This window comes from Mauremys reevesii, linkage group 13 (genome assembly GCF_016161935.1).
Source record: "Mauremys reevesii isolate NIE-2019 linkage group 13, ASM1616193v1, whole genome shotgun sequence".
Lineage (NCBI taxonomy): Eukaryota > Metazoa > Chordata > Testudines > Geoemydidae > Mauremys > Mauremys reevesii.
The window spans coordinates 6,882,780-6,951,747 of NC_052635.1; the positions used below are offsets into that span (position 1 = coordinate 6,882,780).

The window sequence follows — 68,968 nt, forward strand, 5'->3', positions numbered from 1 at the left end:
GGGACGCATCAGTTGGAAGTAACAGAGGAGGAGAAGGACCTCGGAGTATTGGTTGATCACAGGATGACTATGAGCCGCCAATGTGATATGGCCGTGAAAAAAGCTAATGCGGTTTTAGGATGCATCAGGCGAGGTATTTCCAGCAAAGATAAGGAGGTGTTAGTACCATTATACAAGGCACTGGTGAGACCTCATCTGGAATACTGTGTGCAGTTCTGGTCTCCCATGTTTAAGAAGGATGAATTCAAACTGGAACAGGTTCAGAGACGGGCTAATAGGATGATTCGAGGAATGGAAAACCTGTCTTATGAAAGGAGACTGAAAGAGCTTGGCTTGTTTAGCCTAACCAAAAGAAGGTTATGGGGGGATATGATTGCTCTTTATAAATATATCAGAGGGATTAATATTAGGGAGGGAGAGGAATTATTCAAGCTTAGTAACAATGTGGACACAAGAACAAATGGATATAAACTGGACACTAGGAAGTTTAGACTTGAAATTAGATGAAGGTTTCTAACCATTAGAGGAGTGAAGTTCTGGATCAGCCTTCCAAGGGGAGTAGTGGGGGCAAAAGACATATCTGGCTTTAAGACTAAGCTTGATAAATTTATGGAGGGGATGGTATGATGGGATAGCCTAATTTTGGCAATTAATTTGGCAATTGATCTTTGATTATCAGCAGGTAAGTATGCCCAGTGGTCTGTGATGGGATGTTAGATGGGGTGGGATCTGAGTTACTACAGAGAATTCTTTCCTGGGTGCTGGCTGGTGAGTCTTGCCCACATGCTCAGGGTTTAACTGATCGCCATATTTGGGGTTGGGAAGGAATTTTCCTCCTGGGCAGATTGGCAGAGGCCCTGGAGGTTTTTTGCCTTCCTCTGCAGCATGGGGCATGGGTCACTTGCTGGAGGATTCTCTGCAGCTTGAGGTCTTCAAAGTGCAATTTGGGGACTTCAACAACTCAGACATAGGCTAGGGGTTTGTTATAGAAGTGGATGGGTGAGATTCTGTGGCCTGCATTGTGCAGGAGGTCAGACTAGATGATCTTAATGGTCCCTTCTGACCTTAGTCTAACAATACTACACAGGGATCACTCACCCAGCACTGAAATGATGCCACCTCTGGGGTAGGAATGCAGCAGCTGCTGAACAGTTTACAACAGGGTGCAAAGAAGACTCTCACTTCCATTGGAAACTTCTGGGGGAGTTTAACAGCATGTTCTGTTTCTGTAACCTGAGCTGAACAGCAGCCAGGGCACAATAGCTTGGGTCTGCACTGCAGCTAACCACACAACAGCTCTGCCATGAGGGATTTCATCTGATTGATGGAGGAAGGGATGGGGTAGGGAGCCAGTCAAGCCTGGGGAAACAAATTCCTTCTCCAGGAGGCTTTGCTCCAGGATCTTGGAGCCCAGGCTCTACGGCCATTAATTACTGCCCCACCCAGCTGGAAGGGAAGGGCTGGGGCAGGTCTTTGCACTCCACATGTCACACACAGACAAGGCAGAACGAACCATGTCACAGAATGAATCAATTGCAGAGCCTGGACTAGAACCCAGGAATCCTAACTGCCGGCTCTCTGCTCTGACCATTAGACCCCACTCTGCTTGCAGTCAGGATTGAACCCAGGAGTCCTGACTCCTAGACCATCCACCATTCCTCTAATCCAGTGGTTCTCAGTCAGGGTTACATGGGCCCCTGGGGGTACGCAGAGGTCTTCCAGGGGGTACAGCAGCAGGCTACATAAAACGCATTAGCAAAGTCAGTGCAATTGCAAACTAACATTTCCTACAGACAATGACTTGTTTATACTGCTGGGTGTGTTTTGTTATAGGATTATAGTCTGTTAAAATATGTGTCTATTAAATTCAATGTGTAGTTTGTAAAGCTAGAGCAGCAATCCAAGATGGAGTCTGAACTGCCATCTTGTGACCGCCATCTTGTTGTTTACTGTTATCATGGCCCAGTCCTAACTGGATCCAACCGGTTTTTCCTCCTATTGGCCACTCCAAGGACAATGTCACCTCAGGCTGTTTTCCACCCTTGCTAGGACTGTACCATATTTTCCCGCCACTAAAGACAGGAAGGGACTGAGCTCCCAGCCGAGTGGCGCAGTCCATCCCAGTGACTGTGTGCGTGGCTCAGGCCTGCCCAGCACGTTCTGCCCGAAGTGACGAGCGAGGGAAGGAGATTCCATCGAACCCGCTCCAGCTCCTGGTACAGCCAGGGGCCTGGCTGGGGCTGGGTGCAGGTGTGGGGCAAGGGGCCAGGCTGGGGGCTGGGTGCAGGTGGGGTGAGGGGCCTGGCTGGGGGCTGGGTGCAGGTGGGGTGAGGGCCTGGCTGGGGGCTGGGTGCAGGTGGGAGTGAGGGGCCTGGCTGGGGGCTGGGTGCAGGTGGGGGTGAGGGGCCTGGCTGGGGGCTGGGTGCAGGTGGGGCGAGGGGCCTGGCTGTGGGGCTGGGTGCAGGTGGGGCGAGGGGCCTGGCTGGGGGCTGGGTGCAGGTGGGGGCGAGGGGCCAGGCTGGGGCACTGGGTGCAGGTGGGGTGAGGGGCCTGGCTGGGGCTGGGTGGACGGGGGCGAGGGGTCTGGCTGGGGGCTGGGTGCAGGTGGGGGCGAGGGGCCTGGCTGGGGGCTGGGTGCAGGTGGGGGCGAGGGGCCTGGCTGGGGGCTGGGTGCAGGTGGGGGCAAGGGGCCTGGCTGGGGGCTGGGTGCAGGTGGGGCGAGGGGCCTGGCTGGGGGCTGGGTGCAGGTGGGGCGAGGGGCCTGGCTGGGGGCTGGGTGCAGGTGGGGCGAGGGGCCTGGCTGGGGGCTGGGTGCAGGTGGGGGCGAGGGGCCTGGCTGGGGCTGGGTGCAGGTGGGGGCGAGGGGCTGGGTGCAGGTGGGGCGAGGGGCCTGGCTGGGGTGGTCTGGGTGGACGGGGGCGAGGGGCCTGGCTGGGGGCTGGGTGCAGGTGGGGGTGAGGGGCCTGGCTGGGGGCTGGGTGCAGGTGGGGGGGCGAGGGGCCTGGCTGGGGGCGGGCTGGGTGGACGGGGGGGGGCGAGGGGCCTGGCTGGGGGGGGCACTGGTTGGAAGGGGGACTTCCAGCTCAGGGGGGGGCCCTGACCGGAGTGAGCTGAGGCCCTACTACCCAAACCCCGTCCTCGCTCTAAGCCTGGCCGAGGCCCCCACCTCCCTCTGCACCCCACATGACCAGGTGGAGGTTCAGTGGGGACCTGCGTGGCCCTGTCACCAGGTGCCTGCCCATGGGTGCCCAGGCCCGGCCCCCGCAGCACCAGAAGTGGGGGGCTGTGGCGTTCGGCCGTCATCAGCCTTGCAGACATCCACCCACCAGCACCCCAGTTGCTTTCTACTGAAATCAGTCATTGGGGGGGCTGGGCCCATCCATCAGTGACACTGGGGGGGCTGGGCCCATCCATCTGTGTGGGGTCACAGACACTCCCCAGAGCACGGCAGGGAGAGGCCAGGGCGCGCACAAGGGTAGGAGCAGAGCAGGGGCGGAAGCCAGGAGTCCTGACTCCAGCCCTGCCCCACACACAGCTGAATCCCACTTCCCCCCACAGGACTCGAGTGGACGTGACAGGAGGTGAAGATGGCTCCATCCGGGTTGAAGGCAGTGGTGCGTGAGAGTAAGTGCAGAGCTGGGGGCAAGGTCCAGTTGGGTGTAGGTTTGGGGGGGCAGGGCCCAGTTGGGGAGGATTAGGTGTCAGTCAGAGCAGAGAGCTCCCCCATCACCTGCTTGTCACACAGCAGAAGGGGAAGGGGGGTGTCTGTCCCACCCCCAAGGGCTGCCCCCTCCCATAGGAGCTGCACCTTGGGGGGGGTGTCTCTTTCCATTGGGATGACTCCCACCAGGGCCAGTGGAAGGATATTTTGTGCCCTAGGCAAAACTTTCATCTTGCACCCCTACCTCTCCCCACTGACCACCTCTGAAAACTAGTAATCTTAGTGTTATAAACAGCCTGTCAGAACGGGTAATGGCTGCGTGTGAGGAGAAAAATGACATCATAGCCACTTTGTACCATAATGAAACAGTACGCTTCAGCCCAGCCCCATCGCAGAGCTGGCCTAGGCTACAGCTGTAATGTAGGAGAGAACAAGTTAAAGCCTGACACTCGATCAGCATGGCCACTGCTGCCTTGTGCATGCTGGACTCTGAGGTGTTAGTTGCTATGTGTTAGTCCATGTCTTCTTGCAACACCCTGACCTGCTGCGAGGGCTGCGTTACTTCAGAAGCCCAGGCCACTGCTGAATCTCCAGTGGACGGGGCCTGTGGCTAAATCCAGACCACAGACCTGGGGTTTAAAAGGCTGGGGCTGGGCCAGGGCACCGGGAGGCTGAAGAGCAGCAGGTCCGGGGGGCTCTCCAGGTCCTTGGCCACCAGCAGCGCCGCAAAGCCCAGGGAGGAGGCCGCGTTCTCCACGCCACCCCCCAGCCGCACCGCCACCTGAAGTACTCCCACTACACGCTGCCCAGAAGCTCCACCCACATGGGGACAGAGTCGCAGCTGGGCCAGGGCTTGGCTGCTGTGTGCTGTTGGGGGAGCCCAGTGCTGGGGCGGCAGGGAGTGAGGGTGGGGGGCACTTGTGGGCAGGGGGGAGCTTAGGGCTCTGGGGTGGCAGCCAAAATTTTTCCGCTTGGAGCGGCAAAAAACCTAGAGCCGGCCCTCTCTCTTGCTGCACAGGGCCAGATCCTTAGTTCAGCTGCACTCGTATCTGGCCTGGCAGAAAGGAAGGGTGATCAGAGCCATGGCCCATCTAGCCTGCCAGCCCACCACGGTCGCTGACTGGGGGCTCTGCTAGGAGCACATCATTAGCTGGCCTGAAAGCAGCCTCTGAGCCACTTCCCCGAGGCGTCCTTCCACCAGCCAGTGGGTCCTGGCTCAGGGCACAGCCATCTTGTCCGAGCCCCACCACTAATCCCCGTCTCTTTCCCTCGCAGAGATCTTCAGCGTTGTCTTTCGCAGCGTGAAGAAGGAAGGAGAATGGAAGGTAAGCCGGCCGGGCCTGCTGCCCTGGTGTCCCCCTGGGGATATGCTGTATCCATATATTGTGCTCCTCCCCCTCCAGCCTCTTGGGATTCATTAGGAACCTGAGGTTTTCCAGGCTGGATCAGATCCCTGCTCTGTCTAGCCCATCTGTCCCCAGCTAGGCTTGGGTATGTCTGCCCTCCCGCTGCACTGAATCAGACCCAGCTTGTCCAGCTAGCCCCATATCCCCCCCACACATACACCAGATCAGACCACTGGGCCCAGTGAGCCAGCCTGGGTGGGAGGAGGAACAGGAGAGCGCCAAGCATGGGGGCAGTATGCACCATTGGGCAGGCAGGTTATTGAGCCCCCGGCATGGACTGGGCTGGGGTGTGTGGAGCAGTGGGCTAGGCCGGTGCGGCAGAGGGAGCACAGGGGACTAGCTTTCCCAGTGGCCAGATCTGGTACAGCGGGATGCTGGGCTGCACAGAGCAATGGGTTCATTCGGCACGGCAGGAAGGCGGTGGAGATGTTGGGCCGATGGCCTACAGGGCTTTCCTAGGGGAACACGGAGACCCCTTCTTCCATTTCTCCGTGCCCTGATCCTGGTTCTGTCGGAGTGCTGGGGAGCGGGTATCTGGTGGATCAGAGCAGGGAACTGGGAGCTAGGACTCACCCTGTCACCTGGGCGAAGAGGCTGATCTCCTCCAGTCTAGTAGGGTAGAACCATTCCCAATGGCCGGGTGTCCCGGTTTGTCTCCATCTCCTACATCTCATACCAGCCACTCTGCTCGGAGCCGCTGTCCTTGTCGCTCCTCACGCAGTCCTTAGCACGGCCAGCTCAGCCAAGAGCAGGCTTGGTAATGGCCCTGCCGCTCTGCTGTGGAAGGGCTGGGCAGGGAGCCATCGGCTCTGCCTTTAGCAGTCGCTCGGCTCCCTTGGCTGTGCCGTGGATGATGTTGGTGGGCGGCTGGGCTCAGGGCAGTGACTAGCTCCCCTCTCACTACCTCAGGTGCTGATCATGGACCACCCGAGCACGCGCATCCTCTCGTCGTGCTGCAAGATGTCCGACATCGTGGACGAAGGCATCACACGTGAGTGGCCCCTCCCTCCCATCTGCTCCCCCCGCCAGGGCTCCCCTCCCCCTTGGACACACCTCACAGTCGGGGAGTTGACTTGTCTACATTCACGTTTGCATCTAGTTTCCTCCCTTTGCAGCCCCCTAGACGCCCTCCTTGCTATTGGTACCTTCCCAGCCAGCTCTAGTTCCCTTAGCCCGGCGCTTTCAGCCCCTGGAACCTCTTCAGCGCTTTTCTCAGCTCCCGTTAACTCCTCGCTGCTCCTCCCCCACGCTGCAAGCAGGGTCCTGGCTGGGGAGGGGGAATGCTGGCTCGCTGCTCCAGGGTGGAGGGCACAGAGCTGAGCCAGGACTCTAGCGGGGTGCCCCCAGCATAGTACACAGGGATGTTCCCTCCCTGCTCCGTACTGTGGCAGCATCGCAGCCCATGGCCCCACATCAAAGCAGCTGCTGCACTGTAGCCTGCAGAACCCCCCAGCCTGCTGCCAGCAAACATCCCTGTTCCCCTTGGCTTTCCCTCCCCCCATCCCAGTGGAGAGCAGCTGGGGTGGGTGGCTAGGACGCACTGACCCACACCCAGTGTCTGCTCTCTCCTAGCTGTGGAAGATATTGATAAGTGCCGGGAGCCAATCCCCAGCCTGGAGGCCATCTACCTGCTCAGCCCTGTGGAGAAGGTAGGAGCTCGGGCATGGGGCAGGTGGATGGGGAGCAGGGGAGACCCCCCGGGGCAGCTCCTTTTGCTGCCTGGAGGTGGCGCTGTCCGGGGGGATGCGCAGCATGACCTCAGGATGGGAATGGGGCTAGTAGGGGCCCCCAAGAGGCTGCTTCCCCGGAGCTGGGCTTCGTGTTCTTTGCCACAAGAAGCACAGATTGTCCCACAGACCTCTCCGCAGTGCAGTCCCATGGGGAGCATGGTGAAGCCCAGAACCCACAGGTGCTGCCCGCGGACGGAGCGCTGTAGTAGAGGCCTGCGAGCGGGGGCTGGGGCTCAGGACCGGGTGTAACGATGCTGGTTCTGGCGGGACCCAACTGAGAGTGCCAATTCAGGACAAATTGCTTAAAACAGAGCAGTTACAGCCCAAGGCTGGGGGTTTTCCACCTCTAAGACAAACCAAACCAGCCAGCCAGAGGACTTTGGTCTTACCCCAGTGGCTAACCACAAGTCACACAAGCAATTCCCTTAGACACTCCCGTCTCCCAGTATCACCACAAGTGCCACTCGTTATGGGGACAAATGGTTATGAAAACCGATGCCCTAATAAAAGAAAAAGGTGCAGAGGGGGGCTAAGCCAAGGTGAGACATTAGCAAGGCCAAAAGCTCCTGGAGAACAATAACAATGTAAGAAGCAGAAGCACATGTCTAACACCAGATCCCCACCTGGGGTAAATCAGCCCGAGGCCAGTCCAGTTCAATGGGACTCCATTGATATATTCCGGCTAACGAAATGGACCCGGGGTCCCTGGAGAATTTCTCAGCAACAATCCCTGACAAACGGATGCTAAAGACAAGCACAGAGTGGCCCATCACAGTTAAACACCCTGTGACACAGATGGCTCGTGGGTGGTCTGGAAATGGGATACGGGGCCTTCCGCTTCTTGCGGGCACCAGCTCCAATCCAGTCCTAGAGCAGGGGCATGGGCTGGTTCAGGTGGTGGTGGGGGGCAATGGGATATGGGGCTTCTCCACTCTAAAGGCAGCTGGCTCTGACCTGGCCCAAGGCCAAGGGGACTAGCTGGCTCAGGGGGTTAGGAATAGGATATGGAACCTTTCCCCATTAAGGGGTGCCACCCCAGCGCCAATCTGGCCCAAAGCCAGCGAATATGGGAATGGCATATGGGGCATTGGCTCCAGTCCACTAATGGCTGAGAGTCATTAGCGCAAAGGGGCTATTTGATTGGCTCAGTAAAGGTATCTGGCAGTGGCCCACCCTGCTCCCGGGGCACATACCAAGTAGAAACACTGAGACATCGGGCACCAGCTCCCAGCCCTGTTGTATTGCTTGTTGGAGATGCCAGGTGCCAAATGGGGCAGTGACTCTGAACTCGCTTCTCGCCCCCTACTGGGGAACGGCTCTGAGTCCCCGTGTGCTGCAGGGAGCGAGGTGGGAGGTTCAGCAGGGGGCGCTGTCCCCTCACAGTCGGCGCTGACCTCAATGCCCCAGTGTGGTGCTAGGGGGCCATGAAGCATCGGGAATTTCCCTGTCTTGGGTTAAGTTTGAAACCAACCCTCCGCTACTAGTGGCCTTGTCACTTTCCTTACAGCTGGTGTCCAGCCCAAACTCAGACGCAGGGGTGGCTCTAGCCATTTTGCTGCCCCAAGCATGGCGGCACGCCGCAGGGGGCGCTCTGCCGGTTGCCGGTCCTGCGGCTCTGGTGGACCTCCCGCAGGCATGCCTGCGGATGCTCCACCGGAGCTGCGGGACCAGTGGACCCTCCGCAGGCATGCATGCGGGATGTCCACTGGAGCCACCTGCCACCCTCCTGGCGAACGGCAGAGCGCCCCCCGCGGCGTGCCGCCCCAAGCACATGCTTGGCATGTTCAGGACTGGAGCTCAGACACAGCTCGTCTCATTCTGCATTCTTCTGTTCACTTTTTTGGTTTGAACTTGGTAAAGGGCTCTTCTTCCTCTACTATAATGCACCGTTACAGTGCACTGTAAAACAGCCACAGCGTCCCACCCCAGGGGTGGCTACCCTTCAGCAGTCAACGAGGCACCTCACAGGTGGGTTATTTAGTTAACATTTTCCAAGCAGTTTGAAGCATTTATGTAGCAGGGTGGTTGCCCTGCTCCCTCCTTAAAGGGCTTAGAACAGCCCAGGAGAGGGCTGTGATTGGGGAAGCAGCCATGCCCCAAACAGAACACAGCTGGCCCTTATAAAAGGGCCATGAGCCAGGTGCTCTGAGACTCCTGCTCTGCCTTTAGAGGGAGAAGGGCCTGGTTTCTGGGGAGTGAACCTAAGGTGGAGCAGGGCTGGCGGAAGACAACAGGAGCTGGGGAGCTCCGGCCTGGAACCCCCCTCCCCACAGGCTGCCGGCCTAGCGCAAGGCCAAAAGGTACTGGAGTTGCAAAGGGCAGCCCATGGGTAGGCAGAGAAGCAGGCCCGAACCCTCCTTGCCGGTGATGAGTGGCTTATATACTGCAGTCTGCCCCAGAGAACGGGGGCTAGATGGAGACTGGCAGTAGCCAAGACTGAGGCAAGCTGGGGATATGGGCGTGGGGGTTCCCTGGGGAGGGGAGACCCACCGAGACTGCAGGGGAACTGCAAGGGGCAGCAACCCAGTGGACAGGGGCACCGGGGTCCCGGAGGGACTCAGGGGCCCAGCAAGGCAAAACAGGGGCCTGCAGAGGGCGCTCCAAGGCTATGAAAGAGCTAATTCCCAGGACGACAGCTGGACGTGCCGCAGCAGTGAGCCCTCGCCCTGTTACACTTTGGGTGAAAAATCCTCAGGATTGGCAATCAATCCAGCTATGATTAATCACTACAAAGGATCAGGCAACAACTGCAAATACTGTTTAAAACATTGTACCGGCTTTCTATTGAAAAAAAGTATCAGTTTTTATTAACACTCAGCATCCAATAAATATAAAACAGGATTCCACAGGGGAAAAATGGGCTGCAGTCATTATTATAACTGGTTTCCAATACTCTTTATATGAGTGAGACGAAATAAGGTAACTCGATTGATAGATTAGATATTCTTTGCAGTGTTGTAACCATGGTGGTCCCAGGACATGAGAGAGAAAAGGTGGGTCAGAGAACACCTTTCATTGGGGCAACTCCTGTTGGTGGAGGGGACAAGCTTTCGAGCTAGACAGAGCTCTTGCCCAGCTCTGGAGGAGGGAACCCGAGTGTCACAGCTAAATACAAAGAACTTTGGCCCAGATCCTCCCACTGAATTCAATGATCTGGAGTTTTATTCTTGCTATTTTCCAGATGTAAGCAGAGTCAGGATGAGCTCTGCCCTAACATCCGGTGATGAATTATGGCAAGTGTGGAAAAGAACTTCAGGGGTTGATCTCGTTTGCATAGGCACACCCACCCTGCCTAGCATGAGTGCACAGCAGTCCAAAATGGTCACTTTGACAGCTGTGGGATCCCCAATTTCTCTGTTATTGGAGCAGGAGGAATAAAGTGTTGTTACCCTGATTGTGTTAATGAGGGACTATAAACTGGTTTTATGACAGAGGGTCTCGCCATCAACTAAGTAGCACTCGCTAGACAAGGGACATGGGTTCCAAAACCCAGTGAATTGAGAGAGGTTGGGGACTGGTATGTGTACCTGATGGTATGGGTGTCTGTTGAGGGTCTGGAACACCAATTGCATTGCCTCTTCTCTCCACTGTTGAATAGCAGAGCTAATTTTGATTTTATTAGAAATCTAGCTAGAAGCTGCTGAAAGCTGAATTCACTTTGGGCCAATGATGCATCAGCACTGGGGACTCCACTACTACAAGCTGAAATCACTAAAAGAGCTAGACTTACTAAGCTGAGTGCTGTGTTAACTAGTGGGGGAGCCTGGAGATATACCGCTAAGCAGGTGGCAAAGCGGAGCTGTTTGCAGGAGTGTTGGAGCAGCCCACAGAATGCAGAGCGGAGCGGAGCAGATCTGAGCAGTTTGCAGGATGGTTGGACCAGCCCATGGAACAGTGAGCAAGCAGAGCGGTTTGCAGGCACAGCCGGAGGGGCTCACAGGTTGGCTGGTGGAGTGGAGCTGTTCATGGTGAAGGCAGCAGCAGAACCCCATGGAGAGGCAGGGCAGTTGGCCTCGGACCATGTAAGGTGCCCATTAACACCCTGTGTGCCCCCCATCATTTCCACCTGCGCTGGGGGGGGTGAAATTCTGCAGATAAACTTTTGAACTCTGGGGCGGCACTGACCAGGGACAAAGACTTTTGGGTTGTTGGACTTTGGGACATTGCCAAAACTTACTTGGTGGGTCTTTTGCTCATGGTTTATGTTATGAATGCTCTTTGTCGTGTTGCCTCAATATGATGCCACATTGTTTCCCTCCTTTATTAAAAGGATTTTGCTACACTCAGGCTCTGTGCTTGCGAGTGGGGAAGTATTACCTCCAAGAAGCGCCCGGAGGGTGGGGGTGGTATGTAATTGTCCCAGGTGACTGGGTGGGGGCTCGAGCCTGTTTTGCATTGTGTTGTTGAAATGGACCCCTGGATACTGAACCTGGCCCTTGTTGCTGCCAACTCAGAGGGGCAGAAGGGTTACACAGATACAACTGAAATAAGTAAAAGAATCAAACCATGAGGCAGATAACACAGCTGCAGCAATAGTTAAAATGGTCAGACTGTCACTTCTCTTCAGATCGTATGTTGTATAAAATTCTTTATCATAAGGGGTTCACACATGTTGTAGGAGACCACTGGCAATGGAGCGGTCACTTAACACCTCTGCAGGCATAGGACAAAGGAAGTTTAGTAGGCACCACATTATGTTACAAAATTGTTGTAATGAGCAAAAAAAACCAGGGTCTCTGTTCGTTGGGATTCCCTCCAAGGCCTGTTCCACTTGGCTGATCCAGCTCTGAGAGAGCACTTCATCCAGTTCCCTGGGGAAACTCACTTCTGCTCCAGATCTCATCACTCAGGTCCCTTTATTCGCCATACAGCAAAGCTACGCTGAGTTGATCTCACTCACCTCACCCCATTGATGATGTGTCTGAGCAACTTGCAAATCTGCCATGGATTTAGCCCCCCAAAAACCCCAAGGGAGGCAAGAAAATGACATTAATTGTCCAAAAAGTGGATTAACACAGAATTCAGTGCAGCCACTCACCCTGCACCGGGCAGCCTTCATTCTGCATTAACAGAGATTTGGGGTAGTTAATTTCCATGGCTGTGTCAATCCCAGCAGAGTGTTAGACGCTAGACTAGTCCATCTCCACGTACATGCGACGCAGCAGGGTGGACTGGCTGGATGGGTCAGTGAATGGTTTGAACTGTCTTGCTTTCTCCAAGGAGTTATGGCTCCAAAAAATGGCTGGTGGGGAGCCCCAGGGCTGTGATTGCACCAGGCGATTAGATCCTCACTGGTTACACTGATGTTACAGGGAAACTCAGCTGAGTCCCCCACTTGCAGAGTTCAGGAGCCTGAGACACCTCCTCATTGACTGCCCCACCTTGAAGAACTGCCACCATCGAGCTCAGACTGTGAACAATAATCTAAGGCCAGACTTGGAGAGCTTTTGCTAGCCTCAGGGAATGAATGGCACTGAAGAACTCAACCTACCAAAGTGGCCAGATAGAAGAGAAATGTTGGCTGGGCTACCATAAGGGTGTAAGAGGACCCTGCACCCATGGGAGGTGGGCATCTTGTGTCCTTAGGTTTCTTTGCAAGTCTCCCAGGATTTGGGTCTATCTTATGCATGCAGAGAAAGTGTTTGTCCACCAATTACTTTCCTCAAGGCCTTTTCATCTCCTTGTTCCTCAGGGTGTATATAAAGGGGTTCAGCAGAGGGGTGACTGCAGTATAGAATACAGCCACTGCCCCGTCGGATGCTTGACTCAAAGAGGGATGCAGGTATATGAAGACTGGGGGCCCATAGTAGAGCAGCACCAGAGTGAGGTGGGCGCTGCAGGTGGAGAAGGCCCGCTGCTTCCCTTGGGCCGTGCGGATCTTCAGCATGGCGGAGGCTACGTAGGCATAAGAAATGCAGATGAGCAGGAAGCAGCTGGCCCCCACCGCACCAATGTTGGCCAGAATGACGACTTGGTTGGCGGCTGTGTCGGCGCAGGCCAGCTTCAGCATGGCGGGGATGTCGCAGAAAAAGTATTCTACCTGGTTGGGGCCACAGTAGGGCAGGCGAAATGTCAGGAAGGCCTGGATGGCGGCATGGATTGAGCCGGTTAGCCAGGTGCCAGCTGCCAGCCACAGGCAGGTCTTTCTGCTCATCACCACGCTGTAGCATAGTGGCTGGCAGATGGCCAGGAAGCGGTCATAGGCCATTACCGTATAGAGGAAGCACTCCGTGCTGCACAGGAAATGGAAGGCGTAGAGCTGCGCCACGCAGCCACCGAAGGAGATGGCCCTGCCACTGGGCCCCACCAAGCTAGCCAGGATCTTGGGCACAGTGACGGAGGAGAGGCAGGCGTCGAGGAAGGAGAGGTGGCCAAGGAAGCAGTACATGGGCAGGGCATGGAGTCGAGAATCGCAGAGCACAGTCAGCAGGGTGAGGGTGTTGCCCAGCAGAGTGAGCAGGTAGAGGAGGAGGAAGAGGAGGAAGAAGAGAGATGGAAGCTCCCTGGTGTTTGGGAGTCCCTCCAGGATGAATTCTGTCACCGGCGTTTGGTTTCCTGGCTTCATCTGTGTGGAAGTAGAAAAAAAACTGACAGGGATTTGTAGGGGATCTTAACGCATGACTGTCACAAACAGATAGTTAAGGGTTAATGTCTCTTTTACCTGTAAAGGGTTAAGAAGCTCAGTAAACCTGGCTGACACTTGACCAGAGGACCAATGAAAGGACAAGATACTTTCAAATCTTGTTGGAGGGAAGTCTTTGTTTGTGTTCTTTGTTTGGGGGTTGTTCGTTCTCGGGGACTGAGAGGGACCAGACGTCAACCCAGGTTCTCCAAACCTCTCTGAATCAGTCTCATGTTTTAAATTTGTAAGTACCCAGCCAGGAAGGCGTGTTAGTCTTATGTTTGTTTTCTCAACCTGTAAATGTTTCTTTTGCTGGAAGGATTTTTACCTCTGTTTGCTGTAACTTTGAACCTGAGGTTAGAGGGGATTTCTCTGGCTATATAAATTTAAGTGCCCTGTAATACATTTTTCCATCCTGATTTTACAGAGATAAATTTTACTTTTTCTTTCTTTAATTAAAAGCTTTCTTTTTAAGAACTTGATTGATTTTCTTTGTTTTAAGATCCAAGGAGATGGGTCAGGACTCACCAGGAGTTGGTGGGGGGAAAAAGGAGCGGGGATAGTTAATTCCTCTTTGTTTTAAGATCCAAGGAGTTTGGATCTGTGTAAAGCCTCTCAAGGCAACCCAGGGAGGTGAAAGTCTGGGAGAAAAGGAGGGTGGATGGTTAATTTCTCCTTGTGTTAAGATCCAAGGAGTTTGGGTCTTGGGTTCCCCAGGGAAGGTTTGGGGGGAATGGAAAGTATACCAAAACACTATATTTTTGGTTGGTGGCAGCGCTATCAGGTCTAAGCTAGAAATTAAGCTTAGAAGGGTCCATACAGGTCCCCACATTTGTACGCTAAAGTTCAGAGTGGGGAGGAAACCTTGACAATGACAGTCTCTGTTAGCAAGAGTTAGGCTAACTGTAACCCTAATAACACGAGATTTGTAGAAGCGAGGCTTGTGTGAGGCAAGTGGGAAAGAACTGTGTGAGAAGTTGTTGCGACCTTGTGTCGATAATAAGGAATGTAGACTGGCATCTCTTTAGAAGTGAGAAAAATAAGATATCAAGATGGCCTATGTATAAAAAAAATGCAGCTGTTGCTTATTATTGTATGTAAGAAAAAGTATAAATGCTTGCTGTAATTGTTTACCTGTAGAGAGACCTGCCTGGGACTGGGGCAACCCTGTGTCCTAGGGCACTCCCTCCCTCTATACAATTGTAAAGAGAAAATAATCTGATTCTGCTGCACCCAACCAAAAAGTGAGAACTAAATTTTTAGCCAACATCTGTTTCCCCCTGTGCAGAGCAACAGTAGCTAGAGCAGCACAAATCTAAGCAGAAGTTATCCCACTATGTGTGTGTGTGCTTCTCTCTCTCTCTCTCTCACACACACACACACTCACACACACAGAGTTCAATGGAGTAGCATGACACCATAACTCAGAGGTCCTTTCACTCTAATGTCCCACCAGCCCCTCATAGCAAGCCAAAGCACAGCGATCATTCAACCCCTCCAGTATCTATCTAGACCCCATGACTGTTACATTTAAAAGTCTGAGGCTCTCACATGCTTTTTTTCCTCACAATACCTCGGTTTTCCAGCCTGTGAGCCGAGGCACAGAACAGCTCAAAGACACACAGGAAGCCCACATCAGAGCAGGAGATTTAAACTCAGGTTTCTCAGATCCATGGCTAGTGACTTCATTGCTGGACCCTCCTTCCTCTCATCTTGTCTCTTCTCACATCATCTGTGAACAATGTCCTGCTAGTGTAGGTAGATAAATAGCCTGATTAGCAGTCTGTCATCTCCTGACCAGTCACTATCTATCTATCCCTATACACACCAATCTTGTTGTCTCTTGCACATTATATGTCTAGCCTGATTCTCCTCTTGTCACCCATCATCAGCCTTCCGGATGCAGGAAGGGCGTGCTGGAGAGATGCCACTCAATGATGCTGGAAGCTGACCCTGTTGCATGATTCCAGTTCCAATTCCAACACTTGTCCACACAGGAAAGTCAACATCCAGAGTGCCTGCACAGATGACAGCCAGCATGAAATCAGGGGATTTGTATAAAGCAGGAAGGGTGGTGTCTTCTCCTGATCTGGGAATGAGCTGATCCTGAACTGAGAGAGGTTAGGGAGAAAGGACCCACTAGAGGCAGGTGAACTCTTAGCTGCCCTCTGTAGGGTTTCTTGTACCATGTATCCTATGAAACAACTGGTAGCAGAGCCTCAGATCAGAGCCTGGGCTGGATGGACCTTGGGTTAACCTGCTCTGACAGTCCCTCTGTCCCTAAAGAAAACCCATTCCCCGACTCAGACGCACTCACCACTCTCACTGTACCAGGATGAGGAACAGCCGCTTCATTGCCTCCGCTGTGGCAAAGTGCCTGAGTCAGCCAAGTATTTGAATGATATTTTCACCCTTGGGTACACTGCTCACCACGCTCCTTGGAGCTAATTGTCTGACGCAAATCCAGGCGAAGCCTCGCCCCAGGTTCCCAGACCCTGTCAGCAGGGGAGAGTGGGCATCCCATCGGGATTCTTCGTTGAGTGTCTGATGGTTCGCTACCCAGGGCTGCGTTGCTGCTAGCTACATGGAGATCATTTTAACATGCCTCTGGCAGCTTCCAAGATCCTGGGAGCTTTACTGGGACAAGTCTGTATAGAGCATGATCTAGTGGTGAAAAACCAGCAGGGCATCGCTCAAACAAGCCAGGCAGTATGTGTGTGTGGGGGGGGTGCGGTCTGGGTTGGGACTGAGGGGCAGCTAAGAGGCAAGCTAAGACTGAGGAAAGCCCATTGCTAGTGTATCAGTGGGTACCCTTCATAGTGTAAATCCTCCAGAGTCAATTGGAGTCAATGTGGCCAGATCCCCATCCGGTGTAAATCAGCCACAGCTCCACTGGAGTCATCGCAGCACCTCTGAATTAGAGCAGCTGCTCAGCTGGCTGATGCAAATACCCACTGATAAATAGTTCTTGCCAATTCACAGTATGGGGTCTGCGAAGGAATTTCCCACCAGGCAGTGCCCGTGGTGCCTTCCTCTGCGGTGGTGGTGGTGGTGGGAGGGGGGTGCAGTTGCTTGCTGGGGTCACCTGGATATGTCTCACTAAATCAAACCCCCACCAGTGCAGGGAACCCCCAGGCCATGGTGCATCTCGGTCTCTCCTGTTCTCTGCCTGTGGATGTAACGCCTTGGTCTCATTTCATGTGTTGGCTTCAGTGGGAGGATGCTGAGTGAGGTTGGTGGCCTGCGAGATACAGACGGGCAGACTGGCTGTGCTGATGGTCCCGTCTGGCTATGAACTCTATGGCATTGTACAAAAAGTCCAGAAGCCTCCATTTTATGTCCCCTTCTGCCTGGAACAGATGTGACTGCAGGGTTGTATAGAGACGTGTGTGTGTGTTAGAGTGAGAGAGAAAGAGAGAGAGAGAGAGATTCAGTTCCAAGTTGGTTCAGTGTTTCCCCATTATCTCTACTGGACGCCTATGATAAATGAGGAGGAGTAGCACCCTTGTGTAACTCCCCAACCAGTCAGTTAGCAATAAAGTCCTTTTTAGTAGCTGTTGTCTAATTGCCTTACGTGTAAAGGGTTAAGAGATGCTTAAAATGTGCTGGCGCCTGACCAGGGGAACCAGTAGGGAAGCTGTACTCTTTCAAATTGGGAAAAACTGCTGGGTGTGGGGATCTTTTGTCTCTCAGGGAGAAGCAAACAATGTAGGAACATGCTATAAGGTTTGGGGCTGTCAAGGTTTCCTCCCCCACTCTGAACTTTAGGGTACAGATGTGGGGACCTGCATGGACCCTTCTAAGCTTAATTCCTAGCTTAGATCTGGTAATGCTGCCACCAGCCAGAATTCCAGTGTCTGGCACACTCCCTGTCCCCCCAAAACTTTCCCCTCCCTGGGCTGCCTTGAGGCTTTTCCACCAAGTCCCTGGTGATACCGATCCAACCTCTTGGATCTTAACACAAGGAGAAATTAACCATTCCCCTCTCCTTTCCCCCACCAACTCCTGGTGAGTCCAGACCCAATTCCCTGGGATCATAAAACAAGAAAGAAAATATCAATCAGGTTTTTAAAAAGAAAGTGTTTAATTAAAGAAAGAAAGGTAAAAATTATCTCTGTAAAATCAGGATGGAAAATACTTTACAGGGTAATCAGATTCAGATAGCTCAGAGGTACCTCCTCTAGCCTTAGGTTCAGTGTTACAGCAAACAGAGGTAAAATCCTCTCAGCAAAAAGGAACATTTACATGTTGAGAAAACAAAAATAAGACTAACACGCCTTGCCTGTGCTACTTACAAGTTTGAAACATGAGACACTGATTTAGAAAGATTTGGAGAGCCTGGATTGATGTCTGGTGCCTCTCAGTCCCAAGAACGAACAACCCCCAAAACAAAAAGCACAAACAAAAGACTTCCCTCCACCAAGATTGAAAGTATCTTGTCCCCTTATTGGTCCTCTGGTCAGGTGTCAGCCAGGTTTACTGAGCTTCTTAACCCTTTACAGGTAAAAGAGACATTAACCCTTAACTATCTGTTTATGACACGCACCCCCCAAATCTCAGACAGTGTGGAACCACACTGGCGGTGATTTTTTCCTAGAACTGTAGAATAAACAGATTAATAAAACACATGCACCATTATATATACTACTAATTATGTAAAACTACAAGATTTTCCATATTTCAAGAACACATTTTAACCATTTGATTCTGGGAAACTCTCACGAGAGAGTGCATCAGCTACTTTGTTGGAAGCTCCTGAAATGTATTGAATTTCGAAATCAAAATCTAATCAAGAGTTAAATTCCATCGAAGCAGTTTTTTGTTGTTTCCCTTGGCAGTATGAAGCCACTTTAGTGCAGCATGGTCGGTTTGTAGCTGGAAACGCCGTCCCCAAATGTATGGGCGTAGTTTTTCCAGGGCATACACAATGGCGTAGCATTCTTTTTCACTCATGGACCAGTGGCTTTCCCTCTCAGACAGTTTCTTGTTGAGAAACACGACAGGATGGAAGTTATGATCCGGTCCTTCCTGCATTAAAACTGCTCCTACACCACGCTCAGATGCATCTGTGGTTACTAGGAAGGGTTTGTCAAAGTCTGGGGCCCTTAGCACAGGGTCAGACATGAGTGTTGCCTTAAGCTGGGTAAAGGCCTTCTGACACTTATCAGTCCACTTAACCACATTTGGCTGTATTTTTCTGGTCAGGTCTATTAGTGGGGCAGAGATTTGGCTGTAGTGGGGTACAAATCGCCTGTAATATCCGGCCAAGCCTAAGAAGGATTGGACCTGTTTCTTAGACTTTGGGACAGGCCACTTTTGGATAGCATCCACCTTGGCCTGTAGGGGATTTATCGTTCCTTGACCCACCTGGTGTCCAAGGTAAGTCACTCTGTTTTGGCCTATTTGACACTTTTTAGCCTACTTGATGCGCTCGAAGACTTTTTCCAAGTGTTCCAGATGTTCTGCCCATGAATCAGAAAAAATGGCCACATTGTTGAGGTAGGCAACTGCAGACTCTCCCAATCCTGCTAGGAGACCATCTACAAGTTTTTGGAAGGTGGCGGGTGCATTTCGCAGCCCGAAGGGAAGCACATTAAATGCATACACCCCTGCATGGGTGATGAAGGCTGACCTTTCTTTGGCGGGTTCATCTAGTGGTTCTTGCCAGTACCCCTTGGTCCAGTCTAATGTAGAGATAAACTGGGCATGGCCCAATTTCTCCAATAACTCATCGGTGCGTGGCATTGGATAGTTGTCGGGACGAGTTACAGCATTTAGCTTACGGTAGTCCACGCAAAAGCATATTTCCCCATCTGGTTTGGGAACTAGAACCACGGGAAATGCTCATGCCCTGTTAAAGGGGCGGATTATACCCATCTGTAGCATGCTTTGGATCTTCCATTCTATAGCAGCTTGGGCATGAGAAGACACCCGGTAGGGTGGGGTTCTAATTGGGTGAGCATTACCTGTGTCAATGGAGTGGTATGCCTGTCCAGTCCGTCCTGGAGTGGATGAGAACATTGGTGCGAAACTAGTGGACAGCTCCTTGATCTGTTGCCGCTGCAGACGTTCCAGGGTTGTGGAGAGGTTCACCTCTTCCACGCCACCGTCACTTTTTCCATCGTAGTAGACACCTTCAGGCCACTCAGCGTCATCTCTTCCCTGGGCTGTAAACTGACAAACCTTTACTTCTCTGGAATAAAAGGGCTTTAGAGAGTTAACATGGTACACTTTAGGCTTTAGGGTTGAGGTGGGGAATGCTATGAGATAGTTAACAGCTCCCAGGCACTCTTGGGCCGTGAATGGCCCTTCCCATGACACTTCCATCTTATCGGCCTGTTGCGCCTTCAAGACCATAACCTGGTCCCCTATTTTGAAGGAACGCTCTCTGGTATGTTTATCGTACCAGGCCTTTTGCTCCTTCTGAGCATCCTTTAGGTTTTCTTTAGCAAGGGCTAAAGAGTGTCGGAGAGTGCTTTGTAGGTTGCTTACAAAGTCCTAATGTTAGTTCCTGGAGAAGGCGTAAACCCCTCCCATTGCTGTTTCACCAACTGTAATGGCCCCTTAACCTCGTGGCCATACACAAGTTCGAATGGTGAAAACCCTAAACTGGGATGTGGTACAGCCCTGTAGGCAAAAAGTAAGTGCTGCAACACTAGGTCCCAATCATTGGAGTGTTCATTTATGAATTTAGGCCCATCCACCAAGGGTTCACCCCCCACCCCATCATATTCACATGGTCCCCAGGGCTGATTCACCCCCAACCTACCCTGGCATGATTCCCTGCTGTAAGGATGCACAGGGCCTCTGCCCCTGGCTGTTTGTGCCTGAGTGGCTGTTGCACTATTTTTAGGCCATCATGTTGTTCCCTGCTTCAAGCATCCTCTGTCGGAATTTCTGAAGGGAGCGTTTTTGTATCCTGCTTTTTTTTTTTTTTGCTCAGGACTAAGAGAACCATGGAGAGCTGCTTTGGGATGGCTTGCTGGAGGGTGGCTGGAGAACTGAAGGGGCACCCACTTTTTGCACACCTCAGGGGAGGGAGGACCTCACCCTGGGGACATAAACTTTTCCCCCCTTACTTTGGTCCCAGGACACACCACATGACCACCCATCTCTGGCCCAGGAAGGAAGAATCCCCAACCTCTCTTTTGGCTGTTTAACCCAGTTGGAACATTTTAATGTTTTTGAGGATCCCAGTCTTCCACTGGTCCACTTTTATAGTCCTCACTCAAACTTTAGTCGGAAAATAGGAGCCTCTAGTCCTGGGTTGTGTTCCAAACCAAGTAGGGATTAAGACAGAAGAGCTGCTTTTCCGAAAGCTGAGCTCTGCTCTGTGCGTTGCCTAGAGCTGTCAGCTTGCTGCTCCTGGAACTTTCCTTTGAGGCCTCTAGGTCCCTCTGGTGAGGTCCCTGTGTTTAGGGCTGGGTAGGCTGTGGACTTTGGTTGATGTGATGTGGCTTGTTTTAATATTAGGTGAAATCCGTGTGCTGCTGGTGGTGAAGGGCTGTCCGCTTGTCCTGTGGAGTTCCCAGTAGGGTTTGTTGTCTGGTTTCAGGTTTGTCATGTGCTTGGCTTCTGCCATGTCGCTGGCGCTGGTGCCTGCAATGGTTCTGGTGCTGGTTGCTGCTGGGTTTTGTGTTTGGGATTTGGCAGGGCTGTTGTTTTGGGGGCCAGGGCTTTTGGGGGGTACCTCTGTCTTGGCGTTCTGCTGCAGTCATTGGCAGGTCTGGGTCTCTGCACACAGACCAGGGGGAGATGGCAACTGGGCTGGAAGCTGGTGGGGGGTGGTCAATGGCAGGCGTGGGCTGTCACTTGGGCAGCTTTGGATGGTTGGCCAAGTCTTCCCCATTAGCATGGGGATGGCATGCTTGTGTCCAACTAATTCCAGCCCTCTTTCCAAGCAGGCAGCCAGTGGCATAACTGTGGAGCAAGTTTACAGATTTTGACATGAATGCAACTTAGAACTCAGCATGAATGTGTGATGACTGACACTCTGGGTTGTGGTCAGCTGTTGTTGGTGATGATTGGTGTGCCTCTCTGTTTTCACTCCTGACCCTCTTTGGCCCACCTTCCTCCCTTCCCCTTCTGGTATTTGGTTACCACTTCACCTCCTCCCTTTTGGTTATGGTCTGGTCTCGTAATATTTTCTGTGGTGGTGTAATGAGGTATAATATGATGGGGGTCTTGACCAATTGGCCTTTTGGTTGTCCCAGTTCATGACTGTAAAACATTACAGGTGGGTTGCTGGACTGAGGTGAGGGTGGGACTGAGGTCTGGGCTGGTGAGGTGGGGTGTTGTGGGTGGGTTGGGTTAGACAATAGTGTGTGGGGGGGGTCTTTCAGTTTGCCTCCTCTGATATTCGCTCCTTGCTTAGCCTTTTTCTTTTTTCGTTTTTTTTTAGTAGTTTTTTCTTTTTCCCCCACTTTCTTCGCAGTTTTGGGTTTTCCCCCACTTCTCCTTACAGTTTTCTCCTCTCAACTCCTCTCGTTTTTTTTCCTCCTTTGGCTCCATTTGCTTTCTTTGCTCCAGAGCTTTTCAAAGCTCCCTCCTTCCAGAGATTCACATCTTCCAGAGATTCCAGGCTTGCTCCTTCTTGCTCCTGTGGTCCAGGTTTCCCAATTAGGGCTCCACCTTAGGCATGAATGACACTCAGGGGGCATGCCTTATTGGCTCTCCCTTTCTTCTGATTGCTCAGGTTATAATCGTTTCTTTGTTCTGGCCTGTTTTTGAAAAATTTTTTGCTGCCAGCTTTGCTAGCTGTCCACCCAGCTAGCCCAGCTGCTGTCTATTGTTGCACTGCCCTGAGCTGGCCCTGCTATCAAGGGCAAAGTTTTTAAAGTTTTCAACTCATCACCTGTATCATCAACCTGAAAGGTGGGTGGGTATCATCACCTGCCTGGAGGGTGGTTTTAGAAGGGTTTTTGGGCTGGGCTGGTGCATCCTGCCTAGCCCTAGCTTCTCAGTTCATCTCTCTCTCTTTTTTTTTCTTTTTTTCTTCTTTTTCTTTTCTCTCATCTTCATCTCTCTCTCTTTTTGCTCTCATCTCCATCTCTCTCTTCTCATCTCTCTCTTTCCTCTCCCTAGCCAGTTCAGTTGTTAACTGTTTTACTGGTACTCATTTTACTTTTTTTTGTTAACTGTTTTTTCCTGTCACCTGTGCTGCCTGCTCATGATGCACTCCAGCTCAGCTCAGTTAACAAAACTTTCTAGCTAGCTATACATACCTGAAAAAAAAAAAAAGGTAGAAAAAAAATTAATTTTGCTGTCTGTTTGCTTTTGCTTTCTTTTTGCTTCTTAACAAAGACTCTCCAAAAAAAAAAAAAAAAAACCTCTGCCCTCAGCCTGTGCTTTGCTTCTAACTAGACAGCAAAAAAAAAAACTGGCTTACTGGTTTTTAAAACATCCTCACTGCTGCTCACCATGTCACCTCCTCTCCATTCTGAACCCATTCAGACAGGTACAGGGACCTGATGGGGGGACTGCATGGACCCTTCTAAGCTTAATTACAAGCTTAGATCCAGTAACACTGCCACCAGCCAGAATTCCAGTGTCTGGCACACTCTTTGTCCCCGCAAAACTTTCCCCTCCCTGGGCAGCCTTGAGGCTTTTCCACCAAGTCCCTGTGATAGCCATCCAACCCCTTGGATCCTTGGATCTTAACACAACACAAGAATTAACCATTCCCCCCTTTCCCCCCCCCACTCCTGGGTGAGTCCAAACATCCCTGGGGGGATCTTATAAGAAGAAAAAAAAAATCAATCAGGTTCTTAATAAAAAAGCTTTTAATAAAAGAAAGAAAGGTAAAATTATCTCTGTAAAATCAGGGGGGATATATAATACAGGGGTAATCATTCTTATGACCCCAGAACTCTCCCCTCTGGTCTTAGGTTCAAAAGTTACAGCAAACAGAGTAAAATCCTCTCAGCAAAAAAAAAAAAATACAAGTTGAAAAAAAAAAAAAGACTAACACGCCTTGTCTGGCTATTACTTACAAGTTTGAAACATGAAAGACTGATTCAGAAAGATTTGGAGAGCCTGTATTGAAGTCTGGTCCCTATCAGTCCCGAGAACGAACAACCCCCCCAAAAAAGAGCACAAACAAAAGACTTTCCTCCACCAAGATCTGAAAGTATCTTGTCCCCTTACTGGTCCTCTTGTCAGGGGTCAGCCAGATTTACTGAGCTTGTTAACCCTTTACAGGTAAAAGAGACATTAACCCTTAACTATCTGTTTATGACAGCTACTGAGAGAAATTCTCCAGCCTGTGTGATACGGGCGATGAGACCAGATAATCTAAGGGCCCCTTCTGGCCTTAAACTCCCTGTTTCAGCAGGTGTCAGTCCCTGTAAAAACAACAAGGAGTCCGGTGTCACCTTAAAGATTAACAGATTTATTTGGGCATAAGCTTTCATGTGTAAAAAACCCACTTCTTCAGATGCATGGACTCCTTGTTGATTTTGTGGATACAGATTAACACACCTCCCTCTGATAGTCAGTCCCTCTAGTTCATCGTATAAAACTAACTGAGGGGGGAAGGAATTGCATCCTGGTGTTCAGCTTTGTCCAGAGCGGGTGGGGTGCTAATAGCAACCTCATGGTTAAAACACAAGACGAGAGCCTGGGAGATCTAAGACGTGAGTCTCACTGTTATTAGTGGCCTGCTTTCCGGAGGCACAGCCTGGCTCCTATCAGCAGTGTCCTTCTTCTCATTTAGTATCACTCCTCCCATTTGTTTTTACATGGGAAGGGCTGAGACTACAGAGCAAAGTAACAGCATAAAGCCGTAAGGCAGTGGCTCTCCACCTCTCCAAACTACTGTCCCCCTTTCAGGAGTCTGATCAGACATAAAAACACACAAGCATTGCTGAGAAATGGCCGACTTTCTCATTGTAATAGAATTAGTGTCCTGACATTTCAGTTGATGTACCCCCTGGAAGACCTCTGCATACCTCAGGGATACATGTACCCCTGGCTGAGAACCACTGCCCTAAGAAATGTAACCCAGGTAGCTGCAGCAATAGTAAAAATGGACAGTCTGTCACCTCTCATCAGGTTCTTATTTTGTGTAAGACACTTTATCCTTCTACACCGGGCAGTTTTGTCCTTATAAAAAGTGCATAAGAACTTCAGAATGGCCAGACTGGGTCAGACCAAAGGTCCATCTTGCCAGTGTCCTGTCTTCCGACAGTGGCGATGCCAGGTGCCCCAGCGGGAATGAACAGAACAGGTAATTTAGAATTAAGGGCCCAGAATACACAGGAGCAAGATGACTAGTGGCTGGAAATCCACCATAGCACCATTGGAGTCAATAGGCCAGACCTGTAGCTGGGTGAATTGGTGTCATTGCAATAAACTCAGTGGTACCAGATCTCCAGCTGGTATATATCAGAGTAGCCAAAATACAGCTGCTGAGCCTCTGGCCTGCTGATGGTTGTGAAGCAGACAGATCCGCAAAGCTGCACAGCTGTAACTAGAGTTTTAAGGAGCTGTGTGGTGTGTTTTCCTGTTGCTTGGTCAAAATGTTACCATGTAATTTCTGGTTCCCATTGCGGCTCGTTAAAAAACTTGCAGTCCCTCCCTGCCATAACTTTTGAATTGTTGCCTTTGCTCCCTGCTTGCAAAGTGTGTAATCCCCAGGGCTAATTAGGGAGAGCTTTGAATTAATGCCCCTATGGGGCTCGTTAGCCGCAGCACGAGAGGTTGGCAAACAGCGAATGTATGTTTGGAAAGAGAAGGGAATTGTAGCTAAAGGAAACCCGGCTGTGTTCAGAGCGGGGGCTAAGCCAAAGTGAGACATTAGCAAGGCCAAAAGCTCCTGGAGAACAATAACAATGTAAGAAGCAGAAGCACATGTCTAACACCAGATCCCCACCTGGGGTAAATCAGCCGGAGGCCAGTCCAGTTCAATGGGACTCCATTGATATATTCCGGCTAACGAAATGGACCCGGGGTCCCTGGAGAATTTCTCAGCAACAATCCCTGACAAATGGCTGCTAAAGAGAAGCACAGAGTGGCACATCACAGTTAAACACCCTGTGACACAGATGGCTCGTGGGTGGTCTGGAAATGGGATACGGGGCCTTCCCCTTCTTGGGGGCACCAGCTCCAATCTAGTCCTAGAGCAGGGGCATGGGCTGGCTCAGGTGGTGGTGGTGGGGGGGCAATGGGATATGGGGCTTCTCCACTCTAAAGGCAGATGGCTCTGACCTGGCCTAAGGCCAAGGGGACTAGCTGGCTCAGGGGGTTAGGAATAGGATATGGAACCTTTCCCCATTAAGGGGTGCCACCCCAGTGCCAATCTGGCTCCAAGCCAGCGAATATGGGAATGGCATATGGGGCTTTGGCTCCAGTCCACTAATGGCTGAGAGTCATTAGCGCAAAGGGGCTATTTGATTGGCTCAGTAAAAGTATCTGGCAGTGGCCCACCCTGCTCCCGGGGCACATACCAAGTAGAAACACTGAGACATCGGGCACCAGCTCCCAGCCCTGTTGTATTGCTGGTTGGAGATGCCAGGTGCCAAATGGGCCAGTGACTCTGAACTCCCTTCTTGCCCCCTGCTGGGGAACGGCTCTGAGTCCCCGTGTGCTGCAGGGAGCGAGGTGGGAGGTTCAGCAGGGGGCGCTGTTCCCTCGCAGTCGGCGCTGACCTCAATGCCCCAGTGTGGTGCTAGGGGGCCATGAGGCATCGGGAATTTCCGTCTCTTGGGTTAAGCTTGAAACCAATCCTCTGCTACTAGTGGCCTTGTCGCTTTCCTTACAGCTGGTGTCCAGCCCAAACTCAGACGCAGCTCGTCTCATTCTGCCTTCTTCTGTTCACTTTTTTGGTTTGAACTTGGTACAGGGCTCTTCTTCCTCTACTATAATCCACCATTACAGTGCACTGTAAAACAGCCACAGCGTCCCACCCCAGAGGTGGCTACCCTTCAGCAGTCAACGAGGCACCTCGCAGGTGGGTTATTTAGCTAACATTTTCCAAGCAGTTTGAAGCCTTTATGTAGCGGGGTGGTCGCCCCGCTCCCTCCTTAAAGGGCTTAGAACAGCCCAGGAGAGGGCTGTGATTGGGGAAGCAGCCATGCCCCAAACAGAACACAGCTGGCCCTTATAAAAGGGTCGTGAGCCAGGTGCTCTGAGACTCCTGCTCTGCCTTTAGAGGGAGAAGGGCCTGGCTTCTGGGGACTGAACCTAAGGTGGAGCAGGGCTGGGGGAAGGCAACAGGAGCTGGGGAGCTCCGGCCTGGAACCCCCCTCCCCACAGGCTGCCGGCCTAGCGCAAGGCCAAAAGGTACTGGAGTTGCAAAGGGCAGCCCATGGGTAGGCAGAGTCAGCAGGCCCGAACCCTCCTTGCCGGTGATGAGTGGCTTATATACTGCAGTCTGCCCCAGAGAACGGGGGCTAGATGGAGACTGGCAGTAGCCAAGACTGAGGCAAGATGGGGATATGGGGGTGGGGGTTGCCTGGAGAGGGGAGACCCACCGAGACTGCAGGGGAACTGTAAGGGACAGCACCCCAGTGGACAGGGGCACCGGGGTCCCGGAGGGACTCAGGGGCCCAGCAAGGCAAGACAGGGGCCTGCAGAGGGTGCTCCAAGGCTATGAAAGAGCTAATTCCCAGGACGACAGCAGGAGGCGCCGCAGCAGTGAGCCCTCGCCCTGTTACACATTGGGTGAAAAATCCTCAGGCTTGGCAATCAATCCAGCTATGATTAATCACTACAAAGGATCAGACAACAACTGCAAATACTGTTTAAAACATTGCACCGGCTTTCTATTGAAAGAAAGTATCAGTTTTTATTAACACTCAGCATCCAATAAATATAAGACAGAATTCCACAGGGGAAAAATGGGCTGCAGTCATTATTATAACTGGTTTCCAATACTCTTTATATGAGTGAGACGAAATAAGGTAACTCGATCGATAGATTAGATATTGTTTGCAGCGTTGTAGCCATGGTGGACCCAGGACCTGAGAGAGAAAAGGTGGGTCAGAGAGCACCTTTCATTGGGGCAACTCCTATTGGTGGAGGGGACAAGCTTTCGAGCTAGACAGAGCTCTTGCCCAGCTCTGGAGGAGGGAACCCGAGTGTCACAGCTAAATACAAAGAACTTTGGCCAAGATCCTCCCATTGAGTTCAATGATCTGGAGTTTTATTCTTGCTATTTTACAGATGTAAGCAGAGTGAGGATGAGCTCTACCCTGACATCCGGTGATGAATTATGGCAAGTGTGGAAAAGAATTTCAGGGCCTGATCTTGTTTGCATAGGCACACCCACCCTGCCTAGCATGAGTCCACGGCAGCCTAAAAGGGTCACTTTGACAGCTGATTATGTGAATGAGGGACTATGAACTGGTTTTATGACAGAGGGTCTCACCATCACCTAAGTAGCACTTGCTAGACAAGGGACATGGGTTTCAAAACCCAGTGAATTGAGAGAGGCTTGGGACTGGTATGTGTACTTGATGGTATGGGTGTCTTTTGAGGGCCTGGAACACTAATTGCACTGCCTCTTCTCTCTACTATTGAATAGCAGAGTTAATTTTGATTTTATTAGATATCTAGCTAGAAGCTGCTGAAAGCTGAATTCACTTTGGGCCAATGATGCACCAGCACTGGGGCTCCAGTACTATGAGCTGAAATCACTAAAAGAGCTGAACTTACTGAGCTGAGTGCTGTGTTAACTAGTGGGGGAGTCTGAAGATATACCGCTAAGCAGCTGGCAGAGCGGAGCCGTTTGCAGGACGGTTGGAGCAGCCCACAGAACGCAGAGCAGAGCGGAGCAGAGCTGAGCAGTTTGCAGGATGGTTGGACCAGCCCATGGAACAGTGAGCGAGCGAGCGGAGAGGTTTGCAGGGATGGCTGGAACGGCTCACAGGTCAGCTGGTGGAGTGGAGCTGTTCATGGTGAAGGCGGCAGCAGAACTGCAGGGAGAGGCGGGGCACTCGGCCTCGGACCCATTAACACCCTGTGTGCCCCCCTCATTTCCACCCAGGCTGGAGGGGGTTAAAATTCTGCAGATAAACTTTTGAACTCTGGGGCGGCACTGACCAGGGACAAAGACTTTTCGGTTGTTGGACTTTGGGGTGATTGAACATTGCCAAAACTTAGTTGGTGGGTCTTTGGCTCATGGTTTATGTTATGAATCCTGTTTGTGGTGTTTACTCAATATGATGCCACATTGTTTCCCTCCTTTATTAAAAAGATTTTGCTACACTCAGGCTCTGTGCTTGCGAGAGGGGAAGTACTGCCTCCTAGAAGAGCCCGGGGGGTGGTGGTGGTATGTAATTGTCCCAGGTGACTGGGTGGGGGCTCGAGCCTGTTTTGCATTGAGTTATTGAAATGGACCCCCCGGACACTGAGCCCGGCCCTTGTTGCTGCCAACTCAGAGGGGCAGAAGGGTTACACAGATACAACTGAAATAAGTAAAAGAATCAAACCCTGAGGCAGATAACACAGCTGCAGCAACAGTTAAAATGGTCAGACTGCCAGTTCTCTTCAGGTCGTATGTTGTATAAGATACTTTATCATAAGGGGTTCACACATGTTGTAGGAGACCACTGGCAATGGAGCGGTCACTTAACACCTCTGCAGGCATAAGACAAAGGAAGTTTAGTAGGCACCACATTATGTTACAAAATTGTTGAAATGAGCAAAAAAACCAGGGTCTCTGTTCGTTGGGATTCCCTCCAAGGCCTATTCCACTTGGCTGATCCAGCTCTGAGAGAGCACTTCATCCAGTTCCCTGGGGAAACTCACTTCTACTCCAGATCTCATCACTCAGGTCCCTTTATTCGGCATACAGCAAAGCTACGCTGAGTTGATCTGACTCACCTCACCCCATTGATGATGTGTCTGAGCAACTCGCAAATCTGTCATGGATTTAGCCCCCCAACAACCCCAAAGGAGCCAGAAAAAAGACATTAACTGTCCAAAAAGTGGATTAACACAGAATTCAATGCAGCCACTCACGCTGCACTGGGCAGCCTTCATTCTGCAATAACAGATTTGGGGTAGTTAATTTCCATGGCTGTGTCAATCCCAGCAGAGTGCTAGACGCTAGACTAGTCCATTTCCACGTACATGCGACGCAGCAAGGTGGACTGGCTGGATGGGTCAGTGAATGGTTTGAACTGTCTTGCTTTTTCCGAGGAGTTATGGCTCCAAAAAATGGCTGGTGGGGAGCCCCAGGGCTGTGATTGCACCAGATGATTAGATCCTCACTGGTTACACTGATGTTACAGGGAAACTCAGCTGAGTCCCCCACTGGCAGAGTTCAGGAGCCTGAGACACCTCCTCATTGACTCCCCCACCTTGAAGAACTGCCACCATCGAGCTCAGACTGTGAACAATAATCTAAGGCCAGACTGGAGAGCTTTTGCAAGCCTCACGGAATGAATGGCACTGAAGAACTCAACCTACCAAAGTGGCCAGATAGAAGAGAAATGTTGGCTGGGCTACCATAAGGGTGTAAGAGGACCCTGCACCCATGGGAGGTGGGCATCTTGTGTCCTTAGGTTTCTTTGCAAGTCTCCCAGGATTTGGGTCTATCTTATGCATGCAGAGAAAGTGTTTGTCCACCAACTACTTTTCTCAAGGCCTTTTTCATCTCCTTGTTCCTCAGGGTGTATATAAAGGGGTTCAGCAGAGGGGTGACTGCAGTATAGAATACAGCCACTGCCCCGTCGGATGCTTGACTTGAAGAGGGATGCAGGTATATGAAGACTGGGGGCCCACCGTAGAGCAGCACCAGGGTGAGGTGGGCACTGCAGGTGGAGAAGGCCCGCTGCCTCCCTTGGGCCGTGCGGATCTTCAGGATTGCGGAGGCTATGTAGGCATAAGAAACACAGATGAGCAGGAAGCAGCCGACCGCCACCACCCCAATGTTGGCCTGAATGACGACTTGGTTGGCAGCTGTGTCGGCACAGGCCAGCTTCAGCACGGCGGGGATGTCGCAGACAAAGTATTCTACCTGGTTGGGGCCGCAGTAGGGCAGGCGAAAGGTCAGGAAGGTCTGGATCGCAGCATGGATTGAGCCGGTTAGCCAGGTGCCAGCTGCCAGCCACAGGCAGGTCTTTCTGCTCATCACCACGCTGTAGCGAAGGGGCTGGCAGATGGCCAGGAAGCGGTCATAGGCCATTACCGTATAGAGGAAGCACTCCGTGCTGGCCAGGAAATGGAAGGCGTAGAGCTGCGCCACGCAGCCGCCGAAAGAGATGGCCCTGCCACTGGGCCCCACCAAGCCAGCCAGGATCTTGGGCACAGTGACGGAGGAGAGGCAGGCGTCGAGGAAGGCGAGGTGGCCAAGGAAGCAGTACATGGGCAGGGCATGGAGTCGAGAATCGCGGAGCACAGTCAGCAGGGTGAGGGCGTTGCCCAGCAGGGTGAGCAGGTAAATGAGGAGGAAGAGGAGGAAGAAGAGAGAGGGAAGCTCCCTGGTGTTTGGGAGTCCCTCCAGGATGAATTGTGTCACCGGCGTTTGGTTTCCTGGCCTCATCTGCTTCCCCCTGTGCAGAGCAACAGTAGCTAGAGCAGAAGTTATCCCAGCCTGTGTCTCTCTCTCTCTCTCTCTCTCTCTCACACTCACACACACACACACACACACAGTTCAGTGGAGTAGCATGGCACCATAATTCAGAGGTCTTTTCACTCTAGTGTCCCACCAGCCCCTCATCGCAAGCCAAAGCACAGCGATTATTCATGCCCTCCGGTATCTATCTAGACCCCATGACTGTTACATTTAAAAGTTTGAGGCTCTCACATGCATTTTTTTCTCACAATACCTTGGTTTTCCAGCCTGTGAGTCGAGGTACAGAACAGCTCAAAGTCACACAGGAAGCCCACATCAGAGCAGGAGATTTAAACTCAGGTGTCTTATATCCATGGCTAGTGACTTCGCTGCTGGACCCTCCTTCCTCTCATCTTGTCTTCTCTCACATCATTTGTGAACAATGTCCTGCTAGTGTAGGTAGATAAATAGCCAGCGGCGTCTCACACTCCCGGGAGCTGCAGAGCCCAAGCACAGCGAGGGAGGAGCCGGGGGGTACACAGGGCCCACTGCCCGCATGCATCCACTGCAGGAAGCCCCCCCAGGGGAGGCACCAGGCCGCAGCCTGGGCAGGCGCGCCCCCTGGCTCCCCCCTCATCACACTCGGGTTCTGCGGCTCCCAGAAGTGTGAGCTGCCACTGCTCCTCCTGCAGCTCCCCCCTCTTCCGCTGCCTCAGCACTCCACATGGAGTTTTGCCTCGACGTGGAGCCAGAGTCTCACCAGCATGGGCCTGGTAAGGGGCGTCCCGGGGGGCAGTCAGGGAGCAGGGGGAGGGATGGATGGGTTGGGAGTTCTGGGGGGTCCTGTCAGGGGGTGGGGAGTGGCTGGATGGGGCGTGGGAGTCCCCGGGGGTCTGTCTTGGGACAGGGGTGTTCATAAGCGTTGGGGCAGTCAGGGGACAGGTAGGGGGTAGGGTCTTAGTGGGGAGTTGGGGGGGGTCTCAGGAGAGGGCAGTCAGGGAACAAGGAGCAGGGAGGCTTAGGTAGGGGGTGGGGTTCTGGGGGGCAGTTAGGGGCAGGGGTTCCAGGAGGGGGCAGTCAGAGGACAAGGAGCAGGGAGTGGGGGGTTTGGAGTTCTGACCGGGGCAATCGAGGTGGGAAGTAGGAGGGAGTTGATGGGGGCTAGGGCAGGGCTCTCCCTCTTTTTTGATTGTTGAAATATGGTAACCCTAGGTGAGGGGGGAGCCAGGGGGTGCATGGGGGCTGGCGCTCACATACATCCACTGCAGCCTGCAGGAGCCCCCAGGGAGGCACCGAGCCACAGCCTGGGCAGGAAGGGTGGGGGGGCACAGCTGCTTCCCGCTAGCAGGGCTGCTGCCCCCCTGCACTGTGCCGGCTCCTCCATGGCTGGGGCTCGCCACCGCCGCAAGCGGGACGCTCTGGCTCTCCGATGCCCCCAGAAGGTGGCTCCTCCCTGCCGAGCTGCTGCAGCAGCCCAAGCCCGGCAAAGCCAGTGAGTGGACTCGGGGCAGGAGCCACCTGGGTGGGGTTGGGAGGGCTCGCAGGGGGGCTGTGCACTCTCCAGGGGAGTTCAGTGAGGGGGGAACCTGGTCTGGGGAGCAGCCCCTGGGCATGGCTGGCCCCTGGGCATGGCTGGCCCCTGGGGTCTATAAAGGTTTGTTGGGGATTTGTCCCTCAATGAACCAATGGGCAAGGTGGAAGTTTCGCCTAGGTGGCAAAATATCCTGGCACCGGCCCTGCCCCAGGGGGTGCGTGCACCCCAGGTTAAGAACCACTGCACTAAACTGATAAGATCAGCATTTTAATTTAATTTTAAATGAAGCTTCTTAAACATTTTAAAAAACTTGTTTACTTTACATACAACAATAGTTTAGACGTATAGAGAGAGAGACCTTCTAAAAACGTTAAAATGTATTATCGGCACGCAAAACCTTAAATTAGAGTGAATAAATGAAGACTCAGCTTCTTCTGAAAGGTTGCCGACCCCTGGTCTATTGCATGATTCCAGTTCCAATTTCAAAACTTTTCCACACAGGAAAGTCAACATCCAGCGTGCCTGCACAGATGACAGCCAGCATGAAATCAGGGGATTTGTATAAAGCAGGAAGGGTGGTGTCCTCTCCTGATCTGGGAATGAGCTGATCCTGAACTGGGAGAGGTTAGGGAGAAAAGACCCACTAGAGGTAGATGAACTCTTAGCTGTCCTCTGTAGGGTTTCTTGTATCGTGTGTCCTATGAAACAACTGGTCGCAGACCCTCAGATCAGAGACTGCGCTGGATGGACCTTGGGTTAACCTGCTCTGGCAGTCCCTCTGTCCCTAAAGAAAAACCATTCCCCGGCTTAGAAGCACTCACCACTCTCATGGTACCGGGATGAGGAACAGCCGCTTCATTGTCTCCGCTGTGGCAGAGTGCCTGAGTCAGCCAAGTATTTGAATGATATTTTCACCCTTGGGTACACTGCTCCTTGGAGCTAATTGTCTGACGCAAATCCAGGCAAAGCCTCGCCCCAGGTCTCCCGTTCCCAGACCCTGTCAGCAGGGGAGAGTGGGCATCCCATCGGGATTCTTCGCTGAGTTTCTGACGGTTCGCTACCCAGGGCTGCATTGCTGCTAGCTACATGACGATCATTTTAACATGCCTCTGGCAGCTTCCAAGATCCCGGGAGCTTTACTGGGACGAGTCTGCATCGAGCATGATCTAGTGGTGAAAAACCAGCAGGGCATCGCTCAAACAAGCCAGGCAGTGTGTGTCTGTGTGTGTGGGGGGGGGTCTGGGTTGGGACTGAGGGGCAGCTAAGAGGCAAGCTAAGACTGAGGAAAGCCCATTCAGTGGGTAACCCTTCATAGTGTAAATCCCCCAGAGTCAATTGGAGTCAATGTGGCCAGATCCCCATCCGGTGTAAATCATCCATAGCTCCATTGGAGTCATCACAGCACCTCTGAATTAGAGCAGCTGCACAGCTGGCCGATGCGAATACCCACAGATAAATAGTTCTTGCCAATTCACCGTATGGGGGTCTGGGAAGGAATTTCCCCCCAGGCAGTGACCGTGGGGTTTTCTGGCCTTCCTCTCCAGTGGTGGTGGTGGTGGTGGGAGGGGGGTGCAGTTGCTTGCTGGGTTCACCTGGATAAGTCTCACTAAATCAAACCCCCACCAGTGCAGGGAACCCCCAGGTCATGGTGCATCTCGATCTCTCCTGTTCTCTACCTGTGGATGCAACGTCTTGGTCTCATTTCATGTGTTGGCTTCAGTGGGACGATGCTGGGTGGGGTTGGTGGCCTGCGAGATACAGGCGGGCAGACTGGCTGTGCTGATGGTCCCGTCTGGCTATAAACTCTATGGCATTGTACAAATAGTCCAGAAGCCTCCATTTTATGTCCCCTTCTGCCTGGACCAGATGTGACTGCAGGGTTGTATAGAGACACGTGTGTGTGTGTGAGAGAGAGAGAGAGAGAGAGAGAGATTCAGTAGCTCCCTTGTGTAACTCCCCAACCAGTCAGTTAGCAATAAAGTCCTTTTTAGTAGCTGTTCTCTAATTGCCTTACCTGTAAAGGGTAAGAGATGCTTAACATGAGTTGGCGCCTGACCAGAGGAACCAATAGGGAAGCTGTACTCTTTCAAATGGGGAAAAACTGCTGGGTGTGGGGATCTTTTGTCTCTCAGGCAGAAGCAAACAAGGTAGCAACATGCTATAAGGTTTGGGGCAGGTATAAAAATCATGAGAATCATAGCTAGAAACTACTCCTTTGAAACCACAGCTATGTAAGTAGATCATGAATGTCTAGTTAGACGTGATAAGATTTAATTCTTCATTTTGGGCTTGTGGATTCCTCTATGCAAACCCCAGGTGCTTTTGTTTTGTTTGTAACCTTTAAAGTGGACCCCAAGAAAGTCATTTTTGGTGTTCAGTCCCTAACAGCCTGAGTTTTCAGATGTGTTTTCTTTCTTTTTTCATTAAAATTTATCTTTTTTAAGAACTTGATTAGATTTCTGTGTCTTAGGCCTGGTCTACACTATGCGTTTATGTCGAATTTAGCAGCGTTAAATCGAATCAACTCTGCACCCGTCCACACAACGAAGCCATTTTTGTTGATATAAAGGTTCTTAAAATCGATTTCTGGTCTCATCCTCCATGAGGGGAGTAGCGCTGAAATCGACATTGCCATTTTGAATTAGGATTAATGTGGCTTCAATTCGACGCTATTGGCCTCCGGGCGCTATCTCACAGTGCACCATTGTGACCGCTCTGGACAGCAATCTGAACTCAGATGCATTGGCCAGGTAGACAGGAAAAGTCCCATGAACTTTTGAATTTCATTTCCTGTTCTCTCAGCGTGGAGCGCCGATCAGCATAGGTGACCATGCAGTCCCAGAATCAAAAAAGAGCTCCAGCATGGACTGTACTGGAGATACTGAATCTGATCTCTGTATGGGGAGATGAATCTGTTCTATCAGAACTCCGTTCCAAAAGACGAAATGCCAAAGCATTTACAAAAATCTCCAAGGCCATGATGGACAGAGGCCACAACAGGGACTCAACACAGTGCTGCGTGAAACTTAAGGAGCTGAAACAAGTGTACCAGAAAGCCAAAGAATCAAATAGACGCTCACAGAGGGAGGGTCGACTGACGACTGTAGCTATCCCACAGTTCCCGCACTCTCCGAAAACCATTTGAATTCTGGGCTGAGCTCCCAATGCCTGAAGGGTCAAAAACATTGTCATGGGTGGTTCAGGGTATATGTCCTCAGCCCCCCCTCCACCCCATGAAAGAAAAGGGGAAAAAATTGTTTCTCACCTCTTTTTTCAATGTCCCCATATGTCTACTGGATGCTGCTGGCAGACGTGGTGCTGCAGCACTACACAGCAGCATCCCCTTCCCTTCCCTTCCCTTTCGGATGTCAGACGGTACAGTATGACTGGTATCCGTCCTCGTCGTCCCATGGGTGCTCCTGGCCTCGGTGAGGTCGGTCCGGGGCACCTGGGCAAAAATGAGAATGACTCCAGGTCATTCTCTTCTTTAAGTTTTGTCTAATGGAGATTCAGTCCTGCCTGGAATATCATGGAAGCTGGAGGCTTCTGCCTCAGGCTGCTCTCCCAGTCAGCAGCTCTATGCAGTCACCCCTACCCCAGCCTACCCTTGCTACTAGGGCTCACAATCAGATACTTAGACCTCTACATTTTGCTGCAAATAAAAAAATTAAGCTGCCATTTAGAACTGTCCCCCAACATACATATCCTGGGACATTTTGTATTTTACCAGAGTCAACCAAAGGCCCACACACAAATGGAGATTCAGTCCTGCCTGTGCTTCTATCCAAGTGCTTGTCACAGATTCCCATTTTCAGCTATAGGCTGAGTAAGTGCAGAATGGTGGTTCACTCTACTTCGCTGTAAGCCAGCCGCCCTCCCCACCCACCTTTGATCTCTGCTTGCAGAGGCAATAAAGTCAGTGTTGTTTCAAAATCATGCATTCTTTATTACTTCATCACACAAATGGGGGGATAACTGCCGTGGTAGCCCAGGAGGGGTTGGGGAGGAGGGAAGCAACAGGTGGGGTTGTTGCAGGGGCACCCCCTAGAATGGCATGCAGCTCTTCATTTCGATGGGATGTCTGGGGCTCTGATCCAGAGCATCTGTTTGCCTCTCTGGTTCTTTAGTAGGGTTGCCTGATATTCTAAGCAGGACTGACTCTCCATTAGACAAAACTTAAAGAAGAGAATGACCTGGGGAGTCATTCCCATTTTTGTCCAGGCGCCCCCAACCGACCTCACTGAGGCCGGCCAGGAGCACCCATGACAGCAGCAGACAGTACAGTATGACTGGTAACTGTCTTTGTCAACTCGCAAAGCAGCAGACGGTACAGTAGGGCTGGTAACCGTCTTTGCTAACTTGAAAAGGCAAGTGAATGCTGCTGTGTAGCACTGCAGTACTGCATCTGTCAGCACCATCCAGTAGACATACAGTGACAGTGAAAAAAGGCTGAACGAACTCCATGGTTGCCGTGCTATGGCGTCTGTCCAGGCAATCTAGGGAAAAGGGCGCAAAATGATTGTCTGCTGTTGCGTGCACGGAGGGAGAATTGACTGACGACGTTTACCCATAACCACCCGTGACAAATTTTTGGCCCTATCAGGCATTGGGATCTCAACCCAGAATTCCAATGGGCGGGGGAGACTGCAGGAACTATGGGATAGCTACCCACAGTGCAACGCTCCGGAAGTCGACGCTAGCCTCGGTATATGGATTCACACTGCCGAATTAATGTGCTTAGTGTGGCCACATGCACTCGACATTATACAATCTGTTTCCAAAAATTGATTTCTGTAAAATCGGAATAATCCCGTAGTGTAGACATACCCTTAGGAGGTAAAGGTTTGTGCATCTGTTAATCAGCTGATACAAGAGCTGAGCTTCCCCTTTCTTTTGTTTTCTTTCTCGGCTGCCCTGAGGGAGGGGTGGGAAAACTGAGGGGTCTCAGAAAAAAAATCTTCCCAAGTGAGATTTTTTCTGGATTGGTGTAGTAGCTCGACACTCACTGGCACAGCGCCTCCTATTGGTTGCCTCAGGAATTAACTCGATTCCAGTACAGAGCACCTCTGCTGGCCGGTGTCTCTCCTGCCTCAGGACCCCCGAGTCCCTCCCAGACCCCAGTATCCCATACCTCCCATACCAGCTGCCTCTGCCTATCCCCAGGCTGCACCTCTGCAGCCCCAGTACCTGCTTAGGCCTTTAACCAGGCCTCAGCCTGGGGAGTTGCCAGGCTGGAGCTCCCCAGTTCCTCTTGCCTTTCCCCAGCCCTGCTCTGCATCACGTACCCTCTATTCCCAGGCAGCCAGGCCCTTCTCCCTCCAAGCCTGGAGAGTGACTCCCTGTCTTCTGGCCCCGCAGCTCTTTTATAGGGCCCAGCCTGGCCCTGATTGGCTGCCTCCCAGGCTTTTCTTCTTGGCTCTTAGCCCCAGCCCTTTCCAAGGGCTGCCCTTTAACCCTTTCAGGGCCAGAGTGGGGTGACCACCCTGCTACAATTGGCAAAAGGCAGTTTGTCACTTGGGTGGTGGCAGCATTACCAGCTTGGAGTGACCAGTATTAATTTTTGGAGTCCTTGAGGGTCCCCACCTTATGCACTCTAAGTGTCAGAGTGGGGAATTAGCCTTGAAAGCCCCCATTGTCTTTTCCTGGCTGTGGTTGTGTTGTGTACACAACAGGCTTGGAAGGACCCCCCCGCCCCCGCTCCTTGCTGTGAGGAGATGGGATTTGTAGTGCCAGTCATGAGCATAAGACAGAGGCCTGGTCTACACTAGGAGTTTATGTCAAATTTAGCACCGTTAATTCGAATTAACCCTGCACCCGTCCACACAACAAAGCTATTTAGTTCGACATAGAGGTCTCTTTAGTTTGATTTCTGTACTCCTCCCCGACGAGGGGAGTAGCGCTAAATTCGACATGGCCATGTCGAATTAGGCTAGGTGTGGATGGAATTCGACGCTAATAGCTCCGGGAGCTATCCCACAGTGCACCACTCTGTTGACGCTCTGGACAGCAGTCCGAGCTCGGATGCTCTGACCAGCCACACAGGAAAAGCCCCAGGAAAATTTGAATTCCTTTTCCTGTCTGGCCAGTTTGAATCTCATTTCCTGTGTGGACGTCGTGGCGAGCTCAGCAGCACTGGCAGCGATGCAGAGCTCTCCAGCAGAGGAGTCCATGCAATCTCAGAATAGAAAGAGGGCCCCAGCATGGACTGACCGGGAAGTCTTGGATCTGATCGCTGTGTGGGGCGATGAGTCTGTGCTTTCGGAACTGCGCTCCAAAAAACGGAATGCAAAGACCTATGAGAAGGTCTCCAAAGCCATGGCAGACAGAGGATACAGCTGGGATACAATGCAGTGCCGCATGAAAATCAAGGACCTGAGACAAGGCTACCAAAAAATCAAAGCGGCAAATGGACGCTCTGGATCCCAGCCCCAGACATGCCGCTTCTACAAGGCACTGCATGCCATTCTCGGTGGGTCTGCCACCACTGCCCCACCAGTGTGCATGGACTCTGACGATGGGTTAGTGTCGACAGCTGGTTTCTCGTCGATGTTTGCGGACGGAGAAGATGAGGAAGGAGATGAGGAGGACAAGGCAGTTGACAGCGCTTACAACACTGATTTCCCTGACAGCCAGGATCTCTTCATCACCCTCACGGAGATCCCCTACCAACCCTCCCCATCCGTTAACCCGGACCCTGAATCAGGGGAAGGATCAGTCGGTAAGTGCTTTAAACATGTAAACATTTATTTTTAATGGAACAGGAATCTGAACTATGTGAAAAGAAGGTCAATATATATGGGGATAGAACAGAAATCCTCTTGGGAGATCTCCACGAAGCTCTCCTGGAGGTAATCGAAAAGCCTACGCATGAGGTTCCTGGGGAGAGCTGCCTTATTGGGTGCTCCATGGTAGGACACTTTTCCGTGCCAGGCTATCATCAGGTACTCTGGGAGCATTGCCTCCATGAGCATGGCAGCATAGGCCCCTGGTTTGTGCTGGCTTTCATGCAGCATGCGCTCTCTGTCTCTGTCAGTGATCCTCCTCAAGGTGATCTCGCTCGGCGACCCCTGCATTGAATTAGGGGAATTAGGGTAATGTTAGTATTGGGAATGCTTCACTGTTCCTTTGCATAACAATAAGCGTCGGTTTACAGCCACGTGGTGGAGGCTGCAGAGGGGCAGCATACAGGGATCTTTCCCGGGGACAGCCGCGAAGGGGTGGAACAGGGACAGAGTTCATGCTTTCCGGATTGCCTGCAGCAGGAGGGCACTGCTATACATTAAGTTTTAAGCAGCCAAAAGTCTACGGCTTACCATGCCTGCCTGCTCCACGGATTCTGCTGTCCTGCCCCGCTTGTCTGATCTCCAGTGCAAGACCCCAGGCAATGAATGCGAAGGCCGAATATTTGAACTTGTCCTGAGTGCGCATGAGATAGGTGCTGTGCATGGTCTTGTCCACAGAGACAGACTGGACTATGTTCATTGTTTGCAAAAATGTATCTTTGTAAGGAATTCACTCCCTTTTTCCCATCACACAGCTGCGACTGTCTCCCGACCTGCCCCAGCATCCCCCTCACAGAGGCTGGCGCAGATTAGGCAGCGAAAGAAAAGGACACGGGACGAGATGTTCGCAGACCTTATGGGCTGCTCCCGAGCCGAGGCGGCCCAGCAGAGCCAGTGGAGGGAGAACGTCTCTCAGTACCAGCGCTCACACAGCGAACGGGAGGACAGGTGGCATCAAGAGGACCAGCAGGCGACTCAAACGCTGCTTGGATTAATGAGGGAGCAACGGACACGCTCCGGTGCCTTGTGGATGTTCTGCAGGACCGCAGGCAGGAGGACAGAGCCCCCCTGCTGTGTATCTGCAACCGCCCTCCCCCGCCACAAAGTCCCATACCCCCCTCACCCAAAGTAACAAGAAGGAGGGGTGCCAGGGGCCGTGAAAACTGTCACTCCACCCCTGCAGAGTACTCAATTACCAAAAAGCTCTCATTCCCTAATTTTTGAGAAGTCCTTCCCTTCCTGACTCACCCAAGCCCCAATCCCAGTTTCATCCCCTAACTGTCTAGTTGATTATTAAAAATACTTTGCTGTTAATTACTGTTTCCATCATGTTCTTGTACAGAAGACTGTGTTTGAAGGGGGGAGGAAGGGGGTTGGTAATTGCATAGAACAGTCACCTTTACCAGGGTACAGATATGGGGGCAGAATCAGCAGCAGGTCACACACACAGTGCAGTCAGTAGGCACCCTGGTCGGTCTGGGAGGTGGTTTTCATGTTCTGTGTGGGTGGGGGGTACGTGACTTTGTGGCGGGGGAGGGCGGTTACAGATCTTATGCAGCGGTCCTTGTCCTGGACCACAGAGCCATGCAGCAGGGGAATCTGTAACCGTCCTCCCCAGCCACAAGGTCACATAGCCCCCGCACACAGAGTCCCGAAAAGGAGGGATGGCAGGCTCTGTTGAAACAACCAGTCCGGCACTGCAGACCGCTCTAGGATCAGGAGCCTGTCATTCCTTGAGTTTAGAAGCGGTCTTTACATCACTACACACCCTACCCAGCACAGTCTGCGTCCCAGTTTCAACCCTTTAACGCGAAGTCATTAATAGAGAAAACGTTGTTAATTAACAATGTTCCATGTATTTTATTTTTAAATGTGTGTTGGAAGGGGGGAAATGGGGTGAACGGGGTATGTAACTGCAGAGGAGAGTCAACAGTAACTGGGTAAAGAAACAGGGGCAGGGTTCAGCTTCTCTGTAAAGAAACTGAACAGTCACAGGTCACGCTGCTCGCTGAGGAACCTAGCTTTCAAAGCCTCCCGCATGCACAGTGCTTCCCGCTGGGCTCTTCTAATTGCACGGCTGTCTGGCTGAGCGTAATCAGCAGCCAGGTGATTTGCCTCAACCTCCCATCCCACCATAAAGGTCTCCCCCTTGCTCTCACAGAGATTGTGGAGCATACAGCAAGCTGCAATAACAATGGGGATATTGGTTTTGCTGAGATCCGAGCGAGTCAGTAAGCTCCTCCATCTCCCCTTGAGACGTCCAAAAGCACACTCCACCACCATTCTGCACTTGCTCAGCCGGTAGTTGAAGAGCTCCTTGCCACTGTCCAAGGTGCCTGTATAGGGCTTCATGAGCCAGGGCATTAGCGGGTAGGCTGGGTCCCCGAGGATCACTATAGGCATCTGCACATCCCCAACAGTTATTTTGTGGTCTGGGAAGAAACTACCTTCCTGCAGGCGTCTAAACAGACCAGAGTTCCTGAAAACACATGCATCATGAACCTTGCCCGGCCACCCGACGTTGATGTTGGTAAAGCGTCCCCTATGGTCCACCAGTGCTTGCAGCACCATTGAAAAGTAGCCCTTTCGGTTAATGTACTGGCTGGCCTGGTGGTCCGGTCCCAGGATAGGGATGTGAGTTCCATCTATAGCTCCACCGCAGTTTGAGAATCCCATCGCGGCAAAGCCATCTCTGACGACCTGGACGTTGCCCAGGGTCACTACCTTTGAGAGCAGGAGTTCAACGATTGCGTGAGCTACTTGCATCACAGCAACCCCCACGGTAGATTTGCCCAAGCCAAAGTGGTTCGCTACTGACCAGTAGCTGTCTGGCGTTGCAAGTTTCCAGAGGGCTATGGCCACTCACTTCTGCACAGTCAGGGCTGCTCGCATCCGGGTGTCCTTGCGCTTCAGGGCAGGGGACAGCAACTCACAGAGTTCAAGGAAAGTGCCCTTACGCATGCGAAAGTTTCGCAGCCACTGAGATTCATCCCAGACCTGCAGCACTATGTGGTCCCACCAGTCCGTGCTTGTTTCCCAGGCCCAGAATCGCTGTTCCACAGCATGAACATGACCCATTGCCACCATGATGTCCACGGCGCGGGGTCCCGTGCTTTGTGAGAGGTCTGTGCCACTCTCACACTTCATGTCCTCACCACCCTGCCGGAGCCTCCTCGCCCGATTTCTCAGCATCTGACTGTGGAAGAGGTAGACGATAAGGTGCGAGGAGTTGACAATGGTCATAACTGCAGCGATGATCACAGCGGGCTCCATGCTCACAGTGCTGTGGCGTCCGCGCTGTCACTGACCAGAAAAGTGTGCGAACAGATTTCCCGCCGGCGCTTTCAGGGACGGAGGGCGGGAGTGACGGTTGAATGACGACAGTTATACAAAACCACCCTCAACATATTTTTTTCCCCCAGCAGGCATTGGGGGCTCACCCCAGAATTCCAATGGGCAGCAGGGACTGCGGGAACTGTGGGATAGGTGCCCACAGTGCACTGCTTCCAATGTTGATGCTTGCCCCGTTAGTGTGGACTCACAAAGTCGAATTACTGTCCTTAGTGTGGATACACACGTTCGACTTTGTAAGGTCGATTCCACAAATTCGAGTTAAGTTAAATCGAACTACTCTGGTAGTGTAGACATACCCAGAGTTTCATAACCACAGTCTGTATTCATACCTCAGCTTGGCCATTGAGTTCAGACCACTACAAGCGTTCATACAAGACCAGGGGCGGCTCTAGGCAGCAGCAAAGCAAGCACCTATTTGGGGCAGCCCATTTGCAGGGGCGGCAGCCGGCAGGGATCCAGCCTGGGAGCTGAGAACCAACAGGAGCCCCTGGGAGCTGTAGTTCCTTGATTAGCTCCCTGCCTATAGAGCCAGCCCTGGAGCAGGGAAAGAACTACATTTCCCAGCATTCCCTTGGCCACTACCAACTGGAAAGGAACGGGGGAACCTCATGCTGCAGTGTGCTGTGAGTGGAGAACTGCATTGTGAAGGGTAGGGATACCATAGTTTAACATTCAAAAAATAGGACACTCCACGGGGAGGGAGGGTAGCCTCCTCCTGCCACCATCCACTCCCTCCGACTGCCCCCCACAGAAACCCCAACCCATCCAACCCCCCCTGCTCCCTGATCACCTCCTCCCGGGACCCCTGCCCCTAACACCCCCCCAGGACCCCACCCCCTATCTAAGCCTCCTTTCTCCTTGTCCCCAACCACCCCTCCTGAGACCCTCCCAACTTCCCCTAGAACCCCACCCCTACCTGTCCCCTGACAAACCCCTGAGACTCCCATGCCTATCCAACCGCTGCCTGTCCCGTGACTGCTCCTCCGAACCCCTGACCCATCTAACCCCCCCTTCTCCCTGCCCCTGACTGATCCCCCCGAACTTCCGCCTCATCCAACCCCCACCCGCTCCCTGTCCCTTGACTGCCCCCTGAAACCTCCCACCACTTCTCCAACCCCTCCGCCCCCTTACCGTGCCACTTAGACCAGCGTGTCTGGCTCCGCACACTGCTGTGCTCCCCTGCGGAGCTGCAGCCCCCCCCTCCAGCACCCACCTTCCAGATTTGAACACATCAAAATTCAGGAGTGCTCAAGCACAGTTTGGGCAGCTGTTACTTCATTTCTCCCAAATCAAATATACTGATCCACTGTAACTTGCTGTAGAAAAAGTAGGATAAAATTGAGCAAGAAATGCTTCCCAGTGGTTATTAGGGATTGCTATTTTCAACAGCCATTGCCTTTTGTTTGTTTATTTGTTTAAAAGGAAGACAGTGATATTGCATTGGCAAATTCCCCATAGAAAGAAAGAGTGGAACAAAAGAATAATAAAGGCACCTCAACTTTTCCTCATTCATGTAGGACAGTCTTATAATATGCATCCAGATATCCTCCAGTCAAACAAGCTGAAAATTGTCCCATTTTACTGCAGTTCTGTAACTGTATGGGAACCAATCCTGTCTGTGTTCTGTGCACATCCAAAATTCCTGCTGAATGACCCACCCTGGGAGTGAGTTACCAGTGACCCAGGGCTGGGGCAGAAGGAGGGTGCAGGTGCATGGGGGCAGAGCCCAGGGCTGAGGCGGCAGGAGGTGTGTGTGTGGGGTCAATGGTGGGGGAGAAAGGGGGAGCCCAGAGCTGGGGCAGCAGGGAGTGTGTGTGGGGGGAGAGCTCAGGGCTGGGGTGGCAGGAGGTGTGTTGGGGGGCAATGGTGGGGGGGAAGGGGGAGCCCAGGGCTGGGACAGGGGGCAGCCAAAATTTTTTTTTGCTTGGGGCAGCAAAAAACCTAGAGCCGGCCCTGTACAAGACCTTACCTGGTATATGTTTTTGCACAATGACATTGTATGCAACCTGTTGATTCAATTGCCTATTTTGGGGGTTCAGACCCCCTGTCACCCTGTTAGGTGTCTGGACCCTTCAGTCCCCTCCCCACCCCACTCTTACCGTTAGCCCCCACTCCCCTTCCGGCTCTAGGGATTGATTACAGGAGGATTCCCTCCCCCCGATCTAACCTAGTAAACCCCACTACCTTCTCACAGCATCAAATACAACTAGGGTTGCCAACCCTCCCAGTCTGGCCAGGAGTCTCCCAGAATTAGGCACTATCTCCCTGAGGCGAATAAAGCCAATCTGGGAGATTTTAGGCCACTAAAAGTCCGGTGGCATATAGGAGCTAAGGCAGGCTCCCTGCCTCCCCTGGCTGCTCGTGGCTCCTGGAAGTGGCAGCATGTCTGGCTCCTAGGTGCAGGGGTGGCCAGAGCCAGGGGGTCTCCGCACGCTGCCCCCACACCCTGCCCCGAGCACCAACTCTTCAGCTCTCATTGTCTGGAAACAGGGAACTGCAGCCAGTGGGAGCTGTGGGGGCAGCGCCTACAGGCATGGGCAGTGTACAGAGCCCTCCTGGCCCCCCTGCCCAGCAGCCAGAGGGATGTGTTGTTTGCTCCCGGGAGTCAGGCCAAGCCAGGGCAGTCAGGGAGCCTGCATTAACTCCACTGCATTGCTGACCAGGAGCTGCCTAAGGTAAGCACTGCCTGGAGACCGCACCCCTCAACACCTCCTTACTCCAAGCCCCTGCCCCAGTCCCGAGCCCCCTCCTGCACCCCAACCCCTCATCCCTGTCCTCACCCCAGAGCCTGCAACCCCAGCCAGAGCCTGCACCTCCCCTGCACCCCAACCCCCTGCCCCAGCCCAGAGCCCCCTCCAACACATCTAACCCTTCGACCCCACCCCCAGCCCAGAGTCCACACCCCAACCCCCTACCCCAGCCCAGAGCCCCCTCCCACACTCCTAACCTCTCAACCCTACCCCCCAGCCCAGAGCCCACACCCCAATCCCCTGCCCCAGCCCAGAGCCCCCTCCCACACATCTAACCCTTCGACCCCACCCCCAGCCCAGAGTCCACACCCCCAACCCCAGCCCCAGCCCAGAGCCCTCCACACCTCCTAACCTCTCAACCCACCCCCAGCCCAGAGCCCAGAGCCCCTCCCACACATCTAACCCTTCGACCCCACCCCCAGCCCAGAGTCCACACCCCAATCCCCTGCCCCAGCCCAGAGCCCCCTCCCACACACCTAACCTCTCAACCCCATTCCCCAACCCAGAGTCCACACCCCAATCCCCTGCCCCAGCCCAGAGCTCCCTCCCACACACCTAACCTGCTCCCAAGAACAATAACCTGCTCCTTTCCCAGAATCAGGGGCAGAAATCAAAGATCTGAACTTTCAGCCGTTCCTACTCCAAGCCACTGACCCCAGCTCCCCCACCGAACAGAGGCAGAACAGGGGAGTCCTGATTTCTGTCTCCAAGTCCCTCTCTCCCTGGCCAGTTCTCAGGCAGTTCCTGCTGAAAGCAGGATAATCATAGCTCAGGGCCCGGCAGTTTCCTGCCCCCCCAGTCTCATCAGGGCATCTTTCATCTCCTTGTTCCTCAGCGTGTAGATGAGGGGGTTGAGGAGCGGGGTCACCGTGGTGTAGAATACAGCCACCACACCATCCAGTGGGTGCCAGGAGCCTGGCCTCAGGTAGATGAAGAGCCCGGGCACATAGTAGGTCACCACCACGGTGACATGAGCCACGCAGGTGGAGAAGGCCCGGCGCCTGCCCTCAGCTGAGCGGATCCTCAGGATGGCTGAGACGATGTAGACATAGGACATCAGGATCAGAAGGAAGCAGGTGAGGGCCAGGAAGCCGATGTCCACAAACGTCACCAGCTCGTTGAGCGCCGTGTCCCCGCAGGCCAGCTTCAGCACAGCTCGGATATCACAGAGGATGTATCCCACCCTGTTCTCTTGGCCATAGGGCAGCTGGAAGGTCAGCGCAGTCTGTAGGGTGGAGTGCAGGGAGCCCCCTAACCAGGTCCCCGCTGCCAGGCACAGGCAGGTTCTGTGGTTCATAATGACGCTGTAGTGCAGTGGCTTGCAGATGGCCAGGAAGCGGTCGTAGGCCATAACCGTGTAGAGGAAGCACTCGGTGCAGCCAAGGAAGTGGAAGAAGAAGAGCTGGGCCACGCAGCCCTGGAAGGAGATGGCCCCGCCGCCCGGCAGGAAGCTGGACACCATCTTGGGCACCACCACCGAGGAGACCGTCATGTCCAGGAAGGACAAGTAGCAGAGGAACCAGTACATGGGCTTGTGCAGCTGGCGCTCCCGGGCCACTGCCAGCAATATGAGCAGGTTCCCACACAGCGTCAACAGGTAGATGATGAGGAAGAAGAGGAACAAGGGAATCCGCAGCTCTGGGGGATATGGGAGCCCCATCAGGACGAAATGGGTCAGCTGGGATTGGTTCCCACACTCCATTTACTTGGTCTGTGTCCCTGAAGGTGAACCCGGGGTGTTAATGATTAATGAGCAGAGAAGCAGTGGATTATCTTTGCAGGGGCATTTGGGACAAGATTCACTCCTGTGTCGGGGAAGAATCGAGCCCAGAAGCCCTGACTCCCCATCTCTCCCTCTCTGCTCTACCCCACTAGACCCTGCTCAGCTCCAAGAGCTGGGACCTTAACTCTGGAGTCCTGGCAACAAACCACCCTTGCTCTAACCCTCTGGACCCCACTTACCTCCCAGAGCTGGAAATACAGACCTGGAGACCTGACTCACATCCCCTCCCCACTCCTTAACTCTCACTCACCACCCAGAGCTGTGAAAATAATCCAGAAGCCCCAGCCCACCCCCAATCTTCCCCACTGGACTCCATTCCCTTCCCAGGGATGGGGATACAACCCTACATCCCAAGAGTCCAGATCCTAATGTCCCTTCCCCATCTTCTAACTCCCTGCAGCCCACACTTGACAAGAGGAAGTCCTTCTCAAACCCCCACCTCAGGACTTTGGTGTCTAGTCCTCATGCTGGTCCCACTGCACAGGTGTGGATTTCAACGGGGGTGCTCCACAGAACAGAAGGGGATAAAACTTCCCACTTTTGAGTCAAACTCAACTTCTAAGTGACCTGGGATAGGAAAAAAAACCCTCTCTGGAAAGTCAATTCTGGAACTGCCCCCTGCAGAGGTTTTTGCACCTTCCCCTGATGTTGCCAGTTCAGGCCACCATCAAGGAGTGAGTGGCTGTTCTGTGGCATGAAGGACTCACTTGCCATGGGAAATGGGAATTTTCACCAGCTAGGGACCTGGCCCTGTAGTGAGGAAGAGCAGCAGAGAGAGACTGAAACAGGTGACAGACCAGTCCTGCAGCTGCCCCTCTGGATACAGTTACCTGGAGTGTGTTGCAGCTGGGATGCATGACTCGGTCTTCAAGCAGGTCCTATTTGCTCTCTTCCATGCTCTGAGATCTCCCTTAAATCCCCCCAATCAAACATTTCACACAGGAGGTGGCTTTGGCTCCAATGTGATGCCAGCCCCAAACAGGCAGGGACTCGGGGTAAATGTCCCCTATAAGAGATCATCCCGGAGTTGCCGGCTGCAGAGTCCATGAACTTGCCTCTCACGGTGGGAGCCTGAGCTGGGTGGGTCTCGGTGCTGATCTCCGTTTCTATGCATCGTTGCTCCACTCTGTTAAATTTTGCCCTCAGCTCTGTTGTGTCCTTTCTCTCTGCAGCTTCTTTTAACCTGGCGTCCCTCCTGCACTAGTCTCTGCGCTCTCGCCTCTTCTCCCTCATGTATTTCTCTCTCCCCAGCACCACTCATATTAAACTGTTGACATTTGCTGTATTTTCAAGCAAGTAATGAGGTCCCCCATCGGCAAACCCCAATGGGCATCATTAGAAATGGTGTTTGGGGCAAAAATGAAGGCAACAGAGCATTGATTTAGCTGTTAAAGGAGACCATGGATCTTAAAAGAATGACCCAGTGCAGGACTGCAGGGAGTGGGATATGGGCTCAGTAGGGGGCATGCTCCCCTACCAGTCGGTGCTGACCCCCATGCTCCAGAATGGCACTAGGGGGTGCTTTGTTTTATGCAATGGGATGAGGGGGGGGGTCAGCAGGGGTTGCTCTCCCTTCCAAGTCTGTTCTGAACCCAAGGTGGCATTAGGGGGAGCCACCTTGGGTTTGGAACAGACTTGGAGGGAAAGGGGCTGGAACGGGGACCGGGAAGGGGTGGGAAGAGGTGGGGTGGGACAGGGCCTCATGGAAGGGGTGGAGTGGGGGCGGGGCCAGGGGCAGAGCCAAGGCTTTTGTATCTTTATATGTAAAGGTGTCAGTGATGCGGCCCTCGGGCCAATGTACTAGTCCTCATGTGGCCCTCGTGGTGATTTGAGTTTGAGACCCCTGACTTTAGTAAGGCTTTTGATACAGTCTTGCATGACCTCTCATTAACAAACTAGGGAGATAAAACCTAGATGGAGCTACTATAATGTAGGTGCATAACTAGTTGGACAACAATTCCCAGAGAGTAATTATGAGTGGTTCACAGTAAGGCTGGAAGGGCATAATGAGTGGGGTTTCATAGGGGTCAGTTCTGGGTTTGGTTCTGTTCAATAGCTTCATCAACAATTTAGATCATGGCATAGAGAGTACACTTAGAGGGTTTGTGGATGATACCAAGCTGGGAGGGGTTGCAAATGTTTTGGAGGATAGGATTATAATTCAAAATGATCTGGACAAATTGGAGAAATGGTCTGAAGTAAATAGCATGAAATTCAATAAAGACAAATGCAAATTACTCTATTTAGGATGGAACAATCAGTCACACACAAATAAAAAGGAAATGACTGCCTAGGAAGAACAGGAGTACTTGTGGCACCTTAGAGACTAACAAATTTATTTGAGCATAAGCTTTCATGGGCTAATTAATTAAAATGACCTGTTACCAGCAGGAAAAAAACTTTTGTAGTTATAATCAAGATGATCAATTACAGACAGCTGACAAGAGGTGTAAGGATAGTTATCATATGGAAAAAGATTCAAGTAGTGTAATGAGAGTGAAATAACAGAACGCCACTAGCCGTCACCTTCAGCCTCCAACTAAAACCTCTCCAGTGCATCATTAAAGATCTACAACCTATCCTGAAAGACGATCCCTCACTTTCACAGATCTTGGGAGACAGACCAGTCCTCGCTTACAGACAGCCCCCTAACCTGAAGCAAATACTCATCAGCAACCACAACAAAAACACTAACTGAGGAACCTATCCTTGCAACAAAGCCCGATGCCAACTCTGTCCACATATCTATTCAAGTGACACCATCACTGGACGTAATCACATCAGCCACGCCATCAGGGACTCATTCACCTGCACATCTACTAATGTGATATATGCCATCATGTGCTAGCAATGCTCCTCTGCCATGTACATTGGCCAAACTGGACAGTCTCTATGCAAAAGAATAAATGGACACAAATCTGACATTAGGAATCATAACACTAAAAAACCAGCAGGAGAACACTTCAACCTCTCTGGCCACTCAGTAACAGACCTGAAGGTGACAATTTTGCAACAGAAAGACTTCAAAAACAGACTCCAAGGAGAAACTGCTAAGCTTGATTGATTTGCAAATTAGATACCATTAACTCTGGCTTGAATAGAAACTGGGAACGGCTGAGTCATTACACTACTTGAATCTATTTCCTTATGATAACTATCCTTAACCTCTTGTCAACTGTCTGGAGAGGGGGTGAAATGGGGCAGGAAGAAGCAGGGTCAGGGTGGAGCAGGGGAGGAGTCAGGGCAGGGTTAGGGCCTTGGGGGAAGGGGGTGGAGTGGGAGTGGGGGTAGGGGTGGGGCCTGGGGCAGAGCCGGGGGTTGAGCACCCTCCGGCACTTTTGAAAGTTGGCACCAGTGGGACTCCAGACAACCTGTGTCACTTGCACTCTGCTTGCTTTGGCTTCCCATCTGTAAAATGGGACTAGTGCCACTTCCTTTAGGCTGTTTAGATCATGAGCACTTTAGGACAAGGACTGGCTCTGCACACTACCTGCTACAGTGGAGGCAGATCCCCAGCTGTTGTGAACCTGCCTCAGCTCCATTGGAGTCAATGGTTCAGATCTCCAACTGGTGTGAATTGAAGTCAGTGGGGACATGTCAGTTTATACCAATAAGGGTCTGGTCATATGGCCATATCTAAACGTAGTGAGATTTCTATAACTTTCTGGCCCAGTAGCATTAATTTCCTTGGTGCTCAGTTAATTGTGTGTCAATGTAACCAATTTTTCAGTTGTAGAGGTTCACGTTCCCATCTAGTGGGTGATGTTTTCCCCTGCACGGGTCCATTTAAAACCCAATTTTCCATCAAAGAAAAGCTTCAAGGGATCATTTATTACTAGTCCGTAATAATGATGGTAGTGACTGGCTTTTATATAACTCGAGATGTTCTCATCTGTACACCTGTCGGATCCTTTTTTGAAATCTAAAAAGCTCTTGGCCTCAGTATCTTGTGGCCTTGAGTTTGTCAGACTAAATGTGCAGTTTAGGGCTTAAGTGGTAAGTAACCAGTGAGCAGACCATCTGCGCCCCCTGGTGAACTTCCTATCACACTTGTTCTTTAGGGTGGGAATTTCAAAGGCACCTCCCAGGAGCTAAGTGTCTAATTGCCATAGACTTTTGTCTTCCTTTTGGAAATTCCAGCCTTAAAATCCAACTATTTTCATTTCATATTTTTACTGTTCTCTTAAATTTCACTTGTTCTCTGCCGGTCTTATAAATGGGCCCAGTCCATTCCAGACACTGAGTTCCAGATTTATTTTTCATTGGAACACCTAGAAAAAGCACACAAAACTTAGAGGCAGCAAAGAGTCCTGTGGCACCTTATAGACTAACAGACGTATTGGAGCATAAGCTTTCGTGGGTGAATCCCACTTCGTGGGTGAAAACCTACTTCATCGGATAGAAAACTTAGAGACAAGTTCCAATCAAACAACAGCTGAGGGTAGGAAACAAGAAAAAAAAAGTTTTATTCACAGGTTTTATTCCCACTCCATATTACTCAAACTTCAAGCACAACCACATGCAGAAGACACATAAGCAGCACAAATCCCAAACACATTGTGTGTGATGAGTGTAGAGTTCTCACATTAGTTAAATCTTCTATTAGCATTTTCATTCCTTTTTTTACTTATTTATCTTTCTAGTTCTATCTAAGTAGAGGGTGAATTTTTAAAAACCACCTAATTGTCTTAGGAGAGTAGATCCCATTTTCAAAAGCCATTAAGGTGCCCAGTTCTCACTGAAATTCCATGGGACAAAGGCCAGATTTTCACAGGTATATCGCCACCTACAGGTGCAGATAGGTACATAGTGGGATTTTCAAATGGCCTTGGAGTTTAGGCCCAGATTATTGTCACAGTTTAGAGCAACTGCACTGGTATTTCTCCGTAGTGGTCCAGCAGGGGCGCATCTCTCAGCAGGCTTCCAGCTCCCTACCTGTAGGCTTCCTTGGGAGGAGACCCATGTCTCTTTCCCTCCTGACTGGGGCTTTTCCAGGCTTAACAGTTCCCTTCACTGCATTATTCCCTCAAAAGCCATCCTGCCTAAGCAGCCCTGCTTTGCTGCTCCCCTGTGGGTGGTGCACAGTTCTTACCACACAGTTCTTGCTAAGCAAGCATATTTTATTCTTAAGGTAAAAGCAATACAGAGGTATCACTAAAAACCATAAAAGAACCTACATGCATAGTAATAAGCTTAGCAAAGATCAGCCCAACTCCAACATGGGCTCTGTCAGGGGATTAGTCCTTCAAACTGCACAACCAGGTCTCTTCCGTGGTTACCAGCTCATAACAGCCTCAGCTCAGAACTAGCTCCAGCATGACAAGTTTAGTCCATTCTTTATGCAGGATGGGGGTTTTGATCTGGAGTTTCCAGGAGCAGGTAATCCATAGAGAATGTTTTTTCTCCATGCAACATACCTTTGAAAGACCTCCAAAGTACCCCCTTCACATGTACTGTCCTAAACAATTCTTTGCAGTTCCTCACATTTCCCCAAGATTCCATTCATCATTCTCCTAGAAAAGTTACATTCAGTCCACAATAACATACACACAATTGTATCTGTAATACAACAGACCCCAAGGGATTAAACTTAACTCAATAAGGTTTATCCAGGAAATTGCCGTATCTGTCACACTTTTAAAAATCTGGTGCTGGACATCTAACTCTCATTGATTTCTATGAGCAAATCTTTTGAAAATCCCACTAGGTGCCTGTCTTTAAAAATCTGCCATAAGGTCTAGCTTTATGAAGGAGTTTAGTAAATTCCACTAGGCACATAGAGCTTCTAAATAGGTTAGGTGTTTAACTCCTATGGAAAGTAACTGGGAGTCTGGTGCCTGACTCACTCAAGGTACTGTTAGAAACCTTCTTAGGTGACTAAAAAATGCCTTTGAAAATCTGGTCCTCAGACACATACTTCCCACAGCTTTTCAGGGAGAATAAGACTCCTAAATGCCTCCATCACTTTTGAAACTGGGAGTTAGTCTCCTAAATCACTTAGGCGGTTTTGCAAATTTTACCACAAATACATTGATCTTTAGCCCATGGTGAAAAATCCAATGGTTCTCCCAGGAATTTTAGGCAGCCACCTAGGGCAGGTGCTTGGTGAGCTGTGGTTCATACCAGAAGATGAAGGGAATTTTTTCCTCCCCTTTTGCATTTGCAGAAGATGCTGCACTTGCTTCTGAAGATCTGTATAATAAAGCTGAGATTTACGTAGTCTTCTACAAAATTTGGCACTCCAGTTCCTTTTAATTTTGATGTAGGATGAGTATGCTGGTCCCTTAGACAGCTTTGAAAATGTCAGCCTTACAGTATGTTAAAAGACTGGAAGGGATATTTAGGAGCATTTCTACGATTTGTAGAAATCCAGATAGATAGAAGGGGCTGTGTGGGGATGGGGAGAGACACAGAGGTTCACAAAAGCCATGGAGCAAGCGTGCAGATGTATTTGTAGATATGTTTCCATTCAGACTCACGTGTGATTCCTGCAGCTGCTACACATCAACGTGCAGGCATTTGACCCCCTCTCAGTTTTTTCAGAGCTGCCTTCACCTCCTTGTTCCTCAGCGTATAGATGGCCGGGTTCAGCATGGGTGTGACCACATTGCCAAAGATCTGCACAGCAGTCATCAGCACTTTGCTTGGCAGGGCCTGAGTGTAGACCAGGGCGCAGGGACCAAAGAACAGCGTCACCACCACCAGATGCGAGGTGCAAGTGGAGGCCGCTTTGCGCCACCCTTCGGCCGAGTACATATTCAAGACAGAGTAGATGATCCTGATGTAGGATGAGAGAATGAGGAGGAAGCAAGTTATGGGCACAAGACCAATGTTTGTCAAGGTCACGGTCTCAATGACGTACGTGTCTGCACAGGCCAGCTTGACCACCGGGAAGATGTCACAGAAGAAATAGTCCACCACATTGGACCCACAGTAGGGCAGCGTGAAGGTCAGGCTGGTGAGGATGGTGGCATGGAAGGAGCTGGTGATCCAGGTGCCAGCGGCCAGAAGGGCGCACACCCTCCGGTTCATGATGGGCAGGTACCGCAGTGGGTGGCAGATGGCCACATACCGGTCATAAGCCATGACGGTGTAGAGCAGGCACTCGGTGCTGCCCAGGAAGTGCCCAAAGAAGATCTGGGACATGCACCCAACCAGCGAGATGACCCTGCTCTGACCCCAGAGGATGGTCAGATATTTAGGGATGCTGATGGAGGAGATTCCAATGTCCAGAACGGCGAGATTGCAGAGGAAGAAATACATGGGGGTGTGCAAGCGGGGGTCAGCGAGGATGGCTGAGAAGATGAGCAGGTTGCCCAGCAGCGTGCAGAGGTAGAAGACTAAGAAGGTGATGAAGAGGATGATATGGAAGCCGTCGGCATCAGGGATCCCTAAGAGGATGAAATGAGTCACCAGAGTGTAGTTGACCAGCCCCATGTGGGACTCATTCCTAGGTAGGGGAGAGAAATAATGCCAGGGAGTTACTGAAACAAAAATAGCTGCAATGGTCACTCTTCCTTCCACTGCCCCCATTATTCACTGCCATCGGGAGCGGTGTATATTTCTGTCACTGGATGGCCAGTTGGGGTCATGGCCTCACTGGGCTGGCGCTGATCACAGAGAGAGAAAATATCTGCCTTGAAGATCTTACTGTTCAGAGACAAAGAGACAAAGGGGACGTCTATTCTATTCTATTCTATTCTATTCTATTCTTCTCTCCTCACCTACTCCAATTTCTTCAGTTCTATTCTATTTAGGCCCTTACCCCCCATTCTCACCACAGTACCTCAGAGCCTTCCATTTGTGGCTAACGTTTCTCACTAGTAGTTTTTTCTCTCTCAGCTTTGAATGACCTCAGCTTTGTTGGAGCTGTGAGTTGTGGGGGGGTATTTATCGGGGTCCAAGGGAGAAGGAAAAGGAAAGCAGGAGAAGGGGAAGAACCACAGCCACAAGTGGTGGAGCTAGTGGTGCTGGGGGTTTGGCAGCACCCGCTGGCTTGACGTGGTTTCCATCATATCCAGGGTTCACAGTTTGGTTCAATGGCACTCAGCGCCCTCACTGCACAAATTGTTCCAGGGCCCCTAGACACAGCTTGTCATCACTCTGCCGTGAACAGCAGGCTGGGCTCTGTAGATGGGACAGATGCTTTTTAAGGTGAGCTTTGAATGACAATGACGAAGTGTCGGTGTGAATTTTTCCAGGGAGTTTCCCAGGCAGGAGAGCCATGGGAAGCGGAGATACTGGTGGGTTCAGGTTATGACAGATGGAGAGAGGAAGATAAATGATACAGAGACTGGCAGGCAGGCACTGCCCAGGGAAGGATGGCTGGACGGCTGGATCGATTTCTCTCTAAAGAAAATATTTGGCAGACACCTTCCTCGGCACGAGGCACAGTGACAGGTTCAGGGACAGACACAGACTGAGGGACAGAGAGAGAAGAACTTTACCAAAGCAGGGGCCTTACACTGGCTGCATTGGGAGAGGTGGCTCCAGCTGACGGGAATTCTCCTTTTCTGTCCCCCGGCCGTGACTCCTGTCTAGCACCATCCAGCTTTCTTATCCCAAACGGCCCATCGCCCAGGAGAGGTGCACAGCCTGCGTGCTGGGTATCCAACCGGGAGACCTAATCTGGAGCATATCACCCCACGCTGCTGCAGACCCCACAGCTTTCTCACAGCTTCCAGCCTCCTTACAGCTCTCCCTGGTCTTTAAATCTCTGCCGAGCCCCCCAGGACCAGGGCCCTATATCCCTGAGAGGCTTCTGGTCTGAGACCTTGTCAGAGTCTCCAATTAACAGAGATTGGGCATCATTTCAGCTAACGCTCATGGACCTCTGGGACTGGCCCTCTGGGGGCATCAATAAGAGAAGCACCATGGAACTGAATTGGTCAGATCCCCACCTCCACCCAGGTCCGGATTCAAGTCTTGCTCCCCCTGACCTGACTCCTGAGCAATTCCATTGGATTCCCTGGGGCTCCTTCCCCTCCCAGCCAGGCACCTGCTGTAAATCAGGAGTAACACAACTGCAATCATGGGAGCTGTGTAGATTTCTACCAGCTAAGAATCTGGCCCAGCCATTGGAGGGGGGATGGGACATTCATGCTGATCTAGTCTCTCTGGCTCTGTGACACAAGCTAGAGAATTTCCCCCACTGACGTGAAATAGGAGTAAACTGGGCTGGAGGTTCAGCTGGAGGGCTCTGTATCCAGCACAGCTTTCTCCTGCGTTTGTATGTCCTGCTGTTCTCCTGCCCCCATCTCTGTGTCTCTGTGCGCACAGGGATGTATTCATGCAGTGGTGTGGTTATGTGTGAGGGTGAAATTCCCCCCTGTGTAGATGGAGGACAGCCTACGTCCTGCGCATGACTTCACATCACCTTTTGCAAGATACCAGAGACTCCAAGAAGAGCATTGAGTCATTTGAGGCAGTACAGTAGCTCCCAGCAACTCCAGCTAGATCCTGGCACTGTTGTCCTGGATGTTACAGAGACACAGGGTGAGACAGATCCTTCCTGTCAGAGCTCACTAGCTAATTAAGCCAAACACCGTGATAATTTTCAGCAACATCCTAAAAGGGGAACCTGAGGCACACAGATTTTCAGGGTGGCATTTTCAAAGGAGCCAGGCTCCCACAACTCATTCCAGTTCACTGGGCATTGGGACCCAATTCCTACTGGTTGGATGAAACTCTCAATCATATTGAATTGTCTAAGGTGACAGGTTGTGGAAGAGCCGGGAATCTGGTCCAGATTTCCTGGGTTCCAGCCCGAGCACTGGCCGTGAGAACCTTCTCTTTTCATTGGGATGAACCTCACTCTGCATCTCTCTAAGCCTCAGGACTGTTCTCTTACCCTCCCCTCTGTGCAATCAGGGTTCAGGAGTCGGGGCCTTTAGAGCATTAGGGCTGATTTAAGTAAACCAAAGCTGCTTCTTTACTAGCCAAGAGAGCGGAATGATAGACCCGCACCTCGTCTCGGACCTCTACTGTGCATCTGCGCTAAGGGGTCAGGAGTGGTTAGCTAAATAGGTGGGAAGTATGTTAATGTGGAGATATTCACAGACCCCACACAGAGAGGGATGGGAGAGAGACAGGGCTAGATTAGGGGGTTTCCAGCAATGATCTTTTCCATCCATTTGCTGGTGTCCAACTCCGCAGTTGTAATAAGGTCCCTTGCGATTCCTGTAATCTCTCTCATTTACCCCTCGCCCTCTGGGGGGCTTCTTACTTGGGAGCCAGAATGCAGGGGCCGAAGCAGACGTGATAATTAAACTCTGTAGGTGTCTTATCCCCAGCCCAGGCATAACACCCCAGGGGGCGCAATGGCCATTGAGGTTAATTAAAATGTTGATATTTCTAAGGGGTCCCAGGCTGAGCCGTCTCACTGCTCTGGAGACCAGGCTCAGAGGTTACTCTTGGTTAGCATGAGCTGAGTTCTGTGTCTTTGCCACAAACACCAGAACCGGAACTGCCCTTGAGTATATTAGTTTGTATTATCACTATTTTTATCAACAGTATTATGGTACGACCTACAGTCTGGAACTGAGACATAGGCTGCTTCGTGCCACACCCCGCAGAGACACACAGTAACAAACAGTCCCTGTCTGAATGTGATTCACCTTTAATAGCTGAGAGTGACAAAGGTTTTAATTAGCCATGTATAACAGATGAGGAAACTGAGGCACAAAGCGATTTAGTGAGTTACTGAAGGGTAATCAGGGACTCTTCTACAGAGACTAGACTGGAACCCAGATCTCTTGTGTCCCAGGTCTTTGTTTTACCCACAGGATAATTGTTTGCCAATAATTCCCACGTGCTCTCTTCCTTCTGCACAACCCACCCCCTGAACTGATTTTTCACCTTGCTCTCCGGTCACCCTAGTTGAGTTGATACAGTTCTCAGTTACACAATACTATAGCCATCTTCTCACCCTGCTTCTCCCTTTATGGCTGGCCCGTTCGCATGGCCTGTCGGTAAAGAGAGCTTTCCCACTTTCCATCAGAAGCTACTGCAGTTTTTTTAAATCAATGTCCACAGTTTCTGCACTGAACTTCCATTCCAGGTTTTAATTTCTCAGGGTGCATAGTCTGGATTTGTGGCTCTGTGGAGATTGGTTCCCCGGAGAAACAACAGAGAAAATTCAGGACAAGTTCCATAGTGCAAAGGGGACGCTGCAGTTCAGGGAGCGGTGAAGGCAACTCAGTAAGGGGTGCTTTTCCCTCCGAACCAGAGCTGCTTCTCGTGCCGTGGTGTTGGGCTCGCATGTGCTGCTCTGCAGATCGGCCTGCCAGGGACCAGGCTCAAGGCATCTCCCCTGGATTCCTTTCACTTCTTTTATTGTATTATTTGTTCATTTCAAGGCAAAAGGTTAAACCCACATCCCAGGAATCAGGGATAATTCTGAACAATGCTCTATTGTTTCTGTTGGGTGGAAGGCCCGAGGCCCTGTTGCAGTAGGGGCTGCACCCACAGATGGCCAGAGACAGCCCCTGCCCTAAAGAGCTTACAAGAGAAATGGGTGGGAGAAAGGAATAATTTTTACCACTGTGTCTGAAGTGGGGAACTGAACCGCAAGGAGATGATATCATTCACCTAAGTTCCTGCCTCGCCCGCATTAACCCTGGCATGCATGTATTCTCTTCCTGCCTCACCCCAGCCCTGGGTAACTTTATTGACCTCATGCATCAGCTGAACCCTAAAGTCACCCAACTGCCCTGCCTCAATCCAAGCAGAATTCCTTTGACCTTTTCCCCAACGCTAACCCTAGGAGAACACCAGTGCCCTCCTCCCTCACCCTGGGAAAACTCCCCTGACATCCATCCCAACCCTACAGGGCCGCCCAGAGGATTCAGGGGGCCTGGGGCAAAGCAATTTTGGGGACCCCTTCCATAAACAAAGTTGCAATACTATAGAATACGATATTCTCGTGGGGGCCCCACTGGTGCCCAGAGCCTGGGGAAAATTGCCCCACTTGCCCTGTCCCCTCTGGGCAGCCCTGCAACCCTAACCCTGGAATAACTCCACCAATCTCCTACCCAGTCGGGATCTGGATCCGGAGTGATGGAAGCTCCCTAAAAGTCAGGATCCACTGGCACCTGAACAGTGGGCCAGCCACCCGTGCTGCCCCGCCTCTGAGACCTCACCCTCCCATCACCTCTTCCCCCAATGTCCTGCCCCGCACTCTCTCCTCTCTGCTCCCTCTCTATATGGCTCGGAGTGCATTAAGGACGAATATTGAGTCCGAGCAGAGAGTTGATTTTACCTCTCTGTTTGGCACTGGCACGACCGCTGCTGGTACAGGGTCCCGTTCTGGTGTTCACAATTCCAGAAGGGGGCTGATAAATCGGAGAGGGTTCAGAAAAGAGCCATGAGAATAATTGAAGGAGTAGAAAACCTGCCTTGTAAGAATAGATTTAAAGAGTCTGAGCTCTGCAGATGTGTGTAATAAGGCTGAGATTTTCAAAGTCCTCTTCAAGGTTCAGATCTCCAATGCCTGTTAATTTGAATGCAGACGGCGTGTGCATCTCCCTTAGGCAGCTTTGAACATGTCAGCCTTACAGTGTGTCAAAGACAGCTAAGGATCTTTAGGAGCATTTCTATGGCGTGTAGAGCTCCAGATAGATCGATGGAGCTGTGTGGGGATGTGGGGGAGAGAGAGAGGTTCACAAAAGCCATGGAGCAGCCATGCAGATGTATATGTAGATGTATTTCCACACGGAGACGCTTGCTATTTCTGCAGCTGCCGCACATCAATGTTCAGGTATTTGACCCCCTCTCAGTTTTCTCAGAGCCGCTTTCACCTCCTTGTTCCTCAGTGTGTAGATAGCCGGGTTCAGCATGGGTGTGACCACGTTGCTGAAGATCTGCACAGCAGTCACCAGCACTTTGCTCAGGTTGGGCTGAGTGTAGATCAGGGCACATTGCCCGAAGAACAGCGTCACCACTGTGAGATGCGAGGCGCAAGTGGAGGCCGCTTTGCGCCGCCCTTCGGCCGAGTTCATCTTCAGGACAGAGAACATGATTCGGATGTAGGAAGTGAGGATGAGGAGGAAGCAGGTCATGGGCACCACCCCAGTGTTGGTCAAGGTCACGGTCTCAATGACGTACGTGTCTGCACAGGCCAGCTTGACCACTGGGAAGATGTCACAGAAGAAATAGTCCGCCACATTGGACCCACAGTAGGGCAGCGTGAAGGTCAGACTGGTGAGGATGGTGGCATGGAAGGAGCTGGTGATCCAGGTGCCAGCGGCCAGGAGGGCGCACACCCTCCGGTTCATGATGAGCCGGTAGCGCAGCGGGTGGCAGATGGCTACGTACCGGTCGTAGGCCATGACGGTGTAGAGCAGGCACTCGGTGCTGCCCAGGAAGTGGTAGAAGAAAACCTGGGACATACAGCCGCCCAGCGAGATGACCCTGCTCTGACCCCAGAGGTTGGTCAGCATTTTGGGTGTACTGATGGAAGAAAAACCAATGTCCAGCACGGCGAGATTGCAGAGGAAGAAATACATGGGGGTGTGCAAGCGGGGGTCAGCAAGGATGGCTGAGAAGATGAGCAGGTTGCCCAGCAGTGTGCAGAGGTAGAAGGCTAAGAAGGTGATAAAGAGGATGGTATGGAAGCCGTCGGCATCAGGGATCCCTAAGAGGATGAAATGAGTCACCAGAGTGTGGTTGACCAGCCCCATGTGGGACTCATTCCTGGGTAGGGGAGAGAAATAATGCCAGTGAGTTACTGAAACAAAAAGACCTATTGTCACATAGCTGCAATAGTCACCCTTCCTTCCACTGCCCCCATTATTCACTGCCATTGCGAGCGGTGTATATTTCTGTCACTGGATGGCCAGTTGGGGTCACGGCCTCATTGTGCTGGTACTGATCACAGAGAGAGAAAATATCTGCCTTGAAGATCTTACTGCCCAGAGACAAAGAGACATAGCTGCAATAGTCACCCTTCCTTCCACTGCCCCCATTATTCACTGCCATTGCGAGCGGTGTATATTTCTGTCACTGGTTGGCCAGTTGGGGTTACGGCCTCATTGTGCTGGTACTGATCACAGAGAGAGAAAATATCTGCCTTGAAGATCTTACTGCCCAGAGACAAAGAGACAAAGGGGACGTCTATTCTATTCTATTCTCTCCTCACCTACTCCAATTTCTTCAGTTCTATTCTATCTAGGCCCTTACCTCCCATTCTCACCACAGTACCTCAGAGCCTTCCATTTGTGGCTAACATTTCTCACTAGTAGTTTTTTCTCTCTCAGCTTTGAATGACCTCAGCTTTGTTGGAGCTGTGAGTTGTTTGGGGGTATTTATCGGGGTCCCAGAGAGAAGGAAAAGGAAAGCAGGAGAAGGGGAAGAACCACAGCCACAAGGGGTGGAGCTAGTGGTGCTGGGGGTTTGGCAGCACCCGCTGGCTTGACGTGGTTTCCATCATATCCAGGGTTCACTGTCCAGTTCAATGGCACTCAGCGCACTCACTGCACAAATTGTTCCATGGCCCCTAGACACAGCTTGTCATCGCTCTGCCTTGAACAGCAGGCTGGGCTCTGTAGATGGGACAGGGGCTTTTTAAGGTGAGCTTTGAATGACAATGATGAAGTGTCTGTGTGAATTTTTCCAGGGAGTTTCCCAGGCAGGAGAGTTACAGGAAGCGGAGATACTGGTGGGTTCAGGTTATGACAGATGGAGAGAGGAAGATAAATGATACAGAGACTGGCAGACAGGTACTGCCCAGGGAAGGATGGGTGGACAGCTGGATCGATTTCTCACTAAAGAAAATATTTGGCAGACACCTTCCTCGGCACGAGGCACAGTGACAGGTTCAGGGACAGACACAGACTGAGGGACAGAGAGAGAAGAACTTTACCAAAGCAGGGGCCTTACACTGGCTGCATTGGGAGAGGCGGCTCCAGCTGACGGGAATTCTCCTTTTCTGTCCTCCGGCCGTGACTCCTGACTAGCACCATCCAGCTTTCTTATCCCGAATGGCCCATCGCCCAGGAGAGGTGCACAGCCTGGGTGCTTGGTATCCAACCGGGAGACCTAATCTGCAGCATATCACCCCACGCTGCTGCAGACCCCACAGCTTTCTCACAGCTTCCAGCCTCCTTACAGCTCTCCCAGGTCTTTATATCTCCGCCGAGCCCCTCAGGACCAGGGCCCTAAACCCTCGAGAGGCTCCTAATCTGAAATCTTGGTTGAGTCTCCAATTAACAGAGATTGGGCATCATTTCAGCTAACGCTCATGGACCACTGGGACTGGCCCTTCGGCGGTTTCAATAAGAGTAGTGCCATGGAACTGAATTGGCCCGATCCCCACCTCCACCCAGGTCCGGATTCAAGTCTTGCTCCCCCTGACCTGACTCCTGAGCAATTCCATTGGATTCCCTGGAGCTCCTTCCCCTCCCAGCCAGGCACCTGGTGTAAATCAGGAGTAACACTACTGCAATCATGGGAGCTGTGTAGATTTCTACCAGCTGAGAATCTGGCCCAGCCATTGCAGGGGGGATGGGATGGGACATTCATGCCTGTCTAGTCTCTCCGGTTCCGTGACACAAGCCAGTGAATTCCCCCCACTGAGGTGAAATAGGAGTAAACTGGGCTGGAGGTTCAGCTGGAGGGCTCTGTATCCTGCACATTCTCCTGCGTTTGTATGTCCTGCTGTTCTCCTGCCCCCATCTCTGTGTCTCTGTGCGCACAGGGATGTATTCATGCAGTGGTGTGGTTATGTGTGAAGGTGAAATTCCCCCCTGTGTAGATGGAGAAAAGCTTACGTCCTGCGTACAATTCACATCATGTTTTGCAAGATACCAGAGACTCCAAGAAGAGCATTGAGTGGTTTGGGGCAGTACAGTAGCTCCCAGCAACTCCAGCTAGATCCTGACAACATTGTCCTGGATGCCACAGAGACACAGGGTGAGACAGATCCTGCCTGTCAGAGCTCACTAGCTACCTAAGCCAAACACTGTGAGAATTATCAGCCACATGTTACAAGGGGAAACTGAGGCACAGAGATTTTCAGGGTGGGATTTTCAAAGGAGCCGGGCTCCCACAACTCATTCCAGTTCACTGGGCTTTGGACACACAATTCCTACTGGTTGGATGAAACTCTCAATCTGATTGAATTGTTTAAGGTGACAAAGGGAGGTTGTGGAAGAGCTAGGAATCTGGTCCAGATTTCCTGGGTTCCAGCCCGAGCACTGGCCGTAAGACCCTTCTCTTTTCATTGGGATAACCCTCGCTCTACGTCTCTCTAAGCCTCAGGGCCTGTTCTCTTACCCTCCCCTCTGTGCAATCAGGGTTCAGGAGTTGGGGCCTTTAGAGCATTAGGGCTGATTTAACTGAATCAAAGCTGCTTCTTTACTAGCCAAGAGAGCGGAGTGATAGACCCGCACCTCATCTCGGACCTCTACTGTGCATCTGCACTAAGGGGTCAGGAGTGGATAACTAAATAGGTGTGAAGTACGTTAATGTGGAGATATCCACAGACACCACACAGAGAGGGATGTGAGAGACACAGGGCTAGATTGGGGGGGTTCCAGCAATGATCTCATCTATCCATTTTCTGGTGTCCTAGCACCACAGTTGTAATAAGGTCCCTCATGATTCCTCTAATCTGTATCATTTCCCGTTCTTCCTCAGTGGGGCATCTTACTTGGGAGCCAGAATGCAGGGGCAGAAGCAGACGTGATAATTAATCTCTGTAGGTGTGTTATCCCCAGTCCAGGCGTAACACCCCAGGGGGCGCAATGGCCATTGAGGTTAATTAAAATGATGATATTTCTAACGAGTTCCCAGGCTCAACCGTCTCACTGCTCTGGAGACCAGGCTCTGAGGTTACTCTTGGCTAGCATGAGCTGAGTTCTGTGTCATTGCCACAAACACCAGAACCGGAAATGCCTTTGAGTATTTTAGTTTGTATTATCACTATTTTTATCATTGGTATTATGATACGACCTACAGTCTGGAGCTGAGACGCAGGCTGCTTCATGCCACACCCCGCAGAGTCACAGTCCCTGTCTGAATGTGATACACCTTTGAGAGTGACAAAGGATTTAATTAGCCACGTATAACAGATGGGGAAACTGAGTCACAATGCAATTTAGTGAGTTATTGAAGAACAACCAAGGGCTCTTCTACAGAGACTGTACTGGAACCCAGATCTCATGTGTCCCAGGCCTTTGTCTTACCCACAGGATAATGGTTTGCCAATAATTCCCACGGGCTCTCTTCCTTCTGCACAACCCACCCCCAAACTGATTTTTCACCTTGCTCTCCGGTCACCCTAGTTGAGTTGATACAGTTCTCAGTTAGAAAATACTATAGTCATCTGCTCACCCTCCTTCTCCCTTTGTGGCTGCCCTGAGCCCATGGCTTGAAAGTAAAGAGAGCTGTCCCACTGTCCATCACCAGCTACTGTGGTTTTTAAAATCAATGTGCACAATTTCTGCACTGAAGTTCCATTCCAGGTTTTCATTTCTCAGGCAGCATAGTCTGGATTTGTGGCTCTGTGGAGATTGGTTCCCCGGAGAAACAAGAGAGAAATTTGGTTTCCTGTAGAAACAAGAGAGAAATTTTCAGACAAACCCCTGCAGTGCAAAGGGGGCTCTGCAGGTCAGGGAGCGGTGAGGGCAACTCAGTAGGGGGCGCCCTTCCCTCCGAGTCAGGGGTATTTCTCCTGCTGCGGTGCTCGGCTTGCATGTGCTGCTCTGCAGATCGACATGCCAGGGGCCAGGCTCACGACATCTCCCCCAGATTCCTTTCACTTCTTTTCTTGTATTATTGGTTCATTTCAAGGCACAAGGTTAAACCCACGTCCCAGGAGCCAGGGATAATGCTGAACAACGCTCTATTGTTTCTGTTGGGTGGAAGGCCCGAGGCCCTGTTGCAGTAGGGGCTGCACCCACACACGGCCAGAGACAGCCCCTGCCCTAAAGAGCTTACAAGAGAAATGGGTGGGAGAAAAGAATAATTTTTACCACCGTGTCTCAGGTGGGGAACTGAATGGCAAGGAGATGACATCACCCACCTAACTTCCTGCCTCGCCCGCATTAACCCTGGCATGAATGTATTCACTTCCTGCCTCCCCTCAACCATGGGTAACTTTATTGACCGCGTGCATCAACTGAACCCTAGCGGCACCCAACTGCCCTGCCTCAACCCGAGCAGAATTCCTTTGACCTTTTCCACAGTGCTAACCCTAGAATAACACCAGCATCCTCCTCCCTCGCCCTGGGAAAACTCCACTGACGTCCATCTCAACCCTAACCCTGGAATAACTCCACCAATCTCCTCCCCAGTCAGGATCTGGATCTGGAGTGACAGAAGCTCCCTAAAAGTGAGGATCCACTGGCACCTGAACAGCAGGCAAGCCACCCGCCCCTTCCCCTGAGACCCTGCCCTCACATCACCTCTTCCTCCAGTGCCCTGCCCCCCACTCTCTCCTCCCTCCCTATATCGCTCAGGGTGCATTAAGGAGGAATATTAAGTCCGAGTAGAGAGCTGATTTTACCTCTCTGTTTGGCACTGGCACGACCGCTGCTGGTACATGGTCCCGTTCTGGTGTTCACAATTCCAGAAGGGGGCTGATAAATCGGAGAGGGTTCAGAAAAGAGCCATGAGAATAATTGAAGGAGTAGAAAACCTGCCTTGTAAGGATAGATGTAAAGAGTTTGAGCTCTGCAGATGTGTGTAATAAGGCTGAGATTTTCAAAGTCCTCTTCAAGGTTCAGATCTCCAGTACCTCTTAATTTGAATGCAGACGGCGTTTTTCATCTCCCTTCGGCTGCTTTGAAAATGTCAGCCTTACAGTGTGTCAAAGACAGCTAGGGATCTTTAGGAGCATTTCAATGACGTGTAGAGCTCCAGATAGATCGATGGAGCTGAGAGGGGATGTGGGGGAGAGAGAGAGGTTCACAAAAGCCATGGAGCAGCCATGCAGATGTATATGTAGATGTATTTCCACACGGAGACGCTTGCTATTTCTGCAACTGCCGCACATCAGTGTTCAGGTATTTGAACCCCTCTCAGTTTTCTCAGAGCCGCTTTCACCTCCTTGTTCCTCAGTGTGTAGATAGCCGGGTTCAGCATGGGTGTGACCACGTTGCCGAAGATCTGCACAGCAGTCACCAGCACTTTGCTCAGGTGGGGCTGAGTGTAGATCATGGCACAATCCCCGAAGAACAGCGTCACCACTGTGAGATGCGAGGCGCAAGTGGAGGCCGCTTTGCGCCGCCCTTCAGCCGAGTTCATCTTCAGGACAGAGAACATGATTCGGATGTAGGAAGTGAGGATGAGGAGGAAGCAGGTCATGGGCACCACCCCAGTGTTGGTCAAAGTCACGGTCTCAATGATGTACGTGTCTGCACAGGCCAGCTTCACCACTGGGAAGATGTCACAGAAGAAATAGTCCACCACATTGGACCCACAGTAGGGCAGCGTGAATGTCAGACTGGTGAGGATGGTGGCATGGAAGGAGCTGGTGATCCAGGTGCCAGCGGCCAGGAGGGCGCACACCCTCCGGTTCATGATGAGCCAGTAGCGCAGCGGGTGGCAGATGGCTACGTACCGGTCATAAGCCATGACGATGTAGAGCAGGCACTCGGTGCTGCCCAGGAAGTGGTAGAAGAAAACCTGGGACATGCAGCCGCCCAGCGAGATGACCCTGTTCTGACTCCAGAGGATGGTCAGCATTTTGGGTGTACTGATGGAAGAAAAACCAATGTCCAGCACGGCGAGATTGCAGAGGAAGAAATACATGGGGGTGTGCAAGCGGGGGTCAGCAAGGATGGCTGAGAAGATGAGCAGGTTGCCCAGCAGCGTGCAGAGGTAGAAGGCTAAGAAGGTGATGAAGAGGATGGTCCGGAGGCCGTCAGCATCAGGGATCCCTAAGAGGATGAAATGAGTCACCAGAGTGTGGTTGACCAGCCCCATGTGGGACTCATTCCTGGGTAGGGGAGAGAAATAATGCCAGTGAGTTACTGAAACAAAATGTCCTATTGTCACATAGTTTCAATGGTCACCCTTCCTTCCACTGCCCCCATTATTCACTGCCATCGGGAGCGGGGTATATTTCTCTCACTGGATGGCCAGTTGGGGTCACAGCCTCACTGGGCTGTTGTTGATCACAGAGAGAGAAAATATCTGCCTTGAAGATCTTACCGTCCAGGGACGAAGAGACAAATGGGACGTCTATTCTATTCTATTCTATTCTATTCTATGTTCTTCTTCTCTTCTCTCCTCACCTACTCCAATGTCTTCAGTTCTATTCTATCTAGGCCCTTACCTCCCATTCTCACCACAGTACCTCAGAGCCTTCCATTTGTGGCTAACATTTCTCACTAGTAGTTTTTTCTCTCTCAGCTTTGAATGACCTCAGCTTTGTTGGAGCTGTGAGTTGTTTGGGGGTATTTATAGGGTTAGAGAGAGAAGGAAAAAGAAAGAAGGAGAAGGGGAAAATCCACAGCCACAAGTGGTGGAGCTAGTGGTGCTGGGGGTTCGGCAGCACCCCCTGGCTTGACATGGTTTCCATCATATCCAGGGTTCACAGTCCGTTTCAATGCACTCACACCCTCACTGCACAAATTGTTCCAGGGCCCCTAGACACAGCTTGTCATCGCTCTGCCGTGAACATCAGGCTGGGCTCTGTAGATGGGACGGGGGCTTTTTAAGGTGAGTTTTGAAAGACAATGGTGAAGTATCTGTGTGAATTTTTCCAGGGAGTTTCCCAGGCAGGAGAGGCAGAGGAAGCGGAGATACTGGTGGGTTCAGGTTATGACAGATGGAGAGAGGAAGATAAATGATACAGAGACTGGCAGACAGGTACTGCCCAGGGAAGGATGGGTGGACGGCTGGATTGATTTCTCTCTAAAGAAAATATTTGGCTGACACCTTCCTCGGCACGAGGCACAGTGACAGGTTCAGGGACAGACGGAGACTGAGGGGCAGAGAGAGAAGAACTTTACCAAAGCAGGGGCCTTACACTGGCTGCATTGGGAGAGGCGGCTCCAGCTGACGGGAATTCTCCTTTTCTGTCCTCCGGCCGTGACTCCTGACTAGCACCATCCAGCTTTCTTATCCCGAATGGCCCATCGCCCAGGAGAGGTGCACAGCCTGGGTGCTTGGTTTCCATCCGAGAGACCTAATCTGCAGCATATCACCCTACGCTTCTGCAGACCCCACAGCTTTCTCACAGCTTCCAGCCTCCTTACAGCTCTCCCTGGTCTTTATATCTCCGCCGAGCCCCTCAGGACCAGGGCCCTAAATCCTCGAGAGGCTCCTAATCTGAAATCTTGGTTGAGTCTCCAATTAACAGAGATTGGGCATCATTTCAGCTAATGCTCATGGACCACTGGGACTGGCCCTACGGCGGTTTCAATAAGAGTAGCACCATGGAACTGAATTGGCCAGATCCCCACCTCCACCCAGGTCCGGATTCAAGTCTTGCTCCCCCTGACCTGACTCCTGATCATTTCGATTGGATTCCCTGGAGCTCCTTCCCCTCCCAGCCAGGCACCTGGTGTAAATCAGGAGTAACACTACTGCAATCATGGGAGCTGTGTAGATTTCTACCATCTGAGAATCTGGCCCAGCCATTGGAGGGGGGATGGGACATTCATGCTCATCTAGTCTCTCCGGTTCTATGACACAAGCCAGCGAATTCCCCCCACTGATGTGAAATAGGGTTAAACTGGGCTGGAGGTTCAGCTGGAGGGCTCTGTATCCAGCACAGCTTTCTCCTGCGTTTGTATGTCCTGCTGTTCTCCTGCCCCCATCTCTGTGTCTCTGTGCGCACAGGGATGTATTCATGCAGTGGTGTGGTTATGTGTGAAGGTGAAATTCCCCCCTGTGTAG

At 51.7% G+C, this 68,968-nt stretch overlaps 7 protein-coding genes across 8 annotated transcripts; 1 reads left to right on the forward strand and 6 right to left on the reverse strand.

Annotated features, from left to right (window-relative positions):
- The first annotated feature begins 1,939 nt into the window (after positions 1-1,939).
- Positions 1,940-28,103, forward strand: LOC120381067 (syntaxin-binding protein 2-like). Of its 2 annotated transcripts, XR_005587921.1 has the most exons (7): positions 1,940-2,216; positions 3,559-3,624; positions 4,937-4,986; positions 5,977-6,058; positions 6,640-6,716; positions 26,180-26,368; positions 27,968-28,103. XR_005587921.1 is itself a non-coding variant. In XM_039499110.1 (6 exons), the coding sequence occupies exons 2-6, from the start codon at positions 3,588-3,590 to the stop codon at positions 26,303-26,305; spliced, it is 372 nt and encodes a 123-aa protein (XP_039355044.1). In that variant the 5' UTR covers positions 1,940-2,216; positions 3,559-3,587; the 3' UTR covers positions 26,306-26,415. The 2 variants fall into 2 exon arrangements, 1 of the variants encoding a protein (XP_039355044.1); XM_039499110.1 differs by lacking the exon at positions 27,968-28,103 and having other exon boundaries at positions 26,180-26,415.
- On the reverse strand, positions 12,460-13,362 carry LOC120381063 (olfactory receptor 10S1-like). Its single transcript, XM_039499103.1, has one exon. The coding sequence runs from the start codon at positions 13,360-13,362 to the stop codon at positions 12,460-12,462; it is 903 nt and encodes a 300-aa protein (XP_039355037.1).
- LOC120381062 (olfactory receptor 10S1-like) lies at positions 24,476-30,907 on the reverse strand. Its single transcript, XM_039499102.1, has 2 exons — positions 29,996-30,907; positions 24,476-24,502 (listed from the first exon to the last, which is right to left on the reverse strand). The coding sequence occupies exons 1-2, from the start codon at positions 30,905-30,907 to the stop codon at positions 24,476-24,478; spliced, it is 939 nt and encodes a 312-aa protein (XP_039355036.1).
- Positions 30,908-46,108: 15,201 nt separating this feature from the next.
- Positions 46,109-47,044, reverse strand: LOC120379860 (olfactory receptor 10G6-like). The gene has a single exon (XM_039497380.1). It carries the CDS (start codon positions 47,039-47,041, stop codon positions 46,109-46,111), a length of 933 nt encoding a protein of 310 aa, XP_039353314.1. The 5' UTR covers positions 47,042-47,044.
- A 6,582-nt stretch (positions 47,045-53,626) lies between these two features.
- LOC120381060 (olfactory receptor 958-like) lies at positions 53,627-54,559 on the reverse strand. Its single transcript, XM_039499100.1, has one exon. It carries the CDS (start codon positions 54,557-54,559, stop codon positions 53,627-53,629), a length of 933 nt encoding a protein of 310 aa, XP_039355034.1.
- A 5,309-nt stretch (positions 54,560-59,868) lies between these two features.
- Positions 59,869-60,801, reverse strand: LOC120379861 (olfactory receptor 958-like). The gene has a single exon (XM_039497381.1). The coding sequence runs from the start codon at positions 60,799-60,801 to the stop codon at positions 59,869-59,871; it is 933 nt and encodes a 310-aa protein (XP_039353315.1).
- Positions 60,802-66,115: 5,314 nt separating this feature from the next.
- On the reverse strand, positions 66,116-67,048 carry LOC120379863 (putative olfactory receptor 10D4). The gene has a single exon (XM_039497382.1). It carries the CDS (start codon positions 67,046-67,048, stop codon positions 66,116-66,118), a length of 933 nt encoding a protein of 310 aa, XP_039353316.1.
- Positions 67,049-68,968: the final 1,920 nt, after the last annotated feature.

What these genes read in the sequence shown, in the direction of transcription:
- LOC120381063 (XM_039499103.1), bottom strand. Translation starts at nt 13,362, where the DNA reads ATGAAGCCAGGAAACCAAACGCCGGTGACAGAATTCATCCTGGAGGGA.
- LOC120379860 (XM_039497380.1), bottom strand. Translation starts at nt 47,041, where the DNA reads ATGGAGTGTGGGAACCAATCCCAGCTGACCCATTTCGTCCTGATGGGG.
- LOC120381062 (XM_039499102.1), bottom strand. Translation starts at nt 30,907, where the DNA reads ATGAGGCCAGGAAACCAAACGCCGGTGACACAATTCATCCTGGAGGGA. An exon ending in AAAAGGCCTTGAGAAAAGTA is followed by an intron (nt 24,503 to 29,995) that starts GTTGGTGGACAA and finishes TGCCCGGTGTAG; the next exon opens with AAGGATAAAGTGTCTTACAC.
- LOC120379863 (XM_039497382.1), bottom strand. Translation starts at nt 67,048, where the DNA reads ATGGGGCTGGTCAACCACACTCTGGTGACTCATTTCATCCTCTTAGGG.
- LOC120379861 (XM_039497381.1), bottom strand. Translation starts at nt 60,801, where the DNA reads ATGGGGCTGGTCAACCACACTCTGGTGACTCATTTCATCCTCTTAGGG.
- LOC120381067 (XM_039499110.1), top strand. Translation starts at nt 3,588, where the DNA reads ATGGCTCCATCCGGGTTGAAGGCAGTGGTGCGTGAGA. An exon ending in GAAGGCAGTGGTGCGTGAGA is followed by an intron (nt 3,625 to 4,936) that starts GTAAGTGCAGAG and finishes TTTCCCTCGCAG; the next exon opens with AGATCTTCAGCGTTGTCTTT. An exon ending in AGAAGGAAGGAGAATGGAAG is followed by an intron (nt 4,987 to 5,976) that starts GTAAGCCGGCCG and finishes TCACTACCTCAG; the next exon opens with GTGCTGATCATGGACCACCC.
- LOC120381060 (XM_039499100.1), bottom strand. Translation starts at nt 54,559, where the DNA reads ATGGGGCTGGTCAACTACACTCTGGTGACTCATTTCATCCTCTTAGGG.